This window comes from Sorex araneus, chromosome 1 (assembly GCF_027595985.1).
Source record: "Sorex araneus isolate mSorAra2 chromosome 1, mSorAra2.pri, whole genome shotgun sequence".
NCBI lineage: Eukaryota > Metazoa > Chordata > Mammalia > Eulipotyphla > Soricidae > Sorex > Sorex araneus.
Genome location: NC_073302.1, coordinates 39597645 through 39668090, shown reverse-complemented (window position 1 = coordinate 39668090; position 70446 = coordinate 39597645). Strand labels below are relative to the sequence as shown.

At 49.2% G+C, this 70446-nt stretch overlaps 2 protein-coding genes across 9 annotated transcripts; both read left to right on the top strand.

The window, feature by feature from the left end:
• Positions 1-17564: 17564 nt before the first annotated feature.
• PHF24 (PHD finger protein 24) lies at positions 17565-49960 on the top strand. Of its 4 annotated transcripts, XM_055130429.1 has the most exons (9): positions 18159-18349; positions 35955-35982; positions 36071-36455; positions 37992-38177; positions 43824-43902; positions 44339-44544; positions 44842-45002; positions 45293-45388; positions 45881-49960. In XM_055130429.1, exons 3-9 carry the CDS (start codon positions 36075-36077, stop codon positions 45975-45977), a joined length of 1206 nt encoding a protein of 401 aa, XP_054986404.1. In that variant the 5' UTR covers positions 18159-18349; positions 35955-35982; positions 36071-36074; the 3' UTR covers positions 45978-49960. The 4 variants fall into 4 exon arrangements, with proteins under 4 accessions (XP_054986412.1, XP_054986404.1, XP_054986400.1 ...); XM_055130437.1 differs by lacking the exons at positions 18159-18349; positions 35955-35982 and adding an exon at positions 17565-17717; XM_055130425.1 differs by lacking the exon at positions 35955-35982 and having other exon boundaries at positions 18160-18349.
• Positions 49961-58982: 9022 nt separating this feature from the next.
• On the top strand, positions 58983-67660 carry DNAJB5 (DnaJ heat shock protein family (Hsp40) member B5). 5 transcript variants are annotated; one of them, XM_055139843.1, is made up of 5 exons: positions 58983-59129; positions 59993-60134; positions 62598-62842; positions 65468-66069; positions 66206-67660. In XM_055139843.1, the coding sequence occupies exons 2-5, from the start codon at positions 60067-60069 to the stop codon at positions 66437-66439; spliced, it is 1149 nt and encodes a 382-aa protein (XP_054995818.1). In that variant the 5' UTR covers positions 58983-59129; positions 59993-60066; the 3' UTR covers positions 66440-67660. The 5 variants fall into 5 exon arrangements, with proteins under 5 accessions (XP_054995818.1, XP_054995841.1, XP_054995810.1 ...); XM_055139866.1 differs by lacking the exon at positions 59993-60134 and adding an exon at positions 59630-59933; XM_055139835.1 differs by having other exon boundaries at positions 59630-60134.
• The last annotated feature ends 2786 nt before the right edge of the window (positions 67661-70446 follow it).

The following is a 70446-nucleotide window of genomic DNA, read 5'->3' as shown; positions in this document are numbered from 1 at the left end:
ATAAGCAATAGAAAATTAATTATCTAGCATCTGCTCCTGGCAGGCAGGCTTGAATGATGGTGGGAAAATTAGAAATAATGGTGGTGGGAAGGTGTAATGGTGGTGGGATTGTATTAAAATATTGAATGTACTGCTCGGGGGTGGGGGGGCAAAAATTATTGAATGTAATCAATTTATGTGAACAACCTTATGAAAATAAAACTAAAAAGAAAAAAAGCTAAACAGAGCCAGGGAGACAGACCAAAGGGCTAATGGGTAGGCTTTGCATGCAGGAGGCCTGGATTCAATCCCCAGCACCACATGGTCCCCCAAACACCACCAGAAGCAACCTCAAGAAACTTTCTAGAAGCAACCCCTGAATATTGATGGATGGCCCACAAATACAGCAACTGAAAGCTAAACACAATGCATATCTTCAGGTGTTTATTCAGGAAAAATGAAAACATATCCACACAAAGACTGTATGTAAATGTTCACTGAAGCATTATTCATAATATCCAGAAACCTGAAATAAACTAAATGTCCATCTGCTGGTGAATGGATAACAAAAACATGGTATAGTCATACAATGAACTACTACTAAGAAATAAAAAAGAAAGAAATTATATTACAACACAAAGAAATTGCTACAGCACAGAACCTCAAAAATATGCTAAAATTTCAAAGGAGCATATCAAAGGTCATCTAATGTATAATTCCATTTATGTCAAATATCAAAAAAAGGAAAGTCTATGCAGACAAACAGTAGAATGGTGTTGAATATTCTATCCTTTGAGACAATGAGGAGGAATGAGGGATAGTAAGGAGGAATGTGGGATTGTAATTCAGAATAACTGCAAACAAACAGGAGGGACACTTCTGCTGCTCTGCTGGAACTATGCAAAAAATGTGATTATTGGGGCTGGAGCGATAGTACAGCGGGTAGGGCGTTTGCCTTGCACACAGCCAACCCGGGTTCGGATCCCAGCATCCCATATGGTCCCCTGAGCACTGCCAGGAGTAATTCCTGAGTGCAAAGCCAGGAGTAACCCCTGTGTATTGCCGGGTGTGACCCAAGAAGCAAAAAAAAAAAAAAAAAATTGTGGTTATGGCTGCAAAATGCTAAAAATGTACTAAAACTCATAGAATTGCACACTTTCCTGAATTCTATTATCTGTAAATTAATTATCAATAAAATTTTAAATGCTAAATTGCTAAAGAAGGAATATGATAAAAAGAGACCTAAATCTACTCATCAATAATCATGTTAAATGTAAATAGTTTAGGGGCAGGAGAGAAGCACAGAGATTATGGCACTTGCTTTCCCTATTCCCCAGCACCATATATGGTCCCCTGAGCACCAAAACTGATCCCTGAGCAAAGTCAGAAATAAACCCTGAGCACTGCCAGATGTGGCCCAAACACACACACAAGAAAAAGAAAAACAAATTCACTCCAAATAACAAGATGTACATAAATTAAAAGTTAAAAGATGGAAACTAGAGACTATGGAAATTCTAAGCAAAAGAGAGCTGGAGTGGCTGTTTTGCCATCAGATCCGGACCTACCATGAGTAAACAGTTGCAGTGGGAAATGATCACAAGACGAAATAAACGCAATCCTATTGCTGCAACTAACAATAGAGGCTCAAACTATATATAGCAAAAACTAGTCTTACTAAAAAATCAAATATATGACTATGCTTGAAAGCTTAAACACTACTCTCCGTGGTCAATAGAACAAGTAAATAGAACATCAGTAAGGATATGGAAGATCTGAACAATGCTATCAATCAATTTGACCTAATTGACATTTACAGAGTACTCCGGCCAACAAAATTCTTTGAGAGTGCACATGAAAGATTCACCAAGAGGAACTAGATTTCTAGGCCATAAAATAAATCTTAATGAATTTTAAAGAATTGAAATCATACAGAGTAGTTTCTTGGACTTTAATGTAATGAAAATAGAAGTCAATGACCAAAAAAAGAATAGCTGTAAAAGTCCTAAAATAGTTAGAAATGGGACAAGCATGTATATTGCAAAGCATGTATATTGCTGAGACCACATGCCCAGTGCAAGAAAATAGTTGAATTGAACGAAAGACACATCAAAAGCCAGAGCCATAGTACAGAGATAGGGTGTGTTTGCCTTGCACATAGCCGATCCAGGTTTGATCCCTGGTACCCAATATGGTCCCCCTGAGCCTACCAGGAGTAATCCCTGAGTATAGGCCAGGAGTAAGCCCTACGCATTGCCAGCTATACCCCTCAGCACTCCCCAAAGGAATATACATCATACCAAATTTATATTCTTGGCTCTGTTCTTCCCCATTCAACAGAAACTGCCTCTCCTAGTGCAGTGCTAACCACATGCCTCAGACACAGGTGAAGTCTGAAAGAATGGATTTGGCCATATTTGGCACCAAGTTACCAGTAAAAATTGTGGTCCATTGATGATCCCCTCAGACATCAACTCATCGTCTACGTTTTCAGTGTGATTCTACCCACAGCAAGTCCAGTGGCAATTAAGGCTGAGAACAGGAAGCTTGTCATCAATAGAAAGATCATCTCCATCTTGCAGAATCAAAGTTCACCCATATCAAGTGAGATGGTGCTGGCACCAACTATGTCCTGGAGACCACTGGTGTCTTCAAGATCTTGGGGAAGGTTGGGATTCACATGAAGATTGGAGCCCAAAGGCTTATCATCTCTGACCTTTCTGCCAGTGCCACTATTGTGTATGATTGGTGTGAACCACAAGAAATACGACAATTCTTCAAGATTGCCAGCGATGTCTCCTGCACCCACTATTGCTTAACTCCCCCACCTCCCGGAGAAAGTTAACAATACAACTTTGACATTGTGGAAGATTTCTTGACCACAATCCTTGCCGTACAGAAGACTGCAGAGAGCCCCTCTGGGCAGCTGTGACTGACTGATGGCTAAGGGATCATCATCTAAGCTTCCACCTTAAACTGAAAACTAAGCTTCCACCTTAAACTGAATCTAAATATAATCTAAACTGAATCTAAATCTAACCTTAAACTGAAAGCATAAAAAAAAAGCAAGGTGTCATAATCCCTGCTGCCACTGGCACACCTAAGGCTGTGGGCAAGGACACCCCAGAGCTAAGTGGAAAGCTGACCCACATGGCCTCTGCATCCCCACTCCCAGTGCATTAGCTCGGGATCTGACCTGACACCTGGAGAAAGAGGCCAAATTAGACAACACCAAGAAAGAGGTGAACCAGTGGCCAGAGAAATAATGCAGTGGGTAGGGCGCTTGCCTTGCACACAGTCAGCCCAGGTTCAACCTCCAGCATCCCATATGGTCCCTAGGAGTGATCCCTGAGTGCAGAGCCAGAAGTAAGTCCTGAACATCACTGGGTATGACCCAAAAAAGGTGGAGGGTAGGGGTAACCAGTTCCACAGGGCCCCCTTAAGGGCATCCTGGACAACACAGGACCAGGGGTTCTCCCACAACTTTAACAGTTATACCCACTGCCACTGCATTGGAAAAAACAATTTGGATACTAGTAAAGAAGAATGTCCTAAAATTATATAGTGATGATAATTATGTAATACTATAAATATACTAAAAAACACTGAATTATACACACTCAGGTTGAATTTACACTCTGAATTATATCTCAATACTTTTTAAAGTAAAAGAAAGATCTGATGCCCCCCCCCAATCTAACCTTCTACCTTAAACCCAAAACAAAAAGCAAACTAAACCTAAAGGAAGCAAATGGAAGAGAATAATAAATGTAAGGGGCCCGGGGATGGCTCAGTGCTAAAGTTCCCGCCTTTAAGTCATGACACTGTGAGTTAGATTCCTGACACTGTCCCACATGCCACATGCAATCCCAAAACCACAATCCAGTGTGCAATCAGGGCACCACAGCCAAATGTGTGTGAGCATCAGAACTGAAGTGTGCAAGCACCAAAGCCAAAAGTGTGACTCTAAGTCATTATAGCAACGACAAAATGAAGACAAGGAACAAGTCAGGGATATGACTCAAGTGGCCGAGCACATATGTAGCATGTGCAAGGCCCTGAGTTTGATTCTCAACACCAGATGACTCCCAGACCACCTTCAGGCATGGCCTAGGTAGCCCCCAAACGTGGCCAGGGTGGCCCTGGTGGCCCCCTGCATGGCAGCACCGGACCTCAAGCTCTGAATCATGAAGTTCACATCTTGAATCACATGGTGAGCATCACTGGGAATGACGCTTGGTCATATGACCCAGCACCGCCTCCCCTATTTAAGAGAATAACAGCAGGGCTAGAGAGAGAGAGTTCAGAAGGTGAGGCACTTGTCCTGCATGAGGCCACTTCAGCTGTGACCCTGTTTGGATCCCCTGCACTTCATATGATTCCCCTGAGCACCACCAGGGGTCACTCCTGAGCACAGAGCTCGAAATAAACCGCTGAACACTGCCAGGTAAGGCCCCTAAAATTACAAGAAAATAAAGGAAAGGGTAAAAAAAAATAATGAATTTTTTTTTGCTTTTTGGGTCACACCCGGCAATGCACAGGTGTTACTCCTGGCTCTTCGCTCAGGAATTACTACTGGCGGTGCTCAGGGGACCATATGGGATGCTGGGATTCGAACCTGGGTTGGCCGCATGCAAGGCAAACTCCCTACCCGCTGTGCTATCGCTCCAGCCCCAAGAAAATAATGAATTTAAGTGCAGAATTTAATACAATTATAAATACTCCCCCTCCCCATTTTTTTCCGGCTCCAGGAATTGAACCCAGGGCTTGTCACCTGAAGTAGATACTCAACTCTTTAGCTTCACAGCAGGTCCCTTGATTACTTTTTTGCTGTTGGTTTATAACACACTGAGTCAGGAGAAGAGCTTCATGTCTTTATAAGTGTACACAAGTCTCATCATATCTACTACCAAAGCTATAGTGCCACCACACTATTAAAATGAACCCCAAGGGGGTATGGTGCTGCCATCAGGTCAACCTGTACCTGTGGGGCAAGTGCATCAGCAGCCTGATGGCTTCCTGATACCCCAAAATTGCTGCTGTGCCTTTGGCCAGACCCCAACAACTTGGGACCAAGTTTACCAAGAAATTAAACGGCCAAAAGTTAGGTATGTGGGAGACACACCCACAAACCACCTTCAGCCCAGCTATATAAGCTCAACACAGGCAGGGGAAGGGTTGGAATGGGGGTTGGGGGGCGGCAATACTGGGGGTTTTGGTGGTGGAAAATGTGCACTGGTGAAGGGATGGGTGTTTGATGATTGTATGACGGAAGCTCAAACATGAAAGCTTTGTAACTGTATCTCACAATGAATCAAAAAAGGGGAAAATAATAACAAAATAATAAAATATAAAATTAACATTCAGAATAAAAGTTTTTAAAAAGTAATGTGGAGGGGCTGGAGAGATAGCACAGCGGGTAGGGCGTTTGCCTTGCACGCGGCCGACCCGGGTTCGATTCCCAGCATCCCATATGGTCCCCTGAGCACGGCCAGGGGTAATTCCTGAGTGCAGAGCCAGGAGTAACCCCTGTGCATTGCCAGGCGTGACCCAAAAAGCAAAAAAAAAAAAAAAAAAAAAGTAATGTGGAGATCAGCCACCATCCAGATCACAAGGCTGTTTCTCCTGAAAGGGAGCATAACATGAGACCTCCGTAATGATGCCACTGGATTTCATGCCAAGCTGTTTCACATGGGGTGCCCCAGAGGGGGCAGATGAGAGCCCTCCCCACCCCAAGGGACCCAGCCCCGGCAGCCAAAACCCCCCACATTCCAACCGTCTCCATGCTCAAGGCCACTCCCCATGTGCTCAGGCTGAGCTTCACATACGAGTAAACATTTTCCTGGGCCATGTGGCTGCCTTTGCAGTCACGCAACACATCACAAAACACTTTCTACCCATTCTCCATAATTACCACACCACATTTGATGGGGTTCAGACAGTAGGCAACAAATCATAGGGGGAAATATATATATGCATATATATTTTTTTCAGATATATATACCAAAGCTCACATCACCCAAACTTTAACAACATGTTAGTGATATCCTATAGGATGTCTTAATGGCTCCTGCCAAAATAGAGCAATCTTCACACTGTTTCCTATATGAACACTTTTTTGTAAGCATGTTCAGCAGTTCTTCACAACAGACAATACAAAGTATACTATTTTGGTTGTGTTTTAGAACAGGGATTGGGGCTTGGGATGGAAATATCCCAAATTTGGTGGTAGGAAGGTGCAATGGTGGTGCAACTTGTGTTTGAATATTGAAAGTAATCAAACATTGTGAACTAACTTATAAAATTTTTAAAAAATTAAAAAGGTAATGTGGAGCTCATGCCCAATTCAATCAGCTTAATCAATGGCTGAATAAATAGTAGTGCTCCTACATTATAATTAATTAATTAATTAAATGAACCCCAGTTAGAACACTGTATGACTGAGACCCAATCATGAACAGTTGTGTAATAATCTATCTCATGGTAATTCAATAAAAAAATTAATAAAATAAAAATTTTAAAAAGTGAACCCCCCCAAACATCCTTCTACTCCCCTTTTTCTCTGGTAACCCCCATAGTTTTCACGGTTCAAATGTTATTTTTCTTGTAATATGTTGAGGACCTCCAGAACCCAGCCACAGCCATGCTCAGGCCACTCTCCCCATGTTCAGATGAACCTCACGCATGGGGAGCCAGCAGAGGAACCCAGGTGTGCGGGACCTGGGGCAGAGATCTCCAAGGCTGCTCAGATTAGGACTGGGTCTCATCCACCCAGATACCCCATTTTCCAGTAGCTAGGCAGTCACACCCAAAGACTGCCACTGGCGCCATGTAATCCCATCAACAGCCAACATCCAGAGACTATAAAACCAAGCTCTCAGAATGTGGCCTCGAGACATCTAACAGCCTAGTTCTCCCTCTTAGAGAACCTGACAAGCTACTGATAGTCTATTGCTCACTAGGGAGAGCCTGGCAAGATCCTGTGGCGTATTCATATCCAAAATACAGTAACAGATATATATATACCTCTCGGAGAGCCCGGCAAGCTACCGAGAGTATCCCGCCTGCACAGCAGAGCCTGGCAAGCTACCCGTGGCGTATTCGATATGCCAAAAACAGTTCCCTAGGTCTCATTCCCCTCACCCTGTAAGAGCCTCCAATCATTGGGAAAGACAAGTAAGGAAAGGCTGCTAAAATATCAGGGCTGAGTGTAATAGAGACGTTACTGGTGCCCGCTCAAGTAAATCGACGAACAATGGGATGACAGTGATACAGTGATGTCAGCTCATTGCTTCGGTTCTTCATATTCTATGTGAGTGAAGCTATCAGTAATTGTTTTTCACTTCCTGAATTATTTCACTTCCCATAACCACCTCCAGTTCTCTCCCAAAGTTCTCTCCCATGGTTTAGGCAAAGATGCGATTTCATTGTTTTGAGCAGTAGGGTCTTATTCTTTTGGGACTATATACCACGGCTCATGCATCCAGCACCATTCAGCAGGCATTTAGGTGGTTTCTCTGCTTTTGTGAATAATACTGCTATGCACATAGGGGAACAAATATACTTCCAAATTAGTGATTTCATATCCTTCAGATAAATGCATGATAGAGCTGGATCTAGAGTATCTTGCTCGCACGGCAGAGCCTGGTAAGCTACCTGTGGCATATTGGATATGCCAAAATCAGTAACAAGTCTCACAATGGAGACGTTACTGGTGCCCACTCAAGCAAATCAATGAGCAATGGGATGTCAGTCAGTCAGTGATACAGAGCTGGATCATATAGCATTTCCTTTGATGTTTTCCCTCAGGAATCTCCATTTCATTGTCACAGAGGTTGTTTTACATGCTTTCCAACAGTAGTAGGGGAGGAAAGTTCCTTTCACTCCACACTTTCAACAACACTGGTTTTAGGTCTTTCTGATAAGCCAGTTTCACAGGTGTGATGTGGAATTTTATTGAAGTGGGGATTTTTTGATTTTTTTTTTGCAGGGGAGGGGTCCACACTAAGCAGTGCTCAGGGTTTATTCCTGGCTCTACACTCAGGGATCACTCCTGGAAAACTTGGGGGACTGCTGGAGCGATAGCACAGCGGGTAGGGCGTTTGCCTTGCACGCGGCCGACCCGGGTTCGATTCCCGGCATCCCATATGGTCCCCTGAGCACCGCCAGGAGTAATTCCTGAGTGCAAAGCCAGGAGTAACCCCTGTGCATTGCCAGGTGTGACCCAAAAAGCAAAAAAAAAAAAACTTGGGGGACTATGGGGTGCCAGAGACGATCCTGGGTTGGTTGCATGCACGGCAAGTGCCTTACCAGGTGTACTCTCTCTGGGTCTCACTTTGACCATTTTAAAAATTCGGCTGTTTTTGTTGTTATCTGTGTGAGTTCTTTGAAAAAATTAGGCAATGACTCCTTGTTGAACATATGATGAGCAAATACCTGCTCCTAATGATCAGATTGCCTTTTTGTTCTACATGATGTCATGTTTATATATCCGTAGTGGGAAGGGGACTGGGTCATACCTGGTGGTGCTCAGGCTGTACTCCTGGCTCTGTGCTTAGGGATCACTCCTGTTAGTGCTCTGGGGACCATACACAGTGCTAGGGATCAAACCTATGTCAGCTGCATGTAAGGCAAGATCTTTACTCACTATATTATCTCTCTAGCCCCTCATGTTTATTTAAGCTTCTATTTCCCTGGCATTTAGAGCTGTGTTTTCAAATGCACCGATGAGGTCAAAGTCCAGGAAAAAATTACCTAACTTTTCTTCCATTAATTTTAAGAGTTTCAGGGAAACAATTATGTAACTTTTCTTCCATTAATTTTAAGAGTTTCAGGGACTGGAATGATAGCACAATTGTTAAAGAGCTTTCTTTGCACATGGCTGACCTGGGTTGGATCTCCAGCACCACATATGATGCCCCAAAGCACTGCCAGGAATGATTCCTGAGCGCAGAGTCAGGAGTAATCCATGAGCATCGCCAGGTATGGCCCAAAGAGAAAAATATATTTTTTAAGAGTTTCAGGAATTATGTTCAAATCTTTCATCCATGTTGAGATAATATATGTGCTTGGTATTAGTGATCTAGTTTCACCTTTTTTGCACATGGCCCTTCATGATCATATTATTTTTGTCTATCTTTTGTTGATGTGCTGTAATGTTAATTGATTTGCATGCTTCAAACCATCTTGGCATGCTTGGAATGAATCCCACTTGATCAGGGCATACGATTCCTTTGCTATATTGCTGGATTTGATTTGCCAAGATTTTGTTGAGAATTTTTTTAATCTATGTCCATAAGAGATATTGGTCTATAATTTTATTTGTGTTGTCATTATCCGGTTTTGAGATCAGAGTAGTTGAACCCTTGTAAATATATTGAAAATTATTCTGTTTTCTTCAATTTTTTGGACAAATATAATAAGGGTATTGTTACATCTTCTTTGAAAGTTTGATAGAATTCACTAGTGAAGCCATTTGATCTTGTTCTCCAAGGTTTTTGATTACTGTTTTGATTTCTATGGCTGTAATTGATCTGTTTAATTTTTTTCCTCCTGGCTCAGTCTTGAAAAGCTGTATGATTCCAAGAATTTATCCATTTCTTCTAGATGGTTCAATTTCTTTCTGTATAGATAATCATAGCAGTTTCTTTGGTAATACCATTGTAATTTTTCCTCTTTCATTTCTGATAGTTTTAAATAAGGAGTTTCTCTCTTGTTTTCTTAGTATCCTAACTAAAGTCTTATCCATTTTGTTTATTCTTTAAAAAAAATTACTGGTTTCATTGCTCTTTTGTATATTTTTTATTTCAATACATAAAATAAAATTAATAAGGAAACTCAAAGAAGCTATAACATCTAAGATTATTTTGAAAAAGAATATGCTTATAAACTTGACAAAAATGATTTTATGACTTACTATAAAGCTAGACTAATTTAGATAGCATTGTGGTATTTGGGAAAAGAATAGAGACACAGAGCAAAAGAGTGGAATAAAGAACCCAGAAAAGTAGGGCCAGAAACAGTTCAATGAACCAGAGCACATGCTTTGCAGGCAGAAGGCTTGAGTTTCATCCCCTCCACATTGCTCCTTGAGCAGCACTGGAGTGATGACCCTGAGCACCAAACTGGGAGTAGCCCCTAAGAACTTCTGGGTATGGCTCCAAAACTAAACAAAGTGGAAAAGAATCTAGAAATTGACCTGCAAAAAATAGACCAATTGATATTTCTAAAAGTGCAAAGATAATTCAATAAAAATATTTCCAACAAGGGGCTAGAATAATTGGCTATCTGTATGCAAAATAATCTCAATTCATACCTATTCTTCACGCAAAACATAATTGAAAATAAGTCATGAAACTAAGTATTAAAAAAAACCATAGAACTGTTTTTTCCCTAAAAGATGGGACAAAGTCTTTTATGATTTTAGGTTAGACAGAGTTCTGAGATATGACCCCAAGAGTGTAACCTATAACAGACAAAACTGACATGTTGCTTTTCATATAATTAAAACTGAGCTCTGCGAAAAACACTGTTAAAATTAAAGAAGAAAATTTATCATTTGGGAGGACATTTTTGTAAATCACTTAACTGAAAAGGGACTTGTATCTAGAAGACCTAAAGACTTCTCAGAAGTTAATAATAAAGACAAACAACCCACTTTTTAAAAACAAACAAGAAGTGTGTGAACCTTGATGAGCATCATGGTCGAATGTGCTAGCACCACAACCTTATCAAGAACCACATGTGTGACCACCACAGCCAGATGTGTATGAAACCCTGATCATTGCAGAAGAGAGGAGGGGATAATAAAAATAATAATAATAAGTAAGGTAGGAGGTAGAAGGAGGAAAACTTGGGACATTGGTGAAGGGATGGGTGTTGGAAACTTGTATGACTGAAACCAAATCATGAACAACTTTGTAACTTTGAATATCTCATGGTGATTTAATTTTTTTAATGCTGTTAATAACAACCAGCTAAAAATGAAACAGAATAATAACAATAATTAATAATAATGATAATAGTGGAGTTGTGCCCAATTCAGTTTAATCAATAGCTAAATAAATAGCAGTGCTCCTACATTATAAAATTTTTTTAAATAATGATAATATTTGAATAGACACTCTACCAAAAATGTTAAATGGATGGTAAATAAGTACAGGACAGGAAGTTCAACATCAGGACCAGAGAGAGAGAGTACAATAGGTAAAGTGTTTGCCTTGCACACAGCTGGCTGACCTGGGTTTGATTCCCAGCACATTAAATAGTCCCTTTAAACCCACCAGGAATAAGCCGTGAACACAGAGCCAGAGCTAAAACCAGGTGTAAGTCCTGAGCTCTGCCAGATGTGGCCAAAAATCTTTTTAAAATTTTAAAAAATCGGGACTGGAGCAATAGCACAGCGGGTAGGGCGTTTGCCTTGCATGCAGCCGGCCCTGGTTCGATTCCCAGCATCCCATATGGTCCCCTGAGCACTGCCAGGAGTAATTCCTGAGCGCAGAGCCAGGAGTAACCCCTGTACATCGACAGGTGTAACCCAAAAAGCAAAAAAAAAATTAAAAATCATGTCACTATAAAAATTAAATGAAAATCAATAAAATACTAATGAATAGTTGTTATATTAAATAAAAACAAAACATAAAAATTAACAATACATGGGTCAGAGCGATAGTACAGTGGGTAGGGCGTTTGTCTTGCATGCAGCCAACCCGGGTTCAATATTCGGCATCCCATATGGTTCCCCAAGCAGCACCAGGAATAATTCCTGAGTACAAAGCCAGAAGTAACTCCTGAGCATCACTGGGTGTGACCCCCCTGAAAAAAAAGTTAACAATACCAAGTACTGGAGAGGACCCTGAGCAGTTGGACACTCATACATTGTTGATGCAAATGCAAAACGATACACTCATTTTGGAAAGCACATTAAAGAAGAAAAAACCCTTACCACACCACCCAGCAATCAGACTCCTAGACATTCACCTAAATAAAATGAAAACTGAGGCTACAAAAACCCATATAGAAAGGTCTCTAGTGATTAATGCGTGATCACACAAAACCAATAACAAGTTCTAATGTCACTCAACCAGTTGGCAGAAGCCTAAGGTAAGGGATAGACGAGAGGAAGAAAAGCAGTAGCCACAGGCAACGCAGGTACTGCACAGCTGGGGAGAGTGCAGCGGCAGCTCATTAACTCAGATCCAGCGATTCCCACACTTCATGCTGTTTGGTTCTGAGTTTCACATGCCTGGGAGAGACGGATATTATTCCAAAGTAACTGGGGGTCTACCTCTGGATCAAGCACTGGTGGCTGGGGGCCAACCTGAGTTTAAAGAAGGCTCTGGGCATCTGCCCATGGGGCAGGCTTGGGTGGTGGGAATATTCGAAATAATGATGGTGGGAAGGTGTTATGGTGGTGGAATTGGTGTTGAAATGTTGAATGTGAACAATTATTGTGAACAACTTTATGAAAACAAAATTTAAAAAAAATTTTAAGAAGGTGCTGGGTAGTGTCCCTGTGCATTGGAGCCCCTCACAGCCCAGGAGAGCTGTTTTATCTTAGAGGTAATTGCTCTGAGAGATGTGCATGACAGGCATGAAGGGTGACTGAGTCCCTGGCCCTGGAGGTCATTATTAGAATGTGAAAAGGACTTAATGTTCGGTGCCATTCTGGTATCTTTTCAAATATTATTTAATCTTTTTAATATCCCTTAGCCTGTTTAATATTTCAACAAGCTTTTGTCTAAGATCTAAGAGAATTTACCTACAGGGGCTGGTGTGAGGGTACAGCGGGTAAGGTACTTGCCATGTATATGGCCAAGCCAGGTTCAACCCACAGCACCACATATAATCCCTTGAGCACCACCGGAAGAAGACCTGAGCTAAGCCAGGTGTGACTGTCACCGTCACTGTCATCCTGTTGCTCATCGATTTGCTCGAGCAGGCACCAGTAACGTCTCCATTGTGAGACTTGTTACTGTTTTTGGCATATCGAATATGCCATGGGGAGCTTGCCAGGCTCTCCGAGAGGGGTGGAGGAACAGAACCTGGGTCGGCCGTGTGCAAGGCGAACGCCCTACCCGCTGCGCTATCGCTCCAGCCCCATCTCCTCATTGGATTGATTTCTAAATACTTAATCATCAAAGTATCGATCCTGCCCTACCCATCTGATCAAGAACTTGTGGGAACCCCTGTTATCCACCCTATTACAATATCTAAGCATTAAGGGTTCAAAAAACAAACAGTAGCTCTCTGCCTTGCCAGTCCTATTTAACTAGACATGTGTTGAGCAGATGTCTAGACATGAAAACAGATATGGGAACCATATTTGTGCATCTTCTTGACAAGAACTATAGGTATCAGAGAATGCAATATGTGAATTCAGACAATTCTAGAATATTTCTGGTATAGGTTTGTCATAACTAAACAATGTGGTGGGAGTGGTTCAAAATACAAACTCTATGGTCAGGCTACTTTTGCAGCAATCTTTCACTGTTAGCTCAGAGTCTTGGCTGCCTGCAAACCTCTTTATTCATCCCTGTCTTTTCTTTTACTATTTCTTTAACCTTTAAAATCCTTTTCATTTTGTTTTGGGTACAGACCTGGCATTGCTCATGGCTTATTTCTGGCTTTGTGCTCAGGGATCACTCCTGGTGATACCTGGAGAACTGTAGGCAGTAGAGAATGAAACCGAGGTCAGCCACAGGCATGGCAAGTGCTTTACCTGCCGGCAACAGCCCTAATCTTGAAAATCTTGTCTTGTACTGCCTCATTATTCAATTCTGTGTCCCACACTTTGGATAAAGTGATCCGTCTCCAAAACGTTTGTGTTTTGATACTCCTAACCTTTAGATGGGCTGGAGCGATAGCACAGCAGGCAGGGCATTTGCCTTGCATGCAGCCAACCCGGGTTCGATTCCTCCGTCCCTCTCGGATAGTCCAGCAAACTCTTGAGAGTATCTTGGCCCACGTGGCAGAACCTGGCAAGCTACCCGTGGCATATTCAATATGCCAAAAAACGGTAATAACAAGTCTCACAATGGAGATGTTACTGGTGCCCACTTGAGCAAATCGATGAACAATGGGATGACAGTGATACAGTGAACCTTTTGATATTCCAAACAGTCTTTTTAATACCAAGAAGTTCTTTTCCAGACTGGATTAAGAGCATAATGGCTTTGACTACCTTCCTGTAAGCGGACAGTAACAGATTCCTAAACAGTGTCCCCCATATATTGAGCACTATTCTGGCAACTCTGTAATCCCCAGTGCCCCAAGCAATTTCCATTTGCTCTAAGGCCAACAGTGTGCAAGCACCACAAACAGGGGCGCTACGTGGCAAGTAATGCAACTAAAATAATAATAATAATAATAATAATAATAATAAATGATGTGCAAGTTCCATGGCCAGGAAAGACCACCTTTGCCAGAGTGAGCACCCCAGCAAAGCTTTTGTGCAAGCATATCTCCCCGGAAGCCCATTACAACAACAGTATCAGCAATAACAATAATAAAGGATGGGGGAGGGAAAGGGAATTATTTTTTAAGTTGTGGGGACAGGGAAAGAGCAATAATAAAGTGGGTAGGGCACCTGCCTTGCATGAAACTGACCAGAGTTCCTTCCCCAACACCCCATCAGGTCACCCATGCCCACCAGGAATGATCCCTAAGAGCAGATCCAGCAGGAAGCCCTGAGCACTGCCAGATGTTGCCTCCCCCCCTCAAAAAAAAATGTTGCCCAGGATCAAAGAGATGTTTCAATGGGCTGAGCACATGCTTTGCAGCAGGAGGCCCGGGGTTCAGTCCCCATGCAGCCCTCTGAGCAACTCTCAAGCACAGAGCCAGGAGCAGTCCCTGGGTAGTGCTAGGTGCAGCCCCCCCAAATAAAAAAGTTGCAGTTTTTGAACATGTGAGAGTTTGCATGTAATTATAAAAGAGATTTTCATCAACCTTATGACCCTGAGCACAATAAGATAAATACTAATTATGCCTATTTCCTTAACCTAAGATATAAACAGCAATATCAACAGCAAGATAAATGCTAATTATGTCTATTTCCTTAACCCAAGTGCCTTTATAAAATAATCTGCCTCCTTGGAACATCTACCATATCCGTTCCTCTATTGAACACAATTTGCTGTCGTACAATGCTTAATTTCTCTGTGAGGCTACAGCTCCTTGAGAGAAAGTAAACTGTGTCTCATTCTTAGATGCCCTGGTTCTGGTTCTGGCTCGGGGAACAATACCTGGCACGGAGAAGTGATCAATACATTTTTTTTTTAATGAAGGAATTAACCAGAAGAGATTTCTATAGTGATGCTGTTACAAACTTCTCTTCACATAACCTGAGCAAGAGTATAAAAATAACACTGAAAACAGTTCAGAGAACCCAAACTGGGAAGCTGTTGGTATGATGGAACCCTAAAGGTTTTACCACACTTTACCTAAACTAAATGAAAAGCTGCTTCTTTTAAGTGAGTTTGACTGGCAAGAATGGAATAGTGGTTCCTGAGAAGGTGGGACTGAGTTTGAAACTATGCCTGTTAAAAGTTTAGCTTCTTGGGTTTAATGGCCCCTCAGGTGAAATACTACAATCTTGACACTCTTTCCTCTAAGGAAATTTTTTGCAGTATTTTCACCAATTTTTCATAACAAATAATACAAAATACATTATTTCAGTTTTGCTTTGGAGCAGGGGTTGGGGTTTGGGATGGAAACATCTCAAATATGGTGCTGGGAAGGTGTAATGGTGGTGTGTTTGGTGTTTAATATTAAATGTAATCAAATATTGTGAACTACTTTATAAAATAAAAAAAGTTTTTAAAAAAGTTTAGCTCCTACTGAATTGTACAATCCAGTTCACTGCCTTTGACTATCCAGGCTCCATAGAGGGAAAGATGGATGACAAAAAGGCCCCAGTGGAATTCCCAACAAGAACATGCAGGAACCAATTCTGAACACACACACCTTAGTGAGGCCAGCTGAGGCCTGCCGGACCCTGGGGGCATACTGCTAAGTTTTCAGTCTAAATTCGATCTTATAAATAGCATCCGCGCTGCTCCCTGCAATGCTCCAGGAGTGAAAACACAAGGTGGATTTAAAAGTATTTTTCACAATCAGTTAACCTACCATGTAAAGTTGCTATAAGTGAAAATGTGTACAGATTTTTCTGTTCAGATGCCCAATTGTTTCTACTGCTTTTGTATGGAACTACATTGCAATAATAAAGACAAAAGTAGTATAGTAGCACTGTCTCCCATTGTTCATCGATTTGCTCAAGCGGACACCAGTAATATCTCCATGGTGAGACTTGTTACTTGTTGTTACTGTTTTTGGCATATTGGAATACACAATGAGTACTTTGCCAGGTTCTGCCATGCAGGCGGGATGCTCTTGGTAGCTTGCCGGGCTCTTCGAGAAGGATGGAGGAATCGAATCCTGGTCGGCCGCATGCAAGGCAAACACCCTACGTCCCCCCAAAAAAAACCAAACTTAGCTTCTCCTATAGAAGTAGCATTATAACAAGATGGTTGAGAGCACTGGGTCTGAAGTTAGAATACCTAGATGTCAATCTCCACAAGACAGTAGTTATATTCTTAGGCAAGTTCTTTCATCTCTCTGTGCCTTGTTTCATTGCCACAATATATAGCCTCCACAGACCCTCGAAAAGATGTTGCTAAAGCTACAATCATATTTAAGGGGTTTGGAACAGTATTAGGCACTTCATTTTATTTTTGGTTTTGGGGATCACATCTGGTGGTGCTTGGCTCTACATTCAGGGATCACTTCTGGTGGTGCTCAAGGGGCCATAGAGGGTTCTAAGGATCAAACTCAGGTCAGCAGCATGCAAGGCAAATGCCCTACCCAGGGTCATATCACACCAACCCCTGGCACTTTGCTAGCTGTATAAAAACCCCATCACACCCTCTATTCAATAGTGTAAGTTCCAGGATGCTAAAGATAAAATGAGTTTGTTGCTTTTGTTTTTTTTGAGGGTGGAGACTCTCAAGTCATAGGGTCCCTCGGGGAGACTCTAGAGCAATCTAGACAGTGATTCAATGTGGATCCCCAAGAGGTTGCAGTGTATCTTGTGCTTTGAGCACAGGGGACTAGCAGGGTCACCCTACTGGTGCTGGGGAACCCCAGAGCCACACCCAGCAGTGCTCATTGGACCACATAGTGCTGGGGATTCAGCCTGGGTCTGCTGCATGAAAGGCAAGCACCTTTACCCCTATACTGTGTATCAGTTTTGGTATTTTTTAAAATTTTTCCTACAGTTCCTAGTAGTGTACAACAAAAACTAGATGCCCCAAAGGGATGCGAAACGTATTGGAGGCAACAGAAACGGGATGCACGAGAAAATGAAGGTAAGTTCTGAGTCCAAACGCAGCTAATTTAAATAAAAGGGCTCTTGACTTGTTCTTTGCAAATCTGCAGTTCTTTCTTTGTAGTGAGTTGCTAGGTGTTTCATGATTTGGTCTCTTCCCTGCCCTCTCTCAAGCACGTAGGTTGGTGTGATGCACATTTCGCCCTTAGAACTGCTGGCCTCCTGACAAGCGGCTGTTCGCATCGTCTGAGGGATGAGCTTGCTGCAGCAAAAAAGTGGGTTACATTACAGTATTGCTTGGCTACGAGAGATGAAGGGCCAATAATTTAAGAAAACAGCGCACAGGGAGGTTTGGGCCAGCCAAGCACTTTGCGAAAGGCTCGTCTGGACACTCTCCAGCGGGGTACTCGCGAAGGTGAGTTGCCCTAAAGCGGGCGGCGGCGTGCCCCGAGAGCCCCCCCATCTCGAGCCGAGACCCCGGGGGTGCGGCCGGCGGCTCGATGAGTCATTCTCACCTCCCCAGCAGGTGCGGACGGGCGGACGGGCGGACGCCCGCAGAGCCCCTGCGGCGCCCCCTCCCGGGCCGCCTCCTCTCCACGGGCTCTGACCTTGCCGCGGGCAGCCAGACTGGCGCAGTCCGCGCGCCGCAGAGAGCCGGGCGCTGCCGGGGCTGGCGGTAGGCGTGGGGAGGGCGCCCCTGGACGACCCGGCCGGCCGCCCTCCCGCCGGGCCCCGCAGACGCGGCGGGGCGCGAGGAGGAGCGCGCGGGGCGGGGCGGGGCGGGGCGGGGCGGGCGCGCCCACCGGCCCGCCGAGGGCGGCTGGCGCGGGCGCACGCGCGGCGCGGGCCCGGGGGGCGGGGAGGGTGGGTGTGCTCGGGGCGCGCGCGCCGCCGCCGCCGCCGCCTCTGCCCGCCGCGCCGCCCGCGCCGCCTGCTCCCGACGTCGGCCCCGGCTCGCCACTGCCCCAGCGGCCATGGGCGGCGTGGAGCCCGCGCTGTAAGCGGCCGCCAGCCCCGGACCCGGGGGTCCCGCGTCTTGACAGTCGGGTAAGCGGGGGCGGCGGGTGGCGGGGCACCCGGCAGGCATCCTGAGGGGCGGGTCTGCGCGCACCCCTCTCCTCGTATTCTTAGGTGCGGGTGGACGCCCCCCACCCCAGGAGGTCCCAGCGTCAGGGGAGATTCCCCGGGCGCTGTCTGTCTTGGCAGCCTGCGGAGGCCCCGGGTGGAGGGCACCGTCCCCCTGAGAGCCCCGCGCTGCAACTCCGCGGCTGCAAGGGAGGTGAGTGCAGTTGCCTCCGTAGAAGACCGTTGGGGGACGAGAGGAGCCCCGGAGCCTGGAGGTGGAGATGGACCCCCACTGAGGCGCTCCTATGGAAAGGGGAGCCGTGACCTGTCCGGGATGTGCCCTGGGGCCCGGGCAGTAACTTCTCCTTTAGGGTTCAGTGTGCCCTAGCTTGTCTTTCCAGGGTGAGAGGTGGAAGTCCAACCTGGGCCGGTGCCTTTGTGCGTGTCGTGTCCCCCCGCCCCCCCACACACACACACCCCTGCATCTCCCGTGTTAGGATCCTTCTCTATCCCCCTCGGTTGCCCAGCTGACCGCAAGCTGGATTTGTTGCAGGCAGGAACTTCTGGAACCGCAGAGGGCTAAGGGGGGGCGGGGGGCCAGCCCCTGAGGACCCTGAGCAAAGGAATAAAGGAATGATCTGAGCTCCTGGGTTTGGCCGGCGAGTATAAAACGGGGACGGCCAGAAGGCATGGAGTATTGGGGGAAAGTATCCCTAGGAGACAAGATAAATGAGAAATCATGCTTGTGATTAAGTTGCATTTGGGTCCCCAGCATTGGGCTTTGCAGTAGTAGGTGCTCAGTAAATGTGACGGTATAAAGTAAGTGGGCGAAGGCAGTTTCACTGGGAATGAGACTTTGCAGGCACCGATTGCCACAGACACCCCGGGTTTCAGGGTGTGGCTCCTTCCCTGGCAGCCCCGCAGTCTTGATGTCTTAGGGTGGAGAGACCTCTGGCTGTGTCTCTGGGGGGCCTGGTGGAGAGAATGAGGATGGGGTCTCTGAGCCCACCTCTCTGCCACATACGGAGAGCACACAGTCTGTAGCAATAGACTGGGGGTCCCCTGATGGCTGCCCAGGGTCCCTTTGCCCATCAGTGACCTGCTGGAGGAAGAGGTGCAAAGGCTTACTGGGGGCCCCTTGTCTGAGGGGTGATGCACCCTCACCTTGCCCCCAAATCGCTGGTAGCATTTTCATTTCACCCAGGTCCCAAGGCTGCAAATTTGAGCTAATAAGAGGTTCTGGTTTTCTTGAATGGGGTGGGCTTTGGGGGTGGTGAGGAGCAGTGGCTGTGTCTCTCATCTGCCAGTGCTTGGGGAACTAAGCCATGCTGAGGATCGAACCCAGGGTTCCTGCATGCAAGGCATGCACTGAGCCCTTTAGGCTGTTTCATTGGTCCTCCATTCTGGTTTCTTATCCAAAATGGAATGGAGGGGGGGGGGCGCGCAGTGGGATGTTTGCTAACCAGTGGAACTCTCTAGAGCCATTCTAAGAGTTGTCCTTGCTCATCCTCCCTTCTTCCACACAGCCAAAATGAATGACATTCTCCTTTAATAGAAGTGACTTCTTCAGATGCTTGAAATCATGTTTGTGAGAGAACAAAACAACCAGTTTACTAATGGTTTGCTTCCCACTGCCATCCCCAGGTACCCAACCCAGGGCCTCATACACGCAAGGTTAAGGCTCTGTCCAGGAAGCAGAGCCATCCATTAGCTTTGATTTTAACCAAGTGGCTGCCTGAAGCATGGGTGTGGCCCCTCTCACAGCTTCAGCCTGTGAGCCCTAAGATTTAGATTGGCTAAGCACGGCCCCCCCTTACAGAGTGGTTTGTAATCCCCATTCAGTGCAAACTTGTCATTAGACAGCCAAACAGGGATGTGTATAAAGAAAAATCAGAGGGAACCAGCCTGCAAATATGGTCTGTACTACAATTCCGAGATTTGTCCTAAGGGTGATGGAGAATGGGTGTTATTCCTAAACTGGGCTATTGGTATCACACCCATCGTGACCCTGGAAAAATAGCTAGATAACGTCCACTGCTGCTGGGGTATTGGGCCTTGGATATCTTCTCAATGTCTGTCACTGGATAAACATTAAGATTACACAATTTCTGGACTGGGGAGTGGCTCAGCAATAGAGTGCCTGCCTTGCATATGTGAGGCCCTGGGTTCAATTCCCTCATTTTACCAAGAAAAAAGAAAAAAAAAAAAACCTTACAAAATCCTAAGAATACTATCTAATCTTGTCTAAACACAACATGAGTCTGCAAATCAAAGTGTTCTAGAATGAGTGTGAAGGATATTGCCATGTAGCTTAATCTTTAAAAAAAATTAAAAATTTTCAAAGGAAAAATAGAGGGGAGACAATCATAATAAAATGGTCCGTTCCCTTTTCACATGCATGTACACAAATGTTTCTGAATTTTAAGAACCAAGTCCTCGAGCTTTGTCCTTCCATTTCTTCTGCAACTAAACTCTCATGGTTTTGTTTTACTCCTCCCCCCCCCCCACTCCACCATCCCTTCCCCCCTTCCACAGGGCTTCCTTTTCTTCACCTTGCAGAGCAGGACCTTTCCAGACCCATTTCCTACACTCCCTGTCTTTTGCTTCCAGTACACCTGTTTCTAAATGGATACTATTTATGCAAATAGTTTCCTTTCTTTTTAGCTCCAGAATTCATTATCTTCCAGCCCCACCTGCTTTTCTCCAGCAGCACTCCTTGGTTTTGTCTTTCATCATTTCCCAAGTTGATTTATTCATTTCTAATGGGAATAGCATGAGCCTCTCCACCCCTCAATCTTAATGACCAAGTTCTGACCGGAAGTACTTCCCAGCTTTGGACCAAGAAACCCAGCCTGTCAGTGTGCCTCTGGAGACGGGATGCTTTTTTTCACATTTAACATTCCTCTTCATCCTTCTAGCAATTCCCCCTCAGAGACTCACGAACATTTACTAGGTGCTACTTACTTACTGGGATCTGAGAAATACCACAGTTCCCGGCCCTGGAGGCTTTCACATAAAACCAGTGTCATTTCTCTAATAATTTACTATACGCAGTAAGAGAGGGGTAAATTACAGCTTTACCGAGTATCTGCAGGAATCAATATAGAGTATGCCTTTTCTCAGGCATCACTGAAACACAACTTCTGTGCCTCCTCTGGCAGCCACATTCTTAGCCCCCGCCCCCCTCCTCCTGCAGCTATTGCTCTGCCAAAATTACTTTGCCCATATGCTTCAAGCCAGTCCCGCACACTCCCAACTTCATAGGAGAATAATGACAGCCTCTTATATATTGGGAGAACAGGTTATAATTTATAGTCCTTTACCTATCTCATCTCTGTTTGGTTTTAAGTATTTCAGCTGGGGTCTCATTACTTACCCAGTAGTGCATGGCTGGCACTAGCTCACTCTCCTCTCTCTCTCCCCTTCTCTCCCAGTCTCTCCCTCTTTCTCCTTCTTTCTCCCTCTCTCCCTTTCTCCCTCCTTGCTCTCTCCCTCCTGCACCACCCCCGGAGCTTCTTTTGAGTTTCCTAATCAGACTTACTTATAGGAAAGCGGCTGGGTTGCAATACAGTTATCACCAAAGGACTCTTAAGCTTTAGAGAGAAGTTTCCTGTTGGGTCCTCAGATCAAACAATGCACTCACTAGTCAGTCCCGGGATTTATCAGCACTGTCCTCCTTCCTGGCCTCAGATATTTCAATTCCCTGCCTTTTTCTCCCTCAAATCCAAATTACTCCTTCCCTGCTAATCAAATCAATATCTTAAGTGTGATCTCAGACCAGTGTGGGGGAATGATTCTGAGGAGAAGGCAGGTTTCCTTCCAGCACCCAGCTGGCTTTAGACTATGTAAACCATGGTGGAGTCCCCATATAGCTCCATGCCTTGGCATGTGCTTTTACTTCTTCCTGGAATGCCTTGTACCCCCCACCCTTATCCACTGGGGTAACTCCCACTCAGACTTCAAAATTTAGCTCAAGCAACACCTTTTTTTTTTTATTCCTACACTTATGCCCCCTACACATGCACATACTCACTGCATCCTTACAGGCTGAGACTCCATGTGTCCGATCTACCAAGTTACTAAGTGCTTGAGGTGTGCATAGTGGGCTGCCCTCAGTAAACATCTATAGAATCAACAAGTAAGTGGTGAGAATGAAGGTGTATTAAGTGCCTTGCGTGAGGCTGCATCCATGCTTCAGCACCCACCTCCCCCTACTCCATCCCCCAAGCAGGGAACAGGGAGTGCCTCTCCATTCTCCATCTTGCTAAAAAGCTCTCCTTGCTAAGTGCAGTCACACCAGCCAATCACCGATGGTGTAATGTTCCTTAACTGTTGCTCTGCTTCTGCGGGAAGTCGGCACTGGAGCTTTTCTTGAAGATGCAGCCCCGGCTCCCAGGAGCTCAGGATCCTGCCATCATTTTGTCCTCATGTCTATTAGTGCTTGTGGGCTTTCAGCAAATATTAAGTAGCAGTGGGACCTCCCTCATGCCTCATTCTGAGTTTTACTCAGTCTTTAGCCCTTCTGCATGGAAAACACCCAGGAGAAAGCTCTGTATTTGGAGGTGATTACATCTTCTGGGCTGACTCAAAGCTAGTGTGATGTGGTGGGTAAATGGGAGGACAGGGAAGATGGAAGGTACCTGGGAGAACCCTCGGGTTTTATAGACATGAAAACCAAAAGCTCGTGTTGCCAGTAGACAGCATGGCTGACTAGGAAAATGCTCCAGGTTCCAAGAACCCATTGAGGAAATGCTGGACTCACCAAACAGTTCCCAGTCACTAGAAAATAGGCAAACTCTTCAGGCTTGGGCTTTCTCTGAGATCTGCAGATGGTAAGGGACTGTTCAGTGATGGTTTTTAGTTTAAGTCTTTTTTGGGAGGAGTGGGAGGTCTGGGAAGATATTGGAGGGCACCCAGTTGTGAGCAGGGCTTACTCCTAGCTCTATCCTCTGAAATCAATCCTGACAGTGCTCAGGGGGACCACATGGGGTGCTGGAGATTGAATCAGGGTCAGCTGCACAAGAAGTACCTTAAGCCCTGTGCTACCTCTCTGGCTCCTTTAAAGTCCCAAGACTGATAATGGAAGTGCACAGTGAATGTGCTTAAAATGCACAGAATGAGCTCTTTTGTGCTATAGCCAGGCCCTGCTCCTGCTGACCTTCCACCCCGTTATGTCCCCTTATTGTTTCTGTGTTAGGTATGTGACTTGCCCTGAGACTCTCCATTTTTCACACCTGGAGCTAATTGTCAGCCACCTTGAAATGGTTCGCCCAGATGCTCAGATGCTGCTCATACTAAATTTTTTCCAGCTCAAACCTGGGAGGGAGAAGGTACAATCTCACATTCCTACATCTGCCCTTAAAGCAAAAAACCTCCCCTGGGCCCAGCCACAGAGTCACCCTGCAAACGCAGGCAACCTTTGTGGCTAGGGAAAATGGCTGAATTCTGAAATTCTGAACTTTTCCCTTGTGTCAAAGAAACCACCTGTAACTACTTCTTGGTTCCCTCTTCTCATCCACAGAAGTCCTGAATCTCCAGGCACTAAACAAAGCATATGTAATACAATGGGCTACTGATGGTGTAGTTTCTAGAACTGGGCTCTGAATGTTTGGTCCGATCATTCTCTCTGGCTAACTTTGAGGAGAAGGAAGCTTTCTGTCGACCATCCTCACAGTAAACTTTTTTTCTCTCTTTTTTTTTTTTGGTTGAATCGAGCCCAAAGCCTCACACATGCAGTGCATGAGCCTGAATCACATCCCCAGCCCCAAAGAAACTTTCATTGCCCAATCAGCTCAGCAACTTTGGTTCAGTAAAGGTGGATGGATAAAAGGCAGTGGAAAGCATCCACAGTTTTCTTTTGGAGGGTGAGGTGGAATGGACCTCATCTGATTGTGCTCAGGGCCTGTTCCTGGCTCAGCACTCAGAGATCACTCCTGGCAGGGCTCAAGGTTCTGTGTGGGGTGCCAGGAATCAAACCTGGGTCAGCTGCATGCAAGGCCAGCTCCTTATCCATGGTAATGCCTATCTCTCTGCCCACCCACCTCATCCCACCCCACCCGTACATTTTTCTCCCTTTAGTTTCAGTGAAAATCTCTGGTATTCTTTTTTCCACCTGCTCGATTCACTCTCTGGTTTCCTGACCCCCACTCGGAGCTTTCCTTCTCCCCGTCTCTCCCTAGGGAAGCCCTCCTAACCTCCAGGCAATGGCTTCTGAGCTGCCAGTCCCTTGTCAAAAATCTGAAGGAAGCACAGAGCTGCTTTCTGTTCAGATTTAGCCTGCAGAACCCGGAAGCTCCTGCCCCTGCGGGCTGCTCCAGCTTCATCGCAGCTGTGAATCTTCCTAGAGAGACTGGGAGGAGAGGTTCCCAGCTGCCTTCCCCTGCCTTTCCTCTCCACCACTCCTGCCGAGCAGCATCCCCTCCTCCTCCGACTCCCACCACTTTGCCCTTATAAGTAATCCCACCGTGTTGTAAGCATGTGCTTCTCGGAGAATGGGTGTGTCTTGCATACAGATTCCAAGCAGCCCACATATGTCCTACTGCCTGGCAAACACATGAGGACAGACTTCTTTTACCTGAAGGAAAATTCTGCTCGTCCTCTATTCTCATTTCCCCAGATCCTAGAGTCAAGGCAGGCTCTCTTAATACCTTCGTTTCCCTCTCTCCTGCACCACACCTGCCCCTGCCCCTTGAGAATTTTCCCACCCTTCTTGTGTACCAGAAATGCTTTCACAGTTGCATTATTCTTTTTTTTTCTTTTTGGGTCACCCCCAGTGATGCGCAGGGTTACTCCTGGCTCTGCACTCAGGAATTACTCCTGGCGGTGCTCAGGGAACCATATGGGATGCTGGGATTCGAACCCGGGTTGGCTGTGTGCAAGGCAAATGCCCTACCCACTGTGCTATCACTCCAGCCCCTACAGTCGCATTATTCTTTCAATTTGTTGTTTTGTTTTGGGGTCAGACCGAAATTTGCTCAGGGCTTACTCCTGACTCTGTGCTCAAAAATCACTACTGTCAGGGCTTGGGGGATCAGGTGCCAGGGATTTCACTCAGGTTGGTCGCATGCAAGGTGAGCACCTTACCCACTGTTCTATCTCTTCAACCCCCAACGGTCATATTCCTGGCGTGGTGCCTTTCTTATTTAAATCTCACTTTCATCTTTGTTAGGGAAGCATAAGAAAACAATTCCAGGGGTCAGAGAGATTGTACAGGAGGTAGGGCGCTTCCCGTTCCCCAGTTTGATCCCTGGCATCACATCTGGTCCCCAAGCAGCCAGGAGTGATCCTTGAGCACAGAGCCAGGAGCATCACCAGATGTGACCCAAAAACCAAAACCAAAGCAAACATTCCCAGCTACTTCCATCCACCATCCAAAGAAGTAATTGTTAGATATAATCTTTGAGATCTTTGCAACTTGGTTTCCTTTAAACTCATTCTTATCCCTAAGACTTCCTCCAGCACAGGAGAAACCAGGTTTTCCTCACAAGGCCTTTGTTTTTTACCCATCATTAATCACCACCACTTGTTTCTCTAGAAATTAGAGCTAATTTTGTTCATTCTCCAAACACCCCAGGTGTGTATCCTGTGCGTTTCAGCATGCTTGCTTTTAATCAAGGTAAGCTTTATGTACAGGTCGGATCCTCTCCATTAAGCAATAAGGGTTTTAACCTCACTCTTGAAATCTAATTCTGTTGTGTCCTCAGCTTACTCTCAGAATGAAAGCCATATCGATGCAAAATGACTTGTGGTCTTGTTTGGATTTTAGTAATTTCATTAGAATGGTTCTGCTCTGTGTTTCTGCCCTTGTGGGCATAAAGTGGCCTGAGAAATCAACCCTCTCAAGACAAAAAAGAATAGCACTAATTCAAGAACTTGTGATTACATCTGGAAGGTGATTTCTTTTTCTCATCCATTTGTATGTTTGTTTTGCTCATGGATTTTATCTTTATTGAAATTTCCTTTAAGGATAAATTTCCATAACCACTCAATGACATCATTAACAACTGACATAGCTTAAGAGTGATTCTTATTACCCTGTACAGGGTAATGATTGTAGAAGGATGGGAGTGTGTCAGGAGATGCCTGTGGTGAGTTTGCTGATACACTATTAATGAGTCAGTTCGCTCAGAGGAACCCTCCTAATTGCTGGTCTTTGTTCAGAACTCTTATTACATTATCTGAAAAAGCCAATAAGCACTAAATGCATACCACTGATTTTCCTCACATGAATCATTCTTGAAAGAGTGAATTTCATATGGTTATTTCAGTTCTTAAAAAAAAAAGTGTTCCTCAGTGTGGTTTTTTTTTCCCTCAGTGAATGCTTGCTTGCTCATAAACATAAATTTTTTATGAATGTTCCCCAAAACTTAAAGCAACTCCTGAGCTGGGGATTGCTCCCAACTATTTGAAGAGTTAGTACCTTCCGTATATCTCATGCTGTGATTTTATAGTCCATGTCACCAAACCGAAAAAGTGGTGACTTAATTTTACTTCCCAAATATTTGTCACAAATGCTGTGCTTTTGCTTTTTTTGCTTTTGCAGTACAGTCCCCTGTTCTGTGTTCAGAAGCCCTGCAGTCACTCTTTGGGGTACCAAGTGTAACCATTATGTACTGCTTGGCCCAGCAGGGTTGGGGGGCCACCAGGGCTGCTCCCGAAAGTGCAGAGGAGGCAGTGTCAGAGGTGTGAGGGGTCTTACAGGGGTCTTATACCTTTGAACTCTCCATATGATCAGCCTTTCAGTTTATAGTTTCTTGCCTCTTTCCGGACCTCTGATAAACTCTCTACCTGCACAGGTGGATCCAGGATCCAACCAATGAGATTTGTTGCTCTGATTTCTGTCTTTCTATTAGTTTAAATAATTTGTTTTCACTTTATTTTCATAGCATGAATACATAGCATGGTATTCAGTATATTCCTATTTTTAGGTTATTTCTACCTTTCATCACAGAAAAATGCTTTGATAAATATTACTTTTAGATCCTGGAGTGATAGCACTGAGGGTAGGGTACTTTCTTTGCATGTGACTGACCCAGGTTCAATCCCTGGTACCTCATATGGTCCCCTGAGCACCACCTGAAGTGGTTCCTGAGTGCAGAGCCAGGAGAAACCCCCGAGCATCACTGGGTGTGCTCCCCAAAAATTTTATTTTCAAGGGTCTAAAACTAGTACAGTGGTAAGTTAGTTTTTCACAAAACTAATTGGGGTTTGACCCTGGCATTACATTTGGCACCTTGAGCACCACTAGGAATGATTCCTGAGCACAGAGTCAGGAGTAAGCCCTGAACACTGCCAGTGTGACCCCAAAACAAAAAACAAATAAATTCTTTTATAACTTATTTTTTATAAGGAAAAAAATGTAATGTTGTTTAATCCACAAAAATGCTGTGACCTGGAAATAGTGTTGGTCATGAGACCTAACCACAGCGATGGGGTTGTGTGTCGCTTCGCATTCTTCCTTGTTGTGCGGTGCGCCTGTTTCTCTTACTGTGCATCGGACACTCACTTTCCCGCCCACCCGTGGAGTACAGCTGGCGCTCATGTGGCATGTGGGCAGTGTCTGGGGACTGTCGGTCCAGAGAACTGAGTCCACAGCTTCAGCAAGAGCTGAGGCGGCAGTCTCCTCTCAAACAGCCCAGGCCCCATACCTGCCTACACTCCGCCATGCACAGCACGTGGATTTCTGAAAGAATAGGAAAAAGGAGGGTCAAGAAAATAGCTCCGGGCCCAAGTGGGTAAGGTACTTGCCCTGCACACAGGCATCCTGGGTTTGATCCCTAGCATCTTACTCATGAGTACTACCAGGAGTGATCTCTGAGCATAGAGCCAGAAATAAGCCTGGTGCACCCCAAGATGTCCCCCTCCCCTCAGAAAAGAATAAGATTGCTCAAAGGGCTGGAGCACATCCTTTGCATGCGGAGGCTCCAGGTTCCATCCCTGGCATCTCAGGGGGCCCCAGCACCACTTGCCCGAGCAGCACCACTCTACCTGCCCAGGTCTTTAGGCCCACAGTTGCCCACATATCAACCCGAGGGGCCCCTGAGCATTACATGGGAAGGCCCCCCTCAAAAGCAAAATTATGAAAAAGGATACAAACATTCAAAATATTAGGGCTGAATATTCCACATAAGGTCATTAACAGATAGAACTGCTGTCCAAAGCAGTAAAATAACATCTGCAGGGCCACAGAACAGTTCCAGAGCTAAAACAAGTTACTGGGTTGCCAACCCTAGGGTTTTCTTACTATAAAATTATTGCACAATGAAGGAAAGTTAGATAGATTCACAAAAAGATTAAAAATGTGCTTTCTTATAAAAATTAGGTAGGTAATGTAAACATTGCCACAACATTTTTTTATTGAATCACTGTGAGATACAGATACAAACTTTCATGATTAAGTTTCAGTCCGAATTAATTTTTTTCTTTTAATTTTCTAATCTTATATATTGTTAAACTTTTTTATTGAATCACTGTGAGATATACCCTTACAAAGCTGTTCATGATTAGATTTCAGTCATACAGTAGTCCAACATCCATCGTTCCTGCCACAACTTATTTATTAGTAGTGTTCATATATTTTTAATATCTTTCCAGAGGAATAAATATACATCAATGTTTTCCCATTGTTCAGTCTTCCATTATAACATAATTTAACTGTCCCCATTCTGTCCACTATTTATTTGCAATTGGGGGAAATTGGATTTCTTTATCATAATTATCCACTGAGGCATTAACACCTTAAGCAATTTCCTGAATTCGATCAATAAATCTCTTTTCAGTAAATCTCTCTGGCCAGGTAGGAGCTTGCAGTGATGGGGCACATGGGAAATCTCGTGATGGGTGGGGCAGAACCTGCCCTGCCCCCCACCCAAATGAGACCCCAAGCAGCTGCTCACGAACAGCCATGATCCCAGAGGCACACAACCAATCACAGAACAAAGTGGCTGCTGGCAGAAATACCTCTGGACATAATTACTAAAATACCAGAATTTCAAAACCGCGTGGCCACTTTCACGGCCATGCAAAATCATATGCTCTTCATTATCAGCAATAGAAAACAAATGATCTAATGATGTCTTTTCGGCAGGCCTGATTGTTTGGGGGGGGGGGGAATTCCAAATAATAATAGTGGGTTTTCTGTCAAAAATTGAATGTAGGGGCCAAAGCGATAGCACAGCGGGTAGGGCGTTTGCCTTGCACTTGGCCAACCTGGGTTCAATCCCCGGCATCCCATATGGTCCCCCAAGTACCGCCAGGAGTGGTTCCTGAGTGCAAAGCCAGGAGTAACCCCTGAGCATCGCTGGGTATGACCCAAAAAGCAAAAAAAAAAAAAAAATTGAATGTAATCAAAGTAAAGAGAGAGTAAAGTGAAAATCATCTGCCACACAGGCAGGGTGGGGGGAGGGGTGGTATACTGGGGTTCTTAATGGTGGAACATGTGCACTGGTGAAGGGATGGGTGTTAGATCATTGTATGACTGAGACTTAATCCTGAAAGCTTTGTAACTGTTCTCATGGTGATTCAATTAAAAAAAAAATGTGTTTAATAAAATAAAAGGCCAGAGCAACAAAAAAATAATAATAAAAAAATTTAAAAATAAACCTCTCTGGCCATAATCCTCTAATAAACATTACATAGTCTCAGGGCCAGAGATAGTACCTGGCCTGGGAGTCAGCAGTGACGTCAAAGAGCAGTGGTGCTTAACCAAGCTCTGAGAGAGCAACAGGCACTAAATAGGGGGAAGGAATGTTCAAAGTTGCCAAAAATAGAAGGTGCATGGCAAGCAAAGACTGAGAGAAGGCCGGAGTGGCCGGAACACAAAGAAGGGAGGCGAGACTGACCAGGGCCTCACAGCGCATGGACAAGAGCCAGAGCTGAAAGAGTTGATCCTGAAAGCTGTCGAAAGCCATTGAGAAGTAATAAGCAGAGGCCAGTGTTGTACCTAAATGCCCAAGGACACTTTTTTTTTGGGGGGGGGGGATGAAGGGCGGGCAGGGCTGCTCCTGACTTGGTGCTGGGGGGACCATGTGATGCCAGGAATTGAATCTGGGCCTTCTGAGGGTTTAGTTGGTGCTCCCACCCTCTGATTTATCTCCCAAGCTCCCAGAGACAATGAAAGTATAAAATCTATCTTTCTTATCCCTTGTTGTTCATTTTTCCCATTTCAGTGAGTGCTACAAGCTTTCTTCTAGGCAGTCCCTTTAAGATTGCCTTCTAGGTTCTGAGATATAGTACAGGGATTAAGGCGTTTGCTTGCACATAACCTACCTGGTTCAATCCCTAGCACCACCAGAAGGGACCCTGAGTATAGCAGGTGTGGGCCTTCCCCCCAAACCAGACAACAACTGCTTTCTCAGTAAGTCATACAGAAAGACTGAACAGATTCCTCCTATTTATTCCCAGATTTCACATATATGTGGACTGTACAGACAAGAAACACAAAGGGAAAAAGTGGATTTATGATTGCTAGGGGGCTGAGGGCCGTGGGGAGGGGGGATGTTGTCCAGAGGGTACAAGTGTTCAGATGTAAGATGGTTCCGGGCACCCGTGCTGCAGCCTGGAGCGTGTAGCTAGTAGTGCATTTTTATGTCCTTGAAATTTGCTTGGAGAACAGAGCTTTTATGTTGCCTTAACAACAACAACAACAAAATGGTGATTATGTGAAAGGAAGAGAGCACGAGCTCACCTGATTACGGTGAGCATTTCACAAAAGACACATTGATCAAGCCGTCACATTGTCCAGACCTATATCATCAGGCTGCACAAATACTGCTCAGTTTTTTGCCAATCGAAGCTGTGACTGCCCCATTCTAAACAAGTCCTTAGTTCCATTTTCCCAACAGTATGTGTTCACTTCATGTCTCTGTGTCACCTATTGATAAATCTCAAATATTTAATATTTCAGACTCTATTATTATGTCTATTATGGGGACCTGTGATCTGTGAACTTTGATGTGATTATTATAATTGTCTTGGAGTACTGTGAACTGCAGTCTCTCCCTCGCCCCAAGCCTTCCTACTCCCGGAGACACAACAATATTGAAATTCTAGCAGTGACTAACCCTGCAGGCCTTGAAGTGTTCCAGCTAAAGGAAAAGTACTATTCCTCTCACTTTAAATCAAAAGCGAGAAGTGATTAAGCTTAGTGAGGAAAGCATGATGAAAGCTGAGATAGACTGAAAGCTAAGCCTCTTGCACCAAAAAGTTAGCCGAAATGTCAATGCAAAGGAAAAGTTCCTGAAGGAAATTAAAAGTGCTACTCCAGTGAGCACAAGAATGATAAGAAAGTGAACAGACTTAGTGCTGATATGGAGAAATTGCAGCTCCGAGTAGAACTTAAAACCGGTCACAATGTTCCCTTAAGCCATAGCCTATCCCAGAATAGAGGCCCAGCTCTCTGTAGAGGAAGAAGACCTAGAGGTGAGGAAGCTGCAGAAAAGTGTTTCAGAAGTCACAGAGGTTGGTTCATGAGATTCAAGGAAACAGTCTCCTGAACATCTGAACACAAGTGAAGCTGATGGAGAAGCTAGCTGAAAGAGCCAGGAAAGGAAGCCGTGCCAAGCAACAGAATTTAATAATGCATTTATTTCCCCCCCCCTCCTTTCCCTTTGTTGTTGTTACTGTGGTGACCAGGGATCATACACAGACCTGACCTTTCCTTTGCATTGACAAAGATACTCCTTTAATTAGCCCCCAAAGTCCTTGCACATGGGACTAGAGACAGCACAGCAGAGAGGGCATTTGCCTTGCACACAGCCAACCTGGGTTTGGTCCTGGTATCCCATATGGTCCCCCGTGCACTGTCAGGTGTAAGCCCAGAGCACCACCAGTGTGGCCCATAAGCCAAGTGCTTACAGATGCACTCCTGGGGGTTAGAAGGCTTTAGTTGTGCTACTCACAAACATTCTGGTTCAGGACTCATCAGGAGGCATGTTGTGCCCATACACAGATCTGCCAGGACTCACCATTCCTGGCTGTGGCCCTCTCCTCTCACTAAAGCACATGACCTACTGCACATTAAGCCCACTGTTGAGACCTAAAGGGAAAATGTTTTTTTCTTAGAAAATAGTACTGATCAGTGACAGTGCACCTGTTCACCGAGGAGCTCTGAAGGAGATGTGCAAGGAGATGAGTGTTGTTTCTACACCTGCTGACACCACCCATTCACAGCCCACCAGTCAAGGAGCAACTTCTTCAAATCATATTGGTTCTGAAATACACTTCCTAAGGCAGTAGCTGCTGTCGACGGTGATTCTTTTGATGGTTCTGAGCAGAATTCCCTTGTAGACATGTAATGGCATTCTGGAGGCCATGAATAACATTCATGACTCATGGGAGGACGTAAAAACATCAGCATTAGCAGGAATTTGGAAAGCGCTGATCCCAGCGCTCAGGGATGACTTTGACAGATCTGAAACTTCAGTGGAGATAACTGCAGGGATGGGAATAGCGGGAGAACTAGAATTAGAATAAAGATGTGGGGCCAGGGAAAATCCGGAAGGGGAGATTCTTGCTTACCTTGCCTCATGTGCCTTTTGGAGGCAAAGGGAACAGTGCTCAAGTAGCCTCAGAGGCCCTCTAGCTTCACAGCCAACTGGGCTAGTGTCAGTACGAGGGTCCAAGATGTGGTGCTGTGCAGGTCCTGCAGGGCCAGGACTCCCTGACAATGCTCAGTGGCCTCCAGGGTTGCAGCCAGCAAAGCCCAGGGGATCATATGGTGCCAAGGACTCAACCAAGATGAGTGCCTGCTAGGCATGGGCCCTAACCACTGGACTATCTCCCCACCCTCAGAGGGGTTTTGTTTTTGTTTTTGTTTTTGTTTAAGCCATAATGCTATTAGATACTAACAGATTCCAGTATAATGTAAACATGTCATTTATGTGTACTGGAAAGCCAAAAATCATATGACTCGTTTTACTGGGATATTTGCTTCATTGTGATGCTCTAGAACCAAACCGTATGGTATCTTTGAGGCATCTGACGACCTAAAACTTACACAATGTTATGTCTCAGTTATAGCACAATAAAATTGGGGGGCAGTGGAAATTAAATAATACTGTCTCCCTTTATCCTTTCTCCAGTCACCTATTCATTCCTAAATGCCTGTCCTTCCCTGATGTCAGAAAGACGCTGCCCCTACCCACTGCCTCTTCTAAACCTCATCCTCTAACTGGCCCCAACCTGTTCTCTGTCACCAGCCTCCCCCCAAAAGCTTCAGAATATAAAGAGATAGAACAGTGGTTAGGCACTTGCCTTGCACACAGCTGACCCAGTTTTGTTCCCCAGCACCCCATATGGTCCCTTGAGCCCCATCAGGACTCACCCCTAAGCATAACTGGTTAAGGTCCAAGATTTCTTTTTTTTTTTTTTTTTTTTTTTGCTTTTTAGGTCACACTTGGCAATGCACAGGGGTCACTCCTGGCTCTGCACTCAGGAATTACCACTATTAGTGCTCAGGGGACCATATGGGATGCTGGGAATTGAACCTGGGTCGGCCTCGTGCAAGGCAAACGCCCTACCTGCTGTGCTATCTCTCCAGCCCCCACCAATGTCCAAGAAATTTTAACTGAACTGGTACTAACTTCCTACTCACCCACCAAGATCCATTCTGACTGCCAGAAAGGTGGCCTGACCTTTCCTTATGCACTTTCTGCTCTTTCTTGTCTTCCTCCTCTTTGAGTTCTAATATTAAGTAGCCTGAGTGGCGAGGCTCTTCTCTCTCCCATTTCCTGGGATGAGCAGTTAGGACCTTGCACATAGTGCTGTTCAATAAGCCTTGATTATAATGGATTGAGAGCTAAAAGGGACTCTCTGCTCCACTTAACTCCAAGCAAGCATCCTCCTGCTGAATTCCACCCAGACCTTTCATGCTCGGAAGAGCAGGTCTGCTCTGCCATCGGCCATGCCATGCCCTCCCTTGCTAGGGCTACACCCTGGTACAACAGAGGAAGCAAAGGAGGAGAGTGAAGTTCTAACCTATACAGCATCTTGATCTTTCTAAAGCAGTTCAGGATAGCAAAACAGAGGATGTGTTCGTGACATCCATAAAGCTTTACAAACCTGAGACTTGCCAATAGAGTTTGCATTAGACCAGCTTCTGTGATAGGCACCCAGAGCGAAGAGTGGTTACGAATCATTGTCTTAATTTTTCTATATATCTAAAGCTCCTCTTTGTAAAGTCTATTTCACAACTATACAGAGGGGCCAGAGAGATGATGGTACAGGAGCTTATTGCTTTGCAGTGTGTCGGCTCCTGTTTGGTGCTCAGTACCACGTTGGCCCCTGAATATGACCACAAGACAATTGCCGTCACTCCTGAACTCTCGCTCTGGCCCCAAGGTATGTAGCTTCTTAACAGTGGTTCACAACCCTTTATGGGGCTTGTATCACCTCTTTAAAAAGCGTTTTAAGGGGCCGGAGCGATAGCACAGTGGGTAGGGCGTTTGCCTTGCACGAGGCCGACCTGGGTTCAATCCCCGGCATCCCATATGGTCCCCCAAGCACTGCCAGGAGTAATTCCTGAGTGCAAAGCCAGGTGTAACCCCTGAGCATCGCTGGGTGTGACCCAAAAAAGCAAAAAAAAAAATTTAAAAAAAATAAAAAATAAATAAAAATAAAAAGCGTTTTAAAATAAATTTATTTGTGACCAAAAAAAAAAAAAGTTGATGAGGTGGAGGGCACTAAAGGCCATTACCTTGGCCTCATGGAGAGCAGGTAGTTTCCTGGCTCCCGAATTCAGAAGGTTTCTAAGAACAGCACATTCACTCGGACTCAAAAAGTAGGCATTTGGGTATGGATTATTCCTGGATGGACGGTGCACAGTGCTTAATGGAGGGCTGAAATGTGGTACTGCAGCCTTGTTTCAGGCCTTGGGCCATCCTGAGAGACAGAGGTCTGGGCTCCATAGCCTCTGCCTGACTCAAAGGAGCGGGGACCTGGGACCCATGTCTTGAAGGCTGCGTGCTGGAAAGACAGATGTGTTTCATATGTGAGGCTGCTTTGCAGCAGGGAAACGGAGGAGTGGGAGGGGAGAGAGTGAGAGAGAGATAACAGGCAGGAAGTCTTTGTGGGGGGGGGGGGGCGGGAAATCTCCTGAGAAGGATTCCTGAAAAAGGCGGAAAATGTTTTCCTTTCAGACCTCAACTAAGGGAATGCGTGAGCACTTTTTCGTGAGTTTAGACTGAGGGTGGGGACCAGAGAGATACTAAGAGGTTAAGGCACTTGCCTTGCATATTCCTAAACCAGGTTTGATTTCATTTGGGGGGGAGCATATCCAATGGTGCTTAGGGAATACTCCTGGCAAGCCCCGAGGGAACGTATGGGGTTCCAGGGATTGAAACCAGGTTGGCCATGTGCAAGGCAAGTGCCCTGCCCATTGTACTATCACTCTGGGACCCTGAGCCAAGTTTTATCCCTGGAACCTGATGGTCCCTTGAACCCCAACCAGGCGTAAGCCCTGAGAACTTTCAGGTGTAGCACCAAACCCCCTCCCAGTTTGACTCTGCCTCAGTTCCCCTGTCCCTATCATGCCCCCCCACTTAAGCTGGAGGCTCTGCCACACTTGAACTGCCTTCTCTACCCCACCCAGGACTGCATTCCAGAAGAGCTGAGCACAGGTGAGCGGCCGCGGCCTGTTTGGTGGGCGGCTGAAACTCACTGGCCTGCCCTGCTGAGCCCCTGACTGAGCCCGCTCTCTCCCCACAGCACCATGGGGGTGCTGATGTCCAAGCGGCAGACGGTGGAGCAGGTGCAGAAGGTGAGCCTGGCTGTGTCTGCCTTCAAGGATGGGCTGCGGGACAGACCTTCCCTCCGACGCACAGGCGAGCTCCCAGGGTCCCGCCGCGGCACCGTCGAGGGCTCTGTCCAGGAGGTGCAGGAGGAGAAAGAAGCCGAGGCCAGCGGCCCGGTACTCCAGGACGAGAGCAGCGTCCCGCGGGGCGCCTGGGAACGGCTCCGAGATGGGCGCGGGGTGGAGCCTGAGGACTTGGACAGGAGCAGCCGCTGCTTCACGCCGCCCGCCTACATCCGGCCCACCCGCCAGCTGGACGATGACAAGCCCCCCGACATCTGCTTGGAGTCCAGAGACGCTGTGAGTGTCCTTAGGAAGGAGTGGCCGAGTCTTAGACCAGCTGAGGAGGGGGGCGCCGTGGGGGGGCGGGGTGGGCACAAGGTAGGAAGGGCTGCGTGGGACCAAAGTGAAATACAAAAGCCAGGGTCCAGAAGGGCCAGGGTCCAGAGCACTTTTGAGTTTCTTTTGAGACCAGTGTCGCCCTGTCACTAAGGACTTGGGTCTCAAGCAGTGGGTGAGGAGCTCAGCCCTCTGGGAGAGCAGGTGGGACACTGGGAAGGGAGAGATCCAGGAGGTCCCAGGAATGAGGAGCTACTGCTGGGGATGGTCCATATTCTGCCTAAGAATTCTCTCCAAAATACTCACAGTGGGGCCAGAGCAGTAGCATAGCAGGAAGGGCATTTGCCTTGTACACAGCCACCCTGGGTTTCATCCCCAGAATCCATTATGGCCCCCACTAAGAGTGATCCCTGAGCACAGAGCCAGGAATAAGTCCTGAGCATCACTAGATGTGACCCCCCTCCCCCGCAAAAAAAATAAATAAATAAAAACACTCATAGTGCATGTTCAGAAAGCTGGTTGGAGAGACCTAGGCAGCTAGAAGTGCCTGCTGGCCCTTGTACTCTAGAGACAAAGCTCTGTTACCCCGACACTTGCTTCCCGGGCAACGGTTTCTCAGGGTCAGAGCTGCTGAAACTTTTCCCACTAGCAACCCCTTTTGCCCAAGAAATTTTTACAATTTTACACAGGTAAATGTAGTTATATAAAAATTTTACACAGGTAAATGTATTTATATAAAAATATGCAAACCAGGGGCTGGAGTACAGCAGGTAGGGCATTTGCCCTGCATGCGGCCGACCCGGGTTTGATTCCCAGCATCCCATATAGTCCCCTGAGCACCGCCTGGGGTAATTCCTGAGTGCAGAGCCAGGAGTGACTCCTGTGCATCGCCGGGTATGACCCAAAAGAAAAAAATATATATATATACAAACCAAACATATTTTGGGCCACATTCGGCAATGCTCAGGGGTTACTTCTGACTGTATTCAGGAATTACTTCTTGTGGTGCTTGGGGGACCATATGGAATGCCAGGGATGGAACCCATTTGCATGAAAAGCAAATGCTCTGGGTATTTGACTATCCGCTGGCTCCCTACAAACCAAACACTTACTGATAATAAATCATAAAGAAGTTTATTTTAAAGGAAATATTTAAGATTGTTTTAATAACTTCCATACTCAGTTATGTGACCCTAGTATAAGACACTAGGCTAGGCTGGGGGCCAGAGAGACCGCAGCAGGTAAGGCAATGTCACCTTGCACACGGCTGACCCAGGTTCGATCCCCAGCACTCCAAACGGTCCCTTGATCACTGCCCTGAGTAGTCCCTGAGCACAAAACCAGGAGTCAGCCCTGAGTACTGCCAGCTGTGATGCCCAAAAACAAAACACAAAGGAACAAAGGAACTCAGCGCTAGGGTGCTCAGGAAGTCCCAACCTCACTCTTGGGACTATAGGGTCTGGCCGGTCCTGGTTCACTCCTAACCTCTTTCCCCAGATTGTCAATGATGAGATGTGTGACATCTGTGAAGTCTGGACAGCCGAGAGCCTGTTCCCCTGCCGGATCTGCTCCAGGGTCTTCCACGATGGCTGCCTTCGCCGCATGGGCTACATCCAAGGAGAGAACAACGCAGAAGTGACCGAAACGGCCCACACGGACACAGGCTGGAGCTGCCACTACTGTGTGAGCCTGGACGGGGGCTGCAGGGGGGCTGAGCACCCCAGAGACTTGGCACTTTTTCAGAGGCCCAGTCTCAGAGCTCTGGAGTCTAACCAGGATAAAGGGTTCCCCACAATAGACACTCAGGTCCTAGGACCAGGACCTGCTTTTCATGCCACGTCGCAGTAATTCCTTGTTGGGGAGACTATATGCTTTATAGGATTGTTACTAACATCGCTGCTGGCTTCTATGGCCACTAGATGTCATCATTGTACACACACACACACACACACACACACACACACACACACATGCACGCGCATACGCACACGCACGCACAGTTGTGCCAACCAAAATTATCTCCACGTACTATCAGATATGTGTTATTTCCCCCCTACCCCCCCAAGAATCTTTGAGTTAGAGGACTGACTAGATAGGCCACTGCCTACCTGGATGTTACTCTGCTTGGAGCAGTGCTTGCTCTAAGAGTTTAGGATCTGAAGTTCCAAACAGACTGCTTCTGGTGGGGCTAGATCCTCTAACAGGAAACCCCCTTAGTCTGGAGGCCCTCATTCAGCCTGTGTGCTCCCTGAAGTAGTCAGTAAGTGAATGATGTAGCAAAAGTCTTTTGATTTAGAACATTGCACATTATCTATAAATGCCTCAGTGCCTTTTTTCCTTTGCTTTGGCAATGCCAGGGTTAAAACCCAGAGCCTCACACAGTCAAGGTGTGTGCTCTAATACTGAGCCACGGCCCTGGCTCCCCATCCTTGCAACTTTCAGTGGGAGACAAAAAAAGGAAAATAGCGTTCCTTCTATTGCCAAATAGAGTTCAAGCCTTGCTTTATTGATCTGTTGTTTAAAATGTTCTGATTTCTTGCTGCTTAGAGTGAAAATGTGTCTGATAAATAATGCTTTCCCTATGGGTTGTCCATAAAAAGAAGTGTATTTTCAGCCAATTACACACTTCTACCTTGGCCATAAATTCACATCTGCTTTACAAATGATCTCTAGACTCCACCCCTCCAAGAACCAGTCTTTTCATTTATGGCCTTTGCTTTGCAGTGTTCTGCCGATGGGGGACTGCTGGAGGGGGATTCCTTCCTACATGCTCCCTTTCCAGCCGTCAACACCTCCACTCTCCAGAAGTTTCTTTATTTTGGCTTTGGGGCCATGTCTGATGGTGATTAGGCCTTACTCCTATCGGCGTTCAAGTGACCATATATGTTGCTGGGGAACAAACCTGGGTCGGCCACAGGCAAGGCAAGTGCCCTACTGCTTCACTATCTCTCTGGCCCTCCACTGGGCATTTTAGAGGTTTCTTCCAGGCTCCTCCTTTTTCTCTTTTCCCCAACACAGTCAGGCTTCTTGAAAGGTCTTTGTCACCTCCTTGTGGCTCCTCAGCCACCTCATAATCTACTTTAATTTTCATCCTTCTGCTGAGTTGGCTCCTCCTAAGGTCACAACTGACCTTATTGTCAAGTTCAATGACCTTTTCCCAGCTATCTTCATACTTGACCTCTCCAGCATCACTGTATCACTGTCATCCCATTGCTCATCGATTTGCTCAAGCAGGCACCAGTAATGTCTCCATTGTGAGACTTGTTGTTACTGTTTTTGGCATATCGAATATGCCACGCGTAGCTTACCAGGCTCTGCTGTGCAGGCAAGATACTCTCGGTAGCTTGCCTGGCTCTTTAAGAGGGGCGGAGGAATTGAACCCGGGTTGGCCACATGCAAGGCAAATGCCCTACCCGCTGTGCTATGACTCAAACCCAATCGTTCTTGTACCTTAGCTACTTGAAATCATGAGCTTTCTATACCAGATACTTTAGTGTTCTTCCAATAAGAAATTTAGATTGAGAATTTAAATTTCTCTGTAGGCTCAATATTCTGATGAGAAATCTTTTTCAGCCTGGCTCTAATACTTGAGTGTTCCACGCAGACAAGCAGACAGACAGATAATGAACCACATGTACATGTGCACACGTCTGCAATTGTTTGATTGATATGACACTTCAAAAATGGCAGGGAGGGACCGGAGAAATAGCACAGTGGGTAGGGCGTTTGCCTTGCACACAGCCAACCCGGGTTCAATACCCAGAATCCCATATGGTCCCCCAAGCACCACCAGGAGTAATTCCTGAGTGCAAAGCCAGGAGTAGCCCCTGAGCATTGCTGGGTGTGACCCAAAAAGAAAAAAAGAAAAAAAATGGCAGGGGGAAAACTTATAGACTAGAAAGGGAGGGGCAGTCTCCACAGCAAAATTTGCTCTGTCCGCTGATTGGAAACCTTGCTCCCGTTTCCCAGCCTGATCAGCCATTTTCCCGCTTGTTAAAAATGGGTCAAGAAAGCGCTTCTGGGGGCTGGAGTGATAGCACAGCGGGTAGGGCATTTGCCTTGCACGCGGCCGACCCGGGTTCGAAATCCAGCATCCCATACGGTCCCTTGGGCACCGCCAGGGATAATTCCTGAGTGCATGAGCCAGGAATTACTCCTGTGCATTGCCAGGTGTGACCCGAAAAGCAAAAAAAAAAAAAACGCTTCTGTTGACATAAGCTGGCAAAACAAATTATGACAAAGTTATTGAAACCTAAGGTGGTCTGATGTTACCTTTTTTTTTTTTTTTTTTGCTTTTTGGGTCACACCTGGAGATGCACAGGGGTTACTCCTAGCTCATGCACTCAGGAATTACTCCTGGTGGTGCTCGGGGGACCATATAGGATGCTGAGAATCAAACCCGGGTGGGCCGCATGGGAGGCAAACGCCCTACCCGCTGACCCGCTGTGTTATCGCTCCAGCCCCTCAGATGTTACCACTTTAAGGTCAAGACAAGTTCTGAGGCAGGAAGCTAGTATCTTCTTACCAGACATGGGGAAAGGCTGCCTTAGTGACATACTTCTTAGTTTCTGATATCAAACAGATAATCATATGATCTTGCATTTTCCTGCCTCCTCTGCTTTGATAATCCTATTTCTTTAATGCAAACTGCCAGTCACTGGCTATCTATCCCTGTGCTCTAGCTTATACTCAGGCCATGTGATGTTACAGAGGTCAACAAGATGTTCCTTATTTAAACTATCTAGCTGGAGGTTCTTCCAATGTTTCAACAAGTAACCCAAAGAGAATGTTTGGGTACCAATGTAGAATTTCTTATGATATGAGAAATGAGAAATTCTCTACAGCATATTTAGCACTTTTTATTGCAAGCTTTTGGGAGGAATAGAGAGTATATTTTGTTTGTTTCTTTTCATTTTTTTCTTTTTTTGTTGAATCACAGTGAGATACACAGTTACAAAGCTGTTCACCTTGGGTTTCAGTCATGCAACATTCCAACACCCATCCCTCCACCAGTGTACATTTCCCACCACCAGTGCCCCCAGTTTCCCTCCTGCCACCGTCTCCTTGCCCCCCAGCTTGCCTCTATGGCAGGCACTTTTCTTCTTTCTCAAGAGTATTTTTATCAGTGTGATTACACAGAATACGACAACTAGGGAAAATACAGAATCAACTGAATCTTCATCCTCATAGAACCAATCTTGGCATGGTTTCCTGCATTGTGGAGTTAACTCTCTTTTGTTGGCCTCTAGTACTCTCTCCTGATTCTTTCTTGTCTTACTACCTCCTTCTCTGACAGCTCTAAGAACTTTTAGTGAGTTTCCTGTCCATCTTGAAAGCAGCTGTGGGAGAGAGCTTGATGGGCTCCAGCCTTGCATGCTGGAACCCCAGACTCAGTCTATGGTACCATGTGCCTCCCCAGCACTGCCAGTAGCTTCAGAGCACCCAGAAAACTGCTGGATGTGGGTTTTCCCCAACCTCCCAAATTGCTGGGAGGTTTCTCAAGGTCCTGTCAGAACTTCTTTCTCATGGTACACACTCTGAATACCCCTGTCCACTCCAAACTATATCCACCATCTAAACAACAGTGACTCCTCACCTTTGTCTGTCCAGTTCCACATGCATCCTGTGCCTTGGACTCATAGCTCTCCTAAAGTTGCCCAGGTACCTCACACAACAATTCCTTGAATGACTCTATCTTTCCATTATTTGTTCTGTCTCCATCCCCTACTTCTCTGAACAGTTGTGCTAGCAGTTACTAATCCCAAGTCAGCTTTCCCCCTCTTCCCTCACCTCAGTATGCCAACAAGTCGCACTGATTCTACCTCCTAATAGAACTAAAATCTCCCCCATTTCTGCATTCTCATGTCTTTGTTTAGCAACTTTTCTCACTGTTGCAACCTCGACCTAACCCCCACCCCCATGGCTTCAGACTATACGGCTCCAAACTGCTCTCCATATTGCAGTAGGGAATTGAAGCCTGGTGCTCTGCAATGAACCCCTCCTGGGGCTCCCCTTCATTCAGAATAAAGCCCAATCTCGGGGGCTCAATAAAGGCATGGAGACACTTTAATCAGTGTACCTCTCCTTCCTCATCTTTCAGCATCTTACACATGTACCCTCTCTCTCTCTCTCTCTCTCTCTCTCTCTCTCTCTCTCTCTCTCTCTCTCTCTCTCTCTGTATGTGTGTATTCCAGCTATGCTGAACAGCTGTTATAGTCCAAGTGTGTACTTGGCACTCAGATGAGATCAGAAATGATTTGAGTTCCTTATAAAACCCGAAAGTGGGTAATCATGGAATGGTTGCACCTGTTTTGACTTTGGGGGAGTGGGAGTAGGGCGGTATAGGAGTGGGGTTGTAGGATGGTAGAAAATCTTCTTCTAGAAAATCTTTTTTCCCTTTTTCTGGGCCACACCTGCCAGTGTGCTCAGGGCTTACTTCTGGCTCTGAGTTCAGGGATCACTCCTAGAGAACCATATGGGATGCTGGGGATCAAACTGGGTTCAGAAACTGGGTTCAGATATGTGCAAGGCAAATGCCCTACCAGCTGTACTATTGATTCAGCCCCAAAAAAAGTCTTTAAAGTGTGGAGGACCCTAAATTAATGTTAGCAAAATAACAGTGCTCTTTTGGAATTAAAACTTAGGTGGTACCATAAAAAAAAATCATTTGGTTTTACAAAGTTTTGTTATAACGGCATCTCATTCCGAATCAGTCTTCAAAATGATACAACACATGCACTAGAAGTAGATAAGGAGTTATTCTGGAAAAAAAAAAAAAACACTTAAATGAAAACACTTGTTGAATACAGTCCTTACTCAGAAACCAAGTGGCTCCCGTGGAGAGGCCAGCAAGACCCTAGCCCGCTGCACATAACCCCTGCACTTCCTGAGGCTCTTCCGGGAATGCCCCAGGGCATCTCTCTATTTTTGTCTTTACTTTTGCTTTGGGGCGATACCTGGTAGTGCTCAGGGCTTACTCCTGGTGGTGCTCCGGGGACCACATGGGATGTTGGAGATCAAACTTGGGTCAGCCATGTGCAAGGCAAGAGCCCTAGCAGCTGTGCTATCACTGCAGCCCAGAGCGTCTCTGAGAATAAATTTTAAAAGGCCTTTCATGGGATTCAGAGCTGAAGGCAGATATCTAGGTGCCACCACAGCTTCCAACCAGGAAGTGGAAACTGAGCGAGTTTTCTCTTCCTTCTAAATCCTTCATCTCCTGACCTGGCCTGAGGCAGGGATTAGATGACCCTAGCCTGGTCCTCCAGTGAGCACCTACCCGACGCTGGCTTCTCAGCCCAGAGCTCTGACGGGCACTCCCTCCCATTTCAGGACAACCTCAACCTGCTGCTCACCGAGGAGGAGATGTACAGCCTCATGGAAACCTTCCATCAGTGCAAAGTCATCCCTGGTAAGGCTGCTGCCTGCAGCTAGGGGGCGCAGCGCACTTCTTCAGCTGTGCTAGAATGAGCCAAGAAGTAGCGTTCAATGGGGCTGGAGCGATAGTTACAGCCGGTAGGGTGCTTGCCTCCCACACGGCCAACTCGGATTCAATTCCCAGCAGCACATGTGGTCCCCTGAGCCCCACCAGGAGTGATCCCTAAACCAGAAATAAGCCCTGGGCCCTGGTGAGTGTCAGGAATTTGGGGGCTGGGAGTAAGCAGATCCTAGTTCCTGGGTCACCAGCAGGGTGCTCCCCAGACCCTGGCCATAGCCCAAGTTATCCTGAGTGGGGGGTTGGGGGGTGGGGATGAGGGGGCGGGCTTTAGGGGGAGGCTTCTGAGTCAATGGAGGAGCCCCACAGGCCGTGTCGGGTGGGCCAGAACACGCATGTCGCCTCCCTGCAGACTGCTCCCTGACGATGGAGGACTTCCTACGCTACCGCCACCAAGCAGCAAAGCGGGGGGACAGAGAGAGGGCCCTCAGTGAGGAGCAGGAAGAGCTGGTGGGCCGCGATTTCGCAGCCCTGGACCCTGAGCGTCGAGGCCACATAGAATGGCCGGACTTCTTGTCCCACGAGTCCCTCCTGCTCCTGCAGCAGCTGCGTCCCCAGGTGAGCTGGCATGACCATCCCTGAGACAATGGTGACAGACCAGGGGACATGCTTGGTGGGGGAGGGGAGGGCAGGGGCCAGTGTGAGGAAGGGGATGTAGTTCTAGCCAGTAAGAGGGGTTCGGTACTCGCATGGGGGAAGATTGGTTTTTCCGGACCCCGCTCTGGAAATGCTGGTGACCAGAGGTTCTGTCTAGGTGGTGCAAAGGGCAGGAGGTGGCAGAGGCGCAAATGGGGCAGGATGTTCTGGGCTTGACGGTTTGCAAACTCTTCCTAACTGTGCCTGCTTCTTCTCCAGAACTCTCTGTTAAGGCTTCTGACACCCAAGGAGCGTGAGCGAACCCGGGACGCGTTCCTGGCAATAGGTGGCGGGGCCGCCATCAGTGAGGCTGAGTGCCACCGCGCACAGCATGCCTGGTTCTGCAAGCGCCCGGCAGAGGCCCCGTCCTGCAGCGTCAGGTTGTCCCCCGAGTCCCCACCCCACTCACACCTGCCTCCCTTTCCCATGCCCCATACCCCTGAAGTGAAAGGTGCCCCCACCCCCTTTTTTCCCTGCCCACATCCAGGAGAGGGTCCCTCTGCACACCATATGTGTGCCCTCCACCTCATTAGGCAAAGTGTGGCACAGTCTTGACCCCTCTGGCCAATCAGAAAAGCCTGCAGTGTCCATCCAGAGCCCCAGATTCATGGCTGGGGGGACAAGCCTCTCACATGCCCAGTCCTAACACACATCACTGTGTGTTCTACAGTGTCAGCCATGTGGGTCCCATAGCCGACAGCAGCCCGGCCAGCAGCAGCAGCAAGAGCCAGGACAAGGCTCTGCTGCCCACTGAACAGGAGACCAGGTAAGTAGGGCTCCTGCCCCTGAGGCTGCCCACCCGGCTGTCTCTGGGGCAATCATATCCGAGCAAGGAAGAGCGATACCTCTTGTACCCCCAAAATAGCTGCCATCCAGTGCAGGCTCCAAGAATGCATGTTTGAGGGCCTAAGAGATAGAACAGTGGGTTGGGCATTTGCCTTGCATGCAGCCAATCCTAGTTCTATCCCCTGGCACCCCATAGGGTCTCCTGAGCACTGCCAGGAGTGATTCCTAAGAGTACAGCCAGGAGTAAACCCTGAACATCATTGGGGGTGGCCCAAAACAAACAAGCATACGCGCGCGCACACACACACACACACACACACACACACATACACCACATTGGAGCTCAGACCCCTCTGGCAAGCTGGCTGTCCTGTCCACTCGGAAACACAGAGCGGGTTGGCAGGCAGGAGCTGAACCAGGAGCCTCAGGGTTCTGCTGCCAGTGTCTCAGGCCTTTCTTTGCTTCCCTCCAGATCCGTGGACTGGCCGACCTTCCTACGGGAGAATGTCATCTACATCCTGGCTGCGCGCCCCAACAGCGCGGCCATTCACCTAAAACCCCCAGGATAGTGTGGAGCAGAGAATGTCAGCCCGGGGAGAGGGGTGGCGTTCTCTCCCCGCACCCTTTCTCTCTCCCCTTCCCCCACCAAAGTCTGACATGGAGACTCACGGGGATGGAGCACTGCCAGCATCTCAGTTTGTCACTCAGCTTCATGACACGGAAATCCCGTCCCCCCTCATGCAGAAGCACCATGTGCTGCCACAAGGCAGCTGGAGCTGAGGCTGCATCTGCCCCAGCCCCTCCTACGCCATCTCCTCGACTGAACCTGCCACTCACACACACACAGGCCGCGCTGTCCCTGGTTCCTTTGGGTTGAAAAAGGACCAAAGTCCCCTTGTGATAATCCCTTGGAGACTCTGCTTCCTCTGCCTGTGGCTTCTGTTGGCCAAACACTACAGAAGAAGGAAGCCTTGGGTTCTACACTCCCCTGAGTCGGCCCTGGCTCCTTCCTTCCTCCCTCCGGCCTGGAAGCTGTGTGTTTGAGAGGTAGGAAGAGGATGAAACTCACACCCATTGTTTCGATAATTCCAGTTCCCTGAATGTGAGAGCCCTAGTCTGCGAGGCTCTACCAGAAAAAGGGGGGGCACCAGCCCCTCTCTGGGACCCAGAGTTCTAGGGATTTCCTGGGAAGACATCCAAGTGCAGAAGACTAGCAGGTCACTTAATCCACAGGTGTGAGCGAGTCATCTTGGCCACTGCTCATGGCCTCGAGTCCCAGGGGCCTAACTAGAACAGGTGAGGTGGAATCCCCACCTCTGCATTAGATGCTTCACCCAAACACCCAGAACCCGGGCCACAGGGTCCAGATGGAGAGAAGACCCGTGTTTTCCCCACATTCCGACTCAACTCAGCTGTAGACTAGAAGCGTCTGCTGCCGTGTGGCAAAGGAGCCAGCCTCTCCTGCCGCCCAGTGAATAGCACCACGGACGCCTGAGCACAACACCCCCTCGCCGCCCTGACCATGAGAGTGAGAAGCCGGTGCCAAGATGATCCGCATCTCAGCCCTCTTGAGCAGAGAGAGTTCCAGCCGAGGGAAGCACTTCCTTCTCCCCATTCTTAGATGCTGCCTTTCCCCAGGGCTCACAACATCCTTTCCTGCCAGGTTGCAAGCACCTCGGCGGAGCAGGAGGGGACTTGGAGGACAAGAAGAGGTCCCCAGGGACACTGTGTCTGGCCTCTAAACCCCAGCTTCCCCTCCTTCCTGAGTCCTCCTCAGATTCCTGAGTCAGCCAGCAGGGCCCCAGGTTTCCCCTTCCAGCCTAATGACAGGGTTTGCCTTCTCTGATGGCTGAGTGTTGATGGAGAGGTTTGGTCCCACTGACACTCACAGGCCCCATGGCTTACAGTCCTTAGAGAAAACTGGGCACTCCTGACGGTGGTAGGTGCAGTGCTGAGAGTCGGGAAAGGAAGGGGCTGCAAGTAGGGGCCCAGTCAGAGAACTGTGGGTGCCCTCCCTTGGAAAATGCCTGTTACACAAGCAGGTTAAGAAGCTTTTTCAAGACTTCAACTGAGAGGAATGAATCTTGGTTCATGCAGATGAGCCTCAAACCTTTCCAAGCCCACAGCTATTCTGTAAATACTCCTTAGCCATACTCCCAAGGATGGTCATTATCCAATCTAACCAAAACAAACAAAACCAAGCACATTACTCTTGGGCCCAAGAACTGCATCCGAAGCAGCTGAGCCCAGGGTTTTGCACTGAGATGATGAAAGCACATTAAGCCCAGGGGCTTATGCTAACTTTCCTGGCAAATGCTCCTCTGTCCCAGTACTTTGGGGCTCCCTGATCCCCCGCAGGCAGGCCTCTCTTGAGTTGAGATGAGCTCTGGGCTTTGAGAGCTAGACAGACCTGCTCGCCAGCCCCTCTAGCTCTCTGATCCTGCGCAGGTCAAGGTGACGCCCCCCTGTCTGCAGCAGCCGTGACTCACCCACGGCTGCAGTACCCCAAACCAGGCAGGCTCCTTCCATTGGGCTTGCCTCTTTGCTGGGACATGAGCCTCCTTGTTCACAAGGTGAGGCAGAGGACCTGGGTGGGGGCACTGCCCTCAGCAATAGCGCTTCCAATCCACAAGAGCTGCAGGAACCTGGAGGGCGGCTTGGAGCCACTTTTCCATAGGCATTTCGCATTTTACCAAAGGGGGCGGGGTTCCCATTGCTTCCCCAGACCAGAGCTTCAGAAGCTGCATCTCAGCCCTCCCTTTGTAGTGTGCAAATCTGTGGAGTCCTTTGCAGTACATATGGAGACGTGCAAACTTTTATCACCCTAGTGAAGCCCCCCTTTCCTTATCAAGCCCCCTCCCCCCATCACTGTGACTATCTGAAATTCTGCTCAGTATGGAAACTCCTGTCTAAGGGAAAGGAATGTGTTTCATGCTCTCCTTGGCTGCCCTAAATTCAAAGCAGTATTTTTTCCAAGCGTCCCCTACTCCACCCGAGAGACTGGGGTAACCCCAACCTTGGAAGACAACTTGCCCTCAACCTGTTTTTCATCCAGCAGTTCTCTTCCCCAGCCTCATTTAAACATGAGGCGGCCGGATGCCTGGAGTGGGGGGTGGGGGAGCCTGCAGGGACAGGTGAGTCATGGCTGTGGCCACATAACCTCCAGGGCTGCTCTGTGGCTTCCTCTTCTAAGACCAACTTTCCCCAAAGTTGCAGGCTCTGTGCTTTTGAGCAAGGGCATCTTTGGGGTCCAGGGATGATGCTCACTCCTGGGTTCTGACCCACTCACAAGTGCTCTGTCTTAGAGGATGGCCACAGCTGAAGCCATGACAGATGGCCTGTCCCGCCTCTCAGCCCCAGTGCCAGGCTGCAGGGCAAACACTAGCCTTTCTAGTGCTGGTGCTCCCCAAACAACATCACCCTTGCCTTGTCTGAGTGGCCAAATCTGGGGGTCCCCCGCTCCTTCCACCTGTATGGGAAGAACAGCATAAACTGTCTTAGAGAGGGCACCTCACTGTGGGCTGAGGCCAGCACTGTGCCCAGATCTCGGCCCAAAGCACGGCCTCACCAGCGGCGGGTTTTGTGACTTCAGGAAGTGGCCTCAGGAAGCCCAAAAGACAAGAAGCCCTGGGAAGACCCCAAGCTATCCGACAGTCAAGGGTAATCTCAGGATTGAGAATGGATGGCAACCACGTCCCCCTCAAACCAGCAGAGCAAAGTCAGGGAGAGACTCGCACTGAAAGACAAGTCACCTAGAAGCCAGAATTTCAGGACCCCTTGACAGGCCTGGGTTCATGTGTCCTTGTTGCCTATTTACAGTGGGAGAACTGTCCCTGTGCCACTGCACTGGGTTTTGTCCAGTTTTTTTTTCTGGGGTTCTCAGCTACAGCCCAGACATCTTTACATTGGGGTTATTAATGCTTGGCCCCTGGCATGAGGTGGGTCCGGGCACTTTCCCTGCTGCCACCACTGTAGGCAACCTGGAAAGAAAAGAGAAAAGTTCTAGAATTCCCTCCAGGCCAAACTAGTGAAGATAAGTTTTCCTCAGAGCCACATGCCTCCTCCCTACGCCCCCCGCCAAGACTTGGATTGTGTAGAGGTGCCTGGTCAGATCTGGACCAGTGACTAAGAAACTCAATCCGATCCCAGACTGGAGACTAAGTTGGTGTGGCCAAGGATGAAAACACCAAGGCACAAGCAGCACGATGGCCCCGTATGCTTGGGGAAACAAAGGCCTGTAAGTTTAGCCTCTTTAAGAGACAGCATAGAATCTGTCTTCCAGCCACACACTGGTGACAAGGGTTGGTATTACTGATCTCTGGAGAGTCTGTCTCTCTGGCCCCTCATGTGTATCCTGCTATTTGCTGTAGACTTGAACTCGGCAGTAAGTGGAGAGGAACAGCACCCCCCTCACACACCCCACTACCACCACCCAGAGCCCTGTCTTCTCTCCAGTTGCATGTTCCTCCCTGTGGCTTAGCCCCTCCCTCCAGAAGGAGCTGATGCTCCCGGAGGTTGGCACAGTGGAATCATAATAAAGATCGTAATGCTATTTTGACTTCCTGTTTCCTGTTGGGGAGCATGTGGCAAATTTCCATGTGGTTTCCTCTCATAGGCCAATTCCTGTGTCTGAGTCTCAGACAGGAAGAAATCACAGATCCAAAAAGACCCCAATAACACCCTGGCTCTCTTTCTAAAACTTTCCTGGTGCCAACTTTTCCAAGAATCAAGTGGGGGGGAGGGCAGTGGGAGGGAGCAAATCTCCTCCAGAAAATGGGAAAGAGGGTACTTAAGGCTGGAGTTGGTTTCTGAAAATATTAAGTGAGGCCTCTGAGCCTATCTGCAATGTATTCACACCCCACAGATGACCAGTGTTAGACACTTTTCTCACTTCTCGCTGAACCTCAAAGTAAGCTAATTCGATCTGCTTTATCATGAACTTCTGGGTCCTCCCTAGTCTAAGCATCTCCTCGCATTTCTGCATATTGTTTTAATGTGATAAGATTGGTTAACAGGGTACAACACTTGCCTTGCATGCAACCGATGCTGGCTCAATCCCCGGCACTGCATGTGGTCCCCCAAGCATTTCCAGAGATTCCCAGAACACCACTGAATGTGGCCCAAAAGCAGAGAAAAAAATACATTATCATCATCATCATCATCATCCCGTTGATTGTCGAATTTCTCGAGCGGTCTCAGTAACGTCTCCATTTGTCCTAGTCCTGAGATTTTAGAAGCCTCTCTTTACTCGTCCTTCCCAACAATGCAGCATTGGAGGTTCTTTCAGGGTCAAGGGAATGAGACCCATCATTGTCTCAAGCCCAGATTTCCCATTTTCCAATTACTAGGCAGTCACACCCAGGGACTGCCCCCGGCGCCATGTAATCCCACCAATGGCCAACATCCAGAGAACTTAAAGCCAAGCTCCCGGAAGAGACCGATGCAGAGAGTCTCTTGCCCACACACCTGGCTGTCTTCCTCAGGGTCCCTTGAAGCGGGTGGGCTCCAGATTCCCTCCCCACCCTGAGCAGAGTTCCCGTGGCCAAAGACCTCTGGAGCCTAGCCACAGCCATGCTCCAGCCCTCTCCACACCTTCAGACGAGCCTCACATATGAAGGTAACAGCAAAGGAACCCAGGTGTGTGGGACCCAGGGCTGAGACCTCCAAGCCTGCTCGGATCAGGATTGGGCCTCTTCTGCCCAGATTTCCCGTTTTCCAGTAGCTAGGCGGTCACACCCAGGGACTGCCCCTGGTGCTGTGTAATCCCACCAATGGCCAACATCCATCCAGAGAAAAAAATAGTAAATGAATATCTGTAGAAGCTTCTGGATAACTGTGGAACCCCATTCATCTCTTTGATTGTGAGAATGGAGCCAATATCTGTATTCAGAGAAGCATCTCTGTGAGTCAGAGGCAGATTACTTGACCTCCAAACCCCAGAATCCCCAAAACACCTACTTGCTAACATTTTTGGGCACTAGTTATGCATTTGGACAGTCCTAAGGGTGTTGCATAAAGTACTTAACAGTCTAAGCCACCAAGAAAATGTGTGTTCCCAAAGCATGAGGAAGAGAGGCTGAGCTGTCCCCAGCATACAGGGTCACCCCGCTCGGGAAGCAGGAGAACCAGGCAGTCTAATTCCAATGCACTCAACCACTATGTGTTACCTGTCAAAGTAATCTCAAAGGTAGCACCTCTCCTTTCCACCCCCAAGAACAGACATGCTCAGGTAGCAAGGCCTGCAGCCACGTCACAGACCCCCTGCTCTGCCCTGCCACCCCTGCTCTTCACTCACAGGACCTTGCACCTCTCCTCCATGGTGTTTTACCATGGAGATCCACTAGGTTTGGAAAAAAGCTTGATGACAGGAAACCTGCAGTCTCCCGGCTCAGTCTAGCCAAGCATTGCCACAGGAAGAGGCACAAGGTGTCTCTTCAACAATAACACATAGTGGTACATCAGGTAGGGGATTAACCTTGGCATTTGCTGTTGTTTGATATCCGGCACTAAATATGGTCCCCCGAGGCTGCCAGAAGTGATTCCTGAATGCAGAGCCAGGAGTAAACCCTAAGTACAGCTGGGTGTGACCCCCCCTCAAAAAAAAAAAAAGAGACATAAAAGCCACACATGTATGGGTGTCAGTGACTAGCAAAATTTCCCCATCAATCCAGTGGCCCTGGCTGCAATTTTACACTGTCCTAGCACTGTTGCTTTTACCAGGGACCACTCTCTCCCAAGTCAGGCTGGAGCCGTGGTTCCACACACACTTCCACCCAACACATTCTGAAGCCTCCACTGCACAAGTCAGTGCACTTGACTCCTAGAGAAAGTCTCTCTCCAAGGGGAAACAGGGGCTTTGCCATTAGTGCTAACTCTCCAATCCTGCCACCCCAAGGGCTGCTTGAAGTTTGATCTTGCTGAACCTGCTTTGTCTTCTATAAAACTGGGGGAAACAAATGTCAGAGAGAGAGAGAGAGAGAATGTAGTGTGTGTGTGTGTGTGTGTGTGTGTGTGTGTGTGTGTGTGTGTGTGTGTGTGTGTGTTCAGGGGTTTAGGTGCTTGCCTTCAGTGTGGTCAACTCCAGCTCAGTCCTCGGCACCCAAGCCCTGTCAGGAGTGACCCGTGAGCACAGAGTCAGGAGTAAGTCCTGAGCACAGTCAGGTGTGACCTAAACTACCCCCACCTCAAAAATAAAAATAAATAGAAATTAAAATAGGGGAACATAACCCCTTTCCTGTCTGCCTCCCAGGCGTAGAGTTATTTGAGTAACTAAACAATTTGCTTGGAGGAAAGGATGTTATTTATCAGTGCCCAGGCACTGAATGAGCCTCAGGAGAGCACCCCCCTCCCCTCAAGACTAGTGTTTCCCCTCCCACAGGATCCAGCTCAGCACCTCTGTGATACAGCCAGTGGCCTCTGTCCACAGTGCTGAATTTACAGCCAAGTCAGTCTAGGCAAACAGTGTTTGCCCTGGAATTCAGAATGTGTTTCATTCCTTTCAAGTATCTTTTTAATAAAACTTTTAGTTTAAGCATTGTAATTTACAAACATGTCCATAATAGCGTTTTGTATATAAAATGTTCTGACACCACCCCAGCACCTATGTCAGCTTACCTCCAGCTGTGTCCCAAGGTTCCCTCCCAACCCCCAGCCTGTCTCCTTGGCAGGCACATTGTAAAGTTTAATTACTGTAGTCCAGGGTTTATGTCACTAATGACCCTGTGGTATAGATATATACACATAGCACACCCCAATGTGAGGCAGAGGTGTGCTATGTGTCCCTAGGGTGCCGAAGTACAGATGCCATTGGCGCTCTCTCTCTCTCTCTCTCTCTCTCTCTCTCTCTCTCTCTCTCTCTCTCTCTCTCTCCCTCTCTCTCTCTCTCTCTCCCTCTTTCTCGCTCTCTCTCCCATTTTTCCCCCCAGTTTTAAAGCAGATTCAGCAAGATCAAACTCCAAGCAGCCCTTCGGGTGGGAGGATTGGAGAGTCAGCACTAATGGCAAAGCCCCTGTTTCCCCTTCACACCTCACCTTGGGCAGGTGTCCAAGGCCTCTGCCCCTTGCCCTTAACGTTCTGTTCATCTCTTTGTTGGTTTTTTTTTGGGGGGGTGGGGTTTGGCGAGCACACCTGGCAATCCTCAAGACTTACTCCTGGCTCTGTGGTCAGGAATCACCTCTGGTAGGACTCAGTGAACCATATGGGGCATTGGGGATTCAACTTTGGTCATCTGCATGCCAGGCAAATGCCCTACCTGCTGTACTATTGCTCCAGCCCCTTCCTTGTTTGTTTCTTATAACAAATATAATTGTCCTTTCAAAATTATTATGGAAAACATGATTTTCACAACTCAGGGATCAAAGATATAGTGTTCTCTCTGTCTTTCTGGGTGCATAGGAAGAGATGATGTCCAAAAAACTGATAGAACTGAGGGCTCCATGCAACGGGGCTGACCAACATGTTGTACAGTTTGTAGGGTACTTGCCTTGCACATGTATGACCCGTATTAGATCCCCTGTACCCCATAAGGTCCCCTGAGCTCTGCCAAGAGTGATCCCTGAGCACAGGGTCTGGAGTAAGCCCTGAGTATCACCAGGTGTGGCCTCCACAAAAAACCAAAACCCTTGAGGCTGGAGCGATAGCACAGCGGGTAGGGTGTTTGCCTTGCACGTGGCCAACCAGGGTTTGATTCCCAAAATCCCATATGGTCCCCTGAGCACCACCAGGAGTAATTCCTGAGTGCAGAGCCAGAAGTAATCCCTGTGCTTCACCATGTTTGACCCCCAAAAGAATAAAGAAAAAGAAAAAAACGAAACCCTGAATCTGTGAAAAGAAGTTTAGAATGAGAGGAGGGAGGACAGCCTTGTTCCTGCAGAAGCTCACGGGAGACAGGCAGCGTGAACTGACTCCAGGCCAAAGGTACATGGTCTTAGTAACTGGAAACAAGGCAGGGGAGAGCCGAAATGGCCTGTTCGCCACAGAGAAGGGTGAGCTGGGGAGGTCCTAGAGGACCAGTAAAGCCAGCATAGCCTCAAGAACAGAACGAAGGACGAAACATGAAGGAGAGGCAAATCTGGCTCAACAGGACCAAAGCACAGCAGAATATCAAGGGAAGTCATAGAGCTGTCTATGCAGACATGTTGAGCTGCGGGGTGGGCACTCTTTCCTGGCATCCAGTCCTCTTGAAACCTGCAATGCCAGCAAGAGTTTAAGCAGTTCAGTGCTCAACCCTATACTCCACTGAACTGAAGGGAAATCTGTGGCTGTATTGACCCACGTGACCAAAGTATAGGCACCACTAAGTTGAGAAGCTCTCAGACCTACCACTGATCCTGCAACTCTTGGTCCTAACCTAAAAGGAAAGATCTGAGATTCCATTTTGCCAGGTGTAGGCGCTGGGAAACTGAATTTCTAGAACTAGATGTTGCGCGCCCTCTGCTGGTCATCTTTAGTATTATCCTCTCACCTTAAGGCAAGAAATGACCCCTAGTTGTGCCTGTCGCTTTAGGCTCAGAGCAGGCAACTCTAGAGCAGATGCTACACAAAGTATTGGGAATTTTACTGGTCCGCATTCAGTCAGCGTACAGGATAAGAACAGAATCTGCTCATGAGTTCAAATCTCTTGTCTCCAAATTGGGATACACCCAAACTGGGTCTGGGTTTGGGTTTAGTCTGACCAGGACTAAGATCTCAGACTGCGGCTAAAGATGGGACTCAGTGTGGGATCAAAGACTGGGCTCAAGTACCAGCTGACACTTGAATGCAAGGGAAGGAAGAGTCTGTCAGCTTTAGACACTGGAGAACTCAGGTAGAGTCTGTTCAGAGGGCTGGGAGGAGGGGGTGAGTGTAGCGGATGGCAGAGGTCTTCAACTACTGGTGCCTACAGCAGTGCCAGCCCATAGACGTGGGAAGCTTGGAAACCATTGGTCACCACCTTGGTCGTCACCGCTGACTCGTGCACTGGTGTGAGGGGGCAGGTGCTGCCCACGGGTGTAAGAAGGCTGAAGAACAGTGGCATAAGGGATAGGGGGCAGGACGAGATGGTTACTCATTTCAAAGGTCTCCCAACTGTAAAGATGGCCACAGAAAGGCTAGGGGCCCCCTTTTCCTCCAAGGTAGATCTCAATAGTCCAGTTTCAGCATCTGCAAACCCTAGTGCTGCCACATTTAGGGCCAGGAGAGGCCCAAGAGCAGTCCTGTCACTGTAGAGAGCTGGCAGCTGTGGGGGTAGTCTTCCTTTCCCCCCCGGATCCTCTATTTCTACTGGCAACAGGGCCTGGCAGCCTCCCACACCCAGATCTTAGCAACAGCGGGAGCCCCTGGCAACCGCTGCCATGGAGACAAGACTAGGAACTGAGAACAGGCTGGTGGGGGGGGGACTTCCTCTGGAGCCTTCAGGATCTGTGTGAGAGAAGGGTCCCCCCCTCCTCTCCAGTCTAGGGGGGAGCATGTGCTTCTGTCTAAACACCTCCTCATGCACCCACCCCCACCCCTGCCCCCGGGTTCCGGTTCCCTCAGGGTGAGGAAATGAGGGACACCTAGGGTTATGACGTCTCCATGGGAAGGGAGGGTGAGTGGGGGTGTTTGGAACTGACATGATCACAGACACAAGCATACACCAGCAGACAGTGTCAATGTGTCAATAGCCAAAAGGCCTCCCTCCATCCACCCTTGTCAGAATATCCCACACAGTCACTGAATCACACATGTACACTAACACAGGATCATGGATCTAAAGCGATGAGTGCTACAGGACACACCACCACACAAAAATAACTGCACAGATACACTCACAAACCATGCTACCAATACAACAATGCGAATAACTCCCAGACTCACACGTGTACAGATGTACTCACACACCCAGCTACATGTGAGCAGAGTAACAGCTAACTTAGCTGAGCATGAACTACACGCCAAACTCCGAAATAGGTGCAGGACATGTGTTACCTTAATTAACCTTTAAACAAGTGTCAGAGGACCGCCGTTGTCTGCCTCCATCTCATGGAAGAAAATGGGCACAGATTCAGCAGTGCCCTCACCACACAACTGGGTGATTCGGAGATCCTATTTGCCTCCAGACTGCAGTGTGTCCAGCCCAGTTCCTCGCACATGCCACAGGTGCCCTGGACGGTGGGAGACAGAACAGCTCTAGCCAATGGCATCTGTACTCTGGCACCTGAGGGAGACATCTCACCCCCTTGAAAGTCTTCAGCCTGCACATCAGTGTTCACTGACCAGGTAAAGGCCAGTGACTAAACTCTCTGCCTCCGTTCTGGCACAGGCAAGGCTGGAGGAGGCGACATAGACAGAACTGGAATAGGAAGAAGCAGAGCCGCCCACACCTCAGGCCCCATTAGTCTGGAGGTGGGAGATTGAGGGGCTCAGAATCTGAGGAGCCAGCACTAGTGCAGAATAAGTGGGGGCCAGGTCCCACCTTACCCATCTCTGTGTCACACCAGCCCTGTCCCTTCTAACATCTCTTTTCTTCCCGTCTGCGTTTCTCCTCACCCCACCTCTCAGTCATGTCCTGATGCTGCCTCCTTCTGTGGCCGGTCCCCACTTTTCCTTCCCATCTCATCCCATCCTTACTTCCCAACCTATCTCCTCTCCTCTCCCAATCTCTTACCCACCTTCCTTCCCTCCTTTCCACATCATTTCACCCCGTCTCTCCTCCCATCTCTCTTTCCCCATCTTCCCACTCTTCTTGCTCATCCCCCTAACCCCACCTCCTCTTCACAATTCCCACTCTCCTTCACACCTCACAACCTTTATCCCTTCACACCTCACAAGCTTTACCTTTCACACCTCACAGCCTTTACCTCTCACACCTCACAATCCTTACCCTTCACACCACGCAAACTTTACCCCTTCACAACTCACAATCTTTACCCTTCACACCTCACCTTTACCCCTTCACACCTCACAGCCCTTCACACCTCACAACCTTTACCTCTCACACCTCACAACCTTTACTCTTCAGACCATACAACCTTTACGCCTTCACACCTCACAACCTTTACCCTTCACACCTCACAACCTTTACCCCTTCATACCTCACAACCTTTACACCCCACAACCTGTGCACCTGGGAAGAACTGGGAAGCTGGCAGATGGTTGAGAACTTGTAGGCCTGACCCCCGGGGTACCTGTACTCTCTTCTGCTCCACCCTACTCTGGGCCTACCTACTGATGCTCTCTGTGCCTCGGTTTCCAGCTATATCCAGTTTATGTGACCTCAGCGTGACCAAACTCTGTTGCTGGGAAACAGCAAAAGAGAGAAGGAATCCAGAACTTCTGTACTGGTCCTTCCTTTGTCCTTAAACCCTCCAAGTACTCCCTCCCCCCTTCACCCCCGGATTACCCCCTCCCCACCCCCGCTCCCTCGAGCACAGATGGGCCTGGGAGACAGTGACGTGGGCGCGCCAGGCACCGTGTCTGCTCAAGCGTCGGCTTCCGCCGGCTACCGCCTCCGCAGCCCTGCCTGCTCTGAACAGCGGGGACACTGGGGCTGAGATTTAATGGGGGTGGGGACCTGAAATGGGAAATTCTAAGGGTGTGAACAGAGGAGATCACACGGAACTGAGATGAAGGGTTAAAGAGGGGCGCTAGAATAGGTGAGATGATGGGCCGAGGGGCAAGGATTCGGAGGGAGGGGAAAATGAGAGAACCAAGGGGGAAAGACAGATCATACCAGGCCAAGATACGGATACAAGGCAGGGGTGCAGGTACGCAAAGGGGAAGGATAGAAACACAGAGGGAGAATGTTCCTGGGGGCTGCGGAGGTTGCTGAGATGGAGCAAAGATGAAGGGACCATACAGAGGATGACCGGGGGTCTGAAAGGAAGTTGCTAAATCCGAGAACCACCAGGCGACAGCGGAGAAAGAGGAGGTATTTTAACTGCTTGGCGACCAGGCTCTGTTTCGACACTCAGTTAACGGGTCATCTCCAGGTCAGGGTAAGGTAAAGCTAAATCAGGTCAGGTCGAGGTGAGTTCACGGGTCCATGGAAGAGAGAAAAAAAAAAAAAGGGGGGGATGATCTCTCACCCAAGTTCAGGCACTACACCTCCCCGGGTGCACTATACTTTGCCATCCCTTGGGGGAGGGGGAGGGGGGCTGCGAAGGGAGGGGGGCGGAAAGAATGCCCAGAGTCACAGCCAACAGTGTCCTTTTCCTTTAAGGCCGCCTTTGACGTTGCACAGGTTCCAGAAGTTTCTCCCGGGATTCAAGCGGTGGCCAGTATGTCCCACCTTCTCAAACCGGAGATTGGACTAATATAAATTGTCCCCCCGGGGCTCGGGTCTGAGCCCCGCAAACCAACCAATGAAATCAAAGGGCGCGTGGAATTTCCACCCTCTGTCCTTTTCACCAATGGCACGACGGGATGGCGGAGAGGTGTGGTTGATTGATCCCCGAGCGCACCAATCAGACCCACGCCAATCACTGCTCGGAATGTGTGCGCGTGTGGCCGGGTGACAGGGGCGGTGTATGGGGCGGCCACTCGTTGAAAACCACCCAATGAGCGAAGAGGCTGGGCTGAGTGACGGGCGGGCAGTGCAATGGGCTGCGCGGAGGCGGAGCCGTGGGGGCGGGTTCCCGGGCCCGCTGTCTGCGGCCGGCGGGCAGGCGACTCCTGTCCCGAGTGGAGGCGGCGGAGCCGGAGCCGGGGGAGGGGGCAGCGGCTGTCTGAAGGACCGCGGCGTCGCCCGCAGCTCCTCATCGGTGAGGGTGCCCGGCCAGGACTTGGGGGAGCCCGGGAACGGGGGGCGTCGCGAAGCCAAGGGGTCCTGGTATGGGGGCAGGGGGGGCGGGGGGAGGGTTGGGACGCTGAAAGGGCCCATCGCGGGTGCGGGGACCTGGAGTCTGCACGGTGGTGCTCGCTATTTGAGACCCTCTCCCCCGGGGGGCCGGGGGCAGTCTCGGCGGGCCGGGTCGGGTCGGATTGGGTTCGGCGGCGCGGAGGCGTTTTCGGAGCTGGCCCAGCCTGCCAGCGCGGTGACATCACCGACCACCCTCCCCCGCCCGAGCCCCCTCCCCGCTCCCCGCGTCCTCCCCTCTCGCCGCGCTTTTGTCCCGGCGGAGCTCTGCTCTGCCCCGCCCCTCTGCGAGGGAGGAGACTCCCCGTCAGCGATTTCATTGAGTAGGTTTCTCGGGGATTGGGGTCGGGTCCTCCGGGGAGAGAGGCGAGAAGAGCTAGCTCACTGCCTCTCGGGCCCTCGCAGACAATCACACCTGTCGGCGGTGGCACGCACGCTCGCTGTCCCTCTCCGTCGCCCGCCTGCACCCGCCTGGCCGGGCCATCCGCTCGCCGCCGCAGGCCGGCGCCGCACCTGGGCGCAGGTGGCCGCTGGACCCTGTCCCTTCCGTCTGCACACCTTGGGATCTGGTCCAGCCCTTGCTGCACCGCACAGGGCCCTCAGGGGCCTCTGAGATCCCCTCACCACCACCACCACCATCACCCACAACGAGGAGGTGCCTTCCAGGGCGGCCGCAGCTTGCAGCGCTCCGGTGGTGGAGCGATCCGAGGTGAGGGGCTGGGCTGGGCATGTTTAAGCGCACAGCGCTCTCCTGCCCATCCCCAGCAGCACCCCCACTGCAGGCCAGAGGCGCTTTCCGGAGCTTCCCACACTTCTGGGGAGAAGACTTCTTAGCCAGCTTGATGTTTAAAATTCAGCTGGAGCCCTTAAAACTTCGAGCGTGGACGCTGAATGGGTTTGTAAAGTTTCGGTAAGTCCCTCCCGAGAAGGGCGCTCATACCCATGACCGCGTCTCATCCTCCACACCCCTCCATCCTTCCATCTCCTTCCCAACCCCCCCAGCCCTTCTGGCATCCTCCCTGACATGAGACCCCTGAGACCAACCATTTCAACTGCACCCCACCTCGGCCATCGCCCTTATCCACTCCTTTCGGCACCCGTTCCCACGAATTGCTCAGCCCCCCCTCCCCTTCCTGGTGTTCCCAATTCTTGCATCTCTTTCAACCCAGAGGAAACATTTTTGTTTGTTTGGGGGCCACACCCTGTGGTGCTTAGGACTTAGTCCTGGCTCTGTGGTCGGGGACCCTTCCTGAAGGTGCTCAGGGGGACTATGTGGTGCCAGGGATTGAACTCAGGTCAGCTGCATGTAAGGCAGGCGCCTTAACCCGTGTGCTATCTCTTCAGCCCCTGGAAACCCCTTTTCCTCCCCAGCCACCCCTCTCTGGCATTTGTCATGCCCCACCACCAGACTTCATCCTCTGTCTCCCATCTCCTCTCCCTGCAGCTCAGGCACCCTGGCCATTCTTCCCCATTTGTCCTTCCTGCCTCCACACATCCATCCTTTTCATTCTTTCTCATCAAAGGCAGTGCCATGCCATGGGGCTCCTTTGTCATTTGAACACGTGGCTTATGGGGAAGGGGAGGGAAGAGCGGGATGGGGGCTGGAACCCACTCCTGGGAGGACCCTGTAGATGTGGGGGCTGGAAGATTGCAGGTCTAGAGCCGCAGGCCAGGCAGGGCTGGTGTCTGTGGGAAGGGAGCCTGGTGAGGAGGTGACGCGGGGACAGCCAAAGGAGGCTGGGAGTCCTGGTGGTGAACCCTTCGGCTTGTCCTTTGCTTAGCAACTGCTCTGGTTCTCTGGGGTCCTCTCTTGGTGTGCTAGGGTGTGGGCCGAGGCTGAGATGGCAGACCACCCCCAGCTCCCTCTCAGACGGCTTTTACTGCTGCTTCCGAAAATGGCTGCCCTCCCCCAGATGCTCTTTCTTCTCTGCCTCCTCCCACCCCAGCCTCCCCCACCAGGCGTGACATGCTGGTAGGGGGAGAAGGGGGAGTACCCGCCTTTATGGAGCCTTCTCCTCATCAGAGTGGGGTGACTCCAATACCATGAGTCAACCCCGCCACCTGCAACCGGCCCTGTGGGGGCCAGGGTCACCATCCCTTCTTGTCCCTGCCAGCCTGGGGGTCTTGCTCCTGCCAGGGAGCCCCGAACACTCGGAAGCAGTCAGAAGCCGAAAAACAGCCTTGGCTGTGGCTGCCAGCCCAGGACATTGCTAGAAAGACTCTGGTTCTCCCAGCTTTTTTGGCAGGGGTTGGCTAAACCTCCTAAGGGCTACAGAGTGGCTTCTGGCCATTCCCCCAAATAGCTCAAGTGACAGAAAAGTCCCCTTTCCTTCCTCGCCACCCCAGAATCACTGCTGGAGTGGAAGCAGAGCAGAAGAATGAGTGTGCTTTGCTCCTGCCTCTCCGGGTTCAGGGTAAAAGAACCATCAGAAGAGCAGGGGGTGGGGGGCGGGGTGCTGGCACTGGGCCAGCTTCTAAAGCAGGGGCAGGTGAAGCAGGGGACTGGCAGGCAGGTATCAGCAAAGGTGGTCAGTGCTCGGTTGTCTCCCAGTGTCTGGCTTCTAAAGGCCCTGCCCCCCAGGCTGTGCCTGCTCACCAGTGCAGGCACGCGTTTTCATGCACAGTTGGGTGTGTAGATGCTGGGAAATGAGTAAAGGGACCGGCTGCCCGGGCTGGGGGAGGAACCAGTGTCACACACTGACACATACACACACACACACACACACACACACACACGGAGGGGTTCAGAACAGTTTCTGAAGGCTGCCAGTCACCCCACTATCTGAGTCATACGTGACACTTTGAAGAGTCTGGGGGCTGAGACAGGGAGGCCCGGGGCTCCAGCAGGAGAGAGGACTTCCGGTCCCCACAGCCTGACTCAGCCGGGCTGCCTAGGACAGCTGGCTGAAGATACCGAGGTCCGTCTCCAGGCCAGCCACTGCCCCAGCTGCCCTTAGCTGGGCATTGTGCCTAAGGCATGGCGTAGGAGACCACGAAGCTCAGGTGACCTCACCCAGCACACTCATCTCCACCAGCCTCCGTGCACGGGTGTGCCAGTCCATGGTGCCACCTCACTCAGTAGGGCTGCTCTGGGGGTCCTCAGTCCGACACCAAGGCCTGGACCTGAGCCTAGCCCCAAGGAGGAGGCCATAGCCCACCGTTTCCTGCTGAGAAAAGTGGGCGCTGAGGTGGAGGATCACAGAGCTCTAGAATGTCTGAGCCGGACGAGGTCATCTAGTCAGACTGTCCCTTTACTGATGGGGAGACAGACATACAGGCTGGGCCTGACCTGCTGAGAGTGAGTAGCCGAGGGACTGCAGGGCAGGGCGGGAAGGCACAGGGGCCTCAAGGACTGGCCCTGGGTTTCTTTCAGAAACAAGGAGACCAGCGCCGGTCCAGTGGCTGTAATGGGAAAAGACTATTACAAGATCCTGGGGATCCCGTCAGGGGCCAATGAGGATGAAATCAAGAAAGCCTACCGGAAGATGGCCCTCAAGTACCACCCAGACAAGAACAAAGAGCCCAACGCCGAGGAGAAGTTCAAGGAGATTGCCGAGGCCTACGATGTGCTGAGTGACCCCAAGAAGAGGGGCCTCTATGACCAGTATGGGGAGGAAGGTAAGAGGGCAGTGTTCCCCCTGGAACTCCACCCATTCTGTGGGGTCCCGGGTGACCCAGTTCTGTCATAGATCTGGAGGCACGGGTGGGGGTGAGGGCAGCCTGCATTCCCAGTACTGGCCCCCCAGAGCAGAGGAGAGACCCCCTCACACAATACCGGCCCCCAGGACCCGGTCTGCGCAGTGACGGACTCCCTGCCTCTTGCTGCCTCTCTCCGTCCTGAAACTGAAGCCTTGGAGAAGGCTGAAGTGACCGCCAGAGGCTGTCCCCCCTCTCATTCTCCCTCCCAGCCTTATTAGTCCTGCCTGAAGTCCCTGCCACTTCATTGGCTGACAGGAAGGTTAGGGAAAGGGGGTGTGTAGAGGACAGAGCATCTCCCTACATCAGCAGAAAAGTTTGGCCCTTCGGCAGCCCAGGAATTAACCGCTCACGCTCTGAGCTCCAGAGACAGATGTCTCCTTCCCTGTTCCCTCCCTGCCCACTCCAGGCCAGCAGAGCAGAGATGGAGCTCTGCTTCCCGCAGGATGTGGTAGGCTCTGAGGGTGGATGCTGTTGGCATCCCACCCCCTCCCTGGTGGGGACGCGGGTGGCCACGCACAGGGCGGCAGGAAAGGCCCAAATAAAGGCTCTGAGAGGGTGGCCCCTCCCCACACATCCCACGGGCATGATGTAGCTGCTAATTCTGTGCCTGCCCCTCAGGGCCGCCTGCCACCCGCCAGCCACAGGCACCTGTCAGGCTATATTAAGAGACACTGTCACAGCTGAGGACTCTCCTTCCCGGGAGGAACTGTCCTGCCTGCCCAGCGGCACACACCTTCCTTCCTCCAAAGTAGATCAGGTCCCCTAAAAGAACCGGAAGGAAAGGGTTCTTTTCTTCCTCTCCTTCTTGCTCTGTGGATCCCGGTTTCCAGCCTCCTGCTCTTATATCCGAGTGCCACAGGCTTCTTCTGGTGTCCCTTTCTCACCTACTAGATGTGGTAACTCCCAGATTGACAGGCAGCGGGCGGAGTCCCGTATTCTCTCAGCTGAGGGGACAGAGGGTGCCGGGATGGGGAAGGAATCCAGGCACCAGGCTCCGTGGGACTTCCCGAGGGATGGACTCGCTCCTTCCACCCTCACCTTTGTTCAGGAAGGTGGGGGCTGGGGGAGCCAAACTGAAATGAAGGACAAAGCTCAGGCTCCCAGGCCAGGTGAGCCATGGGCTCTGATGCAAGCCTCCAGTCGGGAGGAATTCTGGGGCTGCGCTAACCCTCCAGCCTAGGAAGGAGAAGCAAAGCAACGTTTCTGTCTGCCCGGCCCCTCCCATAGCCGGCAGAACAGTTGTGCTCATGGACCACATTGTCCTGGCTGGGGACACTTTGTTCCCAGCTTGCATGAGGGTGGCCATGTGTAGAGCCATCCCCCCTCCTTTGTCATCAGCCCCACCCCCCACCCCTAGCTCTGCCCAGGTCCCTTGCACTTACCTGATCTCAGACCCTCCAGAGAGGAAGGAGAGAGATTGGGGCCTTGGGGAAGGGTGAACTGTGTGCCACTTGGCCTCCCTATGGAAACTGAAACCTGCGGCAGCCCCGGGAAGTAAAAAGCTAATTTAGGCTCAGGGTTTCCACAGCCAATGGAAATTCGAGAGAAAAGGCTCCAAAGGTGCCTGCACTCCACCTCTGAGTCCATCTGTTCTCTGTGTGAGCCCCACCTCCTGCCCCTGTTACCATCCTGACCACCCCAACCCCCACACACACACCCAGCCACCCTCTCACCCCCAAAACTGCTTCCAGGAAGCTGAGCCCGTGGGTAGCTGCCTCCAGCGAGAGCAGCTGGGGTCACCACCCGGAATGTGCCAGCTCATTCATGTGTTTTGGTTGCCCTGACGCCAGGAGTGGGCTGTGGGGCTTGGTGTTGTATAACTTGCAAGAGCTTCTCTCCCCGTGGAGCCTCTGTCTCACGTGTGAGCGCCTGGCCTGGTGCCACACTGCCATCCCCAAGCATGCCAACAAAGCATCTGAAACCTTTTTCAAGAAAAACCGCTCAGCTCCAAGCTAAGGAGATTTCCTGCTTGGGGGAAACCCTCCTGAGCTCCATTCCCAGGGGTGTATTGGGTGGGGGGACAAGAGACAGGTAGGGCAGAAGTCACATTGAAGCGGAGAGAGAGAGAGACCAGCAGGTGGCCCCTGCACTGTCCCCACCCCCTAAACCCTCCCCACCAAGATGGGACAGGCCAGTCACTATTGCCTCCTGCCCATCAGCTCTTCAGAGAGTGGCAAAGATCTGCAAGCAGGTATCACGAATAAGGGGGCCCCAGGCCAGCCACTTAATGCTTTGTGAGACAGTTTGGGGTCACAGGTCCACAGAAGAGATGACAGGCCTGGAACTCACATCTTCTGAGTCTTCTAGTATTAGCTTTTCTATGTAGGGAGAAACTTGGCCTCTCTGCCCTTCAGACACGCTTCCTTACCAGACACATCATTAGAGCAGGAATAAACACTGCCAGAGACTTTTCTTCCTTCAACAGGCCAGGCTTCTTTCTCCAGGTCCAGGAATTGGAATTGGGAGGGGGGAGGCGGGGGGAAGGACTGGGTAGGGGTATGTGCTGGGAACTACCATACTGCCCCTAACTTCTCCTCCCTCCAGGCCTGAAGACCGGCGGTGGCTCATCGGGTGGCTCCAGTGGCTCCTTCCATTACACCTTTCATGGGGACCCCCATGCCACCTTTGCTTCCTTCTTTGGTGGCTCCAACCCCTTCGATATCTTCTTTGCCAGCAGTCGCTCCACTCGCCCCTTCAGCGGCTTTGACCCCGATGACATGGACGTGGATGAAGACGAGGACCCCTTTGGTGCCTTTGGCCGCTTTGGCTTCAATGGGCTGAGCAGGGGTCCAAGGCGAGCCCCCGAACCGCTGTACCCTCGGCGCAAGGTGCAGGATCCCCCGGTGGTGCACGAGCTGCGGGTGTCCCTGGAGGAGATCTACCATGGCTCCACCAAGCGCATGAAGATCACAAGGCGGCGCCTCAACCCAGACGGGCGAACTGTGCGCACTGAGGACAAGATCCTGCACATTGTCATCAAACGGGGCTGGAAGGAGGGAACCAAGATCACCTTCCCCAAAGAGGGCGACGCAACCCCAGACAACATCCCTGCTGACATTGTCTTCGTTCTCAAAGACAAACCCCATGCACACTTTCGCAGAGATGGCACCAATGTGCTCTACAGTGCCCTGATTAGCCTCAAAGAGGTAAGACCCAAGTATGTGTGCAAGCGTGTGTGTGCGCATGCATGCGAGAGTGCCTGCATTGGACTGCAAGGGAATGCCAACATAATTCCCAAACTTCTCTTCCCCTTTCCTCACACGTTTTCACCATTTCCACCAGGCGCTGTGTGGCTGCACCGTGAACATTCCCACCATTGACGGCCGTGTGATCCCTCTGCCCTGCAACGACGTCATCAAGCCAGGCACCGTGAAGAGACTCCGTGGGGAGGGCCTGCCCTTCCCCAAGGTGCCCACCCAGCGGGGAGACCTCATTGTCGAGTTCAAAGTTCGCTTCCCAGACAGATTGACACCACAGACCCGACAGATCCTTAAGCAGCACCTCCCCTGTTCCTAGGCTCTGCCCCAGCCAGCCCAGAGTCTTCCACAGCAATACCCCCCACTCTCACCCTGCCACATGCACCTGGCTTGATGTCCACTGGACACTGGCAACTTTTTCTAAAATGAAAAAAAAAAAAAAAAACAAGAAAAGAAAAAAAAAAAAGGTTTTTAGGACAATGTTCCTGTCCCTGACCCCTCTCAGAGCTGGGCTGTCTTGGGGGAGTGGGAGGGAATTGGGGAGAGCTAGCCCAGGCCTGGGGTCAATTTTCGTGTCACTTGCTTTGAATCCAGTTCCCACTCTAGTGGCTGGAGAGAGACCTGAGTGCTACTTGAAGATGCAGAGGTTCCTCGTCCATGCCTGTAAATAGCATGCCCTCCTCCCCTCTCAGCTTCGCAACTAATCTGTCCTCCCTCCCTGTCCCGCTTCTTCCCGTTGCGGAAAAGGGAAGCAAGGACTCCGCTTTGCCACCACCGCCTGGTCCCAGGGCCGGTGTCTGAGGTTCCTGCGCTCACACTCTTACAGACACATGCACACACGCGTGCACACACACACATACACACGCACACGCACACACAAGCGCTCACTTTGAGCTGTCTGTGCCTCTCAGGGCGGAGAGAGGAAGGGCAGGTCCAGAAACCCCTGAGCTGGGCCACTGAGCACGAGACACTTTTCATTTGGGGGCAGTGAGGTGAAGGGGGCCCTCAGAGCCGCCCCGTCAGTCCTCCTGCCTCGACCCCACAGAACTGGAAGTTGAGTCCTCAGGAGCCTCCAAGGAGGAGCGAGGGAGGAACCTGCTAAGTGCAGAAGTGGGGGCGGGGGATGGGGGCCACACCCCAGCCTTCCTCAGGACCGGAAAGGGCTTCAGGGTCAGGTGGCAGCTACACCCCACCAAGAGATTCAGGGTCACAGGTTTCTCCCCACACCTCTGAACTCAGGGCCTAGCCACCCCCAAACTTCCAAATCCCATTTTTGTGCTATATGGAGCAATTCTGACCCTTCGTGGAGGCTGCTGAGGGGGACTGCCATCCCTCTGAGCCCACGTGAGCCACCCCACTCCCACGGCTGCAGGAAGGTCTAACAGTGGGGAGCCAGGGAGCTGGCTTCAGTGAGGTCCTGGGGTGGGGTCTTTAGGTTTTCTCACTTTGACAAGCCCCTGAATGTTTTTATAGTAGTTTTTTGTATTTTTTTGTAATGACAGTATTATGGAAAAAATAATAAAGTATTTTAAAAATAAGGCATCTGAGAGACGCACTGAACCTGGGGTGGAGGCAGGTGCATAGGGCCCCTTTTCAAGTGCCCCCTACCCCACCTTGCCAGGCTCTGACTACCATCAATATAAGTGGAAGTTGGCTCCTTCCTACAAGCCCAGATTTCCAAAACATACCTCGACACAGCAAATACAGAAGATACCACTCAGTGGCTAGAAGAGCTTTGGACCAGAGAGTACAGCGGGTAGGGCATGTGCCTTGCCTTGGTTTGATCCCTGACACCATGTATGTTCCCCCAAGCACTGCCAAGAGTAAACTCTGAGTACCACTGGGTATGGCCCCAAAACAAAAGTCAAACCAAACATAAAGAACAAATAGTCTTGGTTATGAGAAATAGACCATCCTCTTTGGGGGATGTGCTAACGTGGGAACTGATTTTTCTCTGCATAGACTAGAATTTTCCTTTCAGAGAAAGTGTCCTTCTCAGACAGGGCAGAAGAAACATCCTCAAAGACAGTGCCTGAAGCAGAGGAGAGAGCAACCTGCACTGAGGGAGCAGGATCCCTGGGAGACATGAATTCTGTTGTTGATCTTTAAGTCATAGTTTCCTGGGAATGGTTGTTCTGGTCTTAATTTGCTTTCTTTTTTTTTTTTTTTTTTGGGGGGGTCATACCCAGCAATGCACAGGGGTTATTCCTGGCTCTTGCACTCAGGAATTACACCTGGTGATGCTTGGGGGACCATATGGGATGCTGGGATTCAAACCCAGGTTGGCCACGTGCAAGGCAAACGCCCTACCCGCTGTGCTATTGCTCCAGCCCCTGTTCCGGTCTTATTTTTACTTATTCTTAGCTTTGGGGCCACTCCCAAAGTGTCTGGGGCCTATATGGTTCTGGGGTTGAACCCACATGTGTTTCAGTCCTCTCCGTACTTGTCACAGTTTGGACCCCCAGAGTCACTCATTCACTCCTCTGCAGGCTCAGCCCAGGTGTGGACTTCCTCCTGAGCTGCCTTCCTTCTCTCCATGCCTGAGTCCCAGATTCCTTTAGAGGATTGGGCCCATGAAGGTGATAGCTTCCTCTGTCTGCATCCTGGGTACCAGAGAAAGGCATCTCTGTCGTCCCCAAGCCTGGGCTTCATGTACAGATGGATATTTGGCATGGCCCCACTCTTCACACTCTAAGGATGGGACCATTAGACTTTTAATATCTATGTCATGGGGGGAGTGGGGGAAGAGAAAGAGAGAAGAGAGAGGAAGAGTGGGGATGGAGTGGTGGAGAGAGAATGTGCAAGTCCAGTGAGCGGGATCACTTCAAGAAGCCCCTGAATCTACTGAAAGTAGATGTGCCCTTGGTATGATAGAATTTGCTCATTTGCTCTCTGTATGACAGTGACAAGCTCTTTAAGGCTTCCCTACCCTATGTTGTGGGCAACCAGCATTCCTGGTGGTAGGGGGCATTGTTGGCCACTCAGTTAGCCATTGACCTCTGTGCACCTGCAAGCTCTCTAACCCTCAGAACATCTTGCAGTTGTGGCTTAGGAGCTTCTGTCTTCTTGGACGTCAGTGTCGCTGGACTCTGGAGCCTGTGGAGGAAAGCTACCTTCATCTCCCGTGTCCTTCTCCTAAACTGTCCTTTCTGAAAGATGCTGCTCTCTGAGGGAGCCCCTTCACCCCAGACATGTTCCTAGTCTCTGCTTCTGGGCTTTGTCGCTCCAGAATTGCTGTTTGTAGGGACACACCTTCCCTCTTGTCCCTTGGGTCTTGTCCTGCCATTGTTGGACTTGGAGTGGTCCTGAGTGGCTTCTTTTGCTCCTTGCTAGAGTCTCCCTCTGCTGCTCGGTCCATAGGAATGCATGTGAGAACCCACAGGGCTTATCTGCTCATTCTCTAGGACTGTGGGCTTGGAGCCAAACTGACCAACATCTCGGACAGAGCCCTCAGGTTTTTCTTGCTCACAGTTGAGGAATCAGAGAAAGAAAATGCAGGTGGGAATTTGTTTGTTTTTAAATTTGGGAGCCACACCCAGCAGCATTCATGTCACTTGAGGGAGTGGAGAGTGGGGGGTCACTCCAGTGTCCCTCTGGGAACTATGCAGCTCTGGAGACCAAAAAAACCCAGGGCCCTCGGGCCAGAGAGATAGCACATCAGATAAGGTGCTTGCTTTGCACTTGGCTGACCCAGGCTCAATCCCCAATGTAGCAAGAAATGATGAATCAGGGGCTGGAGCGATAGCACAGCGGGTAGCCGACCCAGGTTCAATTCCCAGCACCCCATAATGTCCCCTGAGCACCGCCAGGAGTAATTCCTGAGTGCATAAGCCAGGAGTAACCCCTGAGCATCGCTGGGTGTGACCCAAAGAGCAAAAAAAAAAAAAAAAAAAAAAAAAGAAAAAGAAAGAAAGAAATGATGTATCAGTCATCAGAGGCCCAGAGGTAAGACAAGTGAGAGGAATGTAGAAGCATGGAGGGCCAAGGCTTGCTCCGGCTCTGTGGTGAAGAGAAACTTTTGGTGGTCTCCTTTTTATTTGCTCCCCTATTGTAAACCTCTCCAGAGAATTCAGCAAAGCAGAAAAAAATCATTAACAAAGGAATGGTGGGGCACAGACTAAACATGTCTTACAAGGACATCAAAGCATATATTGTCCTGCCATGTCCATGAAGCAAATGGCTGCAATCTCCGGGGAGGAATGCAAGGTCGAGCACATAGGCTCTGCGCCTCCATAGGTCACAACCTCCTTATACCTGGGGTCTGAGATAAGCAGGAGGGCTGCTTTCTTGTGCTGCCAGGAATTAGTGTATGGCCAAGGCAAATGT

Excerpts from the sequence above, each read along its gene's own strand:
- DNAJB5 (XM_055139835.1), top strand. The coding sequence starts at position 59,953 with ATGTTTAAGCGCACAGCGCTCTCCTGCCCATCCCCAGCAGCACCCCCA. Across the intron at positions 60,135-62,597 it reads AATGGGTTTGTAAAGTTTCG|AAACAAGGAGACCAGCGCCG; the intron begins GTAAGTCCCTCC and ends GGTTTCTTTCAG. Across the intron at positions 66,070-66,205 it reads CCCTGATTAGCCTCAAAGAG|GCGCTGTGTGGCTGCACCGT; the intron begins GTAAGACCCAAG and ends CATTTCCACCAG.
- PHF24 (XM_055130437.1), top strand. The coding sequence starts at position 36,075 with ATGGGGGTGCTGATGTCCAAGCGGCAGACGGTGGAGCAGGTGCAGAAG. Across the intron at positions 36,456-37,991 it reads GCTTGGAGTCCAGAGACGCT|ATTGTCAATGATGAGATGTG; the intron begins GTGAGTGTCCTT and ends CTCTTTCCCCAG. Across the intron at positions 45,389-45,880 it reads CCCACTGAACAGGAGACCAG|ATCCGTGGACTGGCCGACCT; the intron begins GTAAGTAGGGCT and ends GCTTCCCTCCAG.